This window comes from Rhinoderma darwinii, chromosome 1 (genome assembly GCF_050947455.1).
Source record: "Rhinoderma darwinii isolate aRhiDar2 chromosome 1, aRhiDar2.hap1, whole genome shotgun sequence".
In the NCBI taxonomy this organism is placed as follows: Eukaryota; Metazoa; Chordata; class Amphibia; order Anura; family Rhinodermatidae; genus Rhinoderma; species Rhinoderma darwinii.
This window is the reverse complement of record NC_134687.1, coordinates 213,941,013-214,001,960: the sequence shown is the minus strand read 5'-3', so window position 1 is coordinate 214,001,960 and position 60,948 is coordinate 213,941,013. Positions and strand designations below refer to the sequence as shown.

Sequence of the window (60,948 nt, the reverse complement as noted above, 5' to 3'; positions counted from 1 at the left end):
TCACACGAGGCGTAATTTACGCGCCACTGTCAAATGACGGCGCGTAAATAGACGCCCGCGTCAAAGAAGTGACCTGTCACTTCTTTTGCCGTAATTGGAGCCGTTATTCATTGACTCCAATGAATAGCAGCGCCAATTACGTCCGTAATGGACGCGGCGTTCAAGCGCCTGCACATGCCGTTACGGCTGAAATTACAGGGATGTTTTCAGGCTGAAACATCCCCGTAATTTCAGCCGTTACGGACGCCCTCGTGTGAACATACCCTAAGCAGTGTTGCTGTGAATCCAGCACGGGGACGAGACCGTAGACTACTTAATAGAAGCATCGTGTCTGTGCTCTCTCTCTTTCTCTGCAGTAGTTCCCGCCTCTCTAAAGTATTTTATAAACAGCAGTTGTACCTGCTCCCTCAGTAAGGGCTTATTCAGACGAACGTATAATACGTCCGTGCTATGCGGGTGATTTTCACACACGTCGCACGGACCTATGTTAGTCAATGGGGCCGTTCAGGCTTTTCACGCAGCCTAAGGCCGGATTCACACGAGCGTGTGCGTTTTGCGCGCGCAAAAGGCACTTGACAGCTCCGTGTGTCAGCCCCGTATGATGTGCGGCTGCGTGCTTTTCGCGCAGCCGCCATCATTATGACACTCCGTTTGATTGTTTGTAAACAAAAGCACGTGGTGCTTTTCTGTTTTCATTCATCCTTTTCACAGCAGTTGCGCGAATCACGCGCTTCTCACAGAAGTGCTTCCGTGAGGCATGCGTGATTTTCACACACCCATTGACTTCAATGGGTGCGTGATGCGCGAAGTACGCTCAAAGAACGGACCTGTTGTGAGTTTTTCACAGTGGACTGACGCTGCGTAAAAATCACGCAACGGTCTGCATGGCCCCATAGACTAATATAGGTCCGTGCGACGCGCGTGAAAATCATGCGCGTTGCACGGACGTATATCCCGTTCGTCTGAATAAGCCCTAAGGCTAAGGTTTTATGGTGACACAAACTTTCCCATGATTAGCGGTAAAATTGCAGCATTACTGCAAGTTGCGCAAGCCTTCAATGTTTACCTGTTTGGAAGGTTGATGGTCGCAAGATTCCTTGTCACTAGACAAAAAACTGTTTGAGATTTCCACATATTATTCTAATTTAAAAAAGGCAATCCGCACTACACCTCTTTTTGAAAATATCCAGGACAAATGGGCAGTTATCCAGCCAGGTACTGCTCACACTCAAGTTCAATGGCGCTCAGTGCAAATGCCAAAAAGGAGATCGTCAAATCACAAATTGCAAGTCTAAAAAGAGTCAAATAGCACGGCACTCACCAATTATTTTAACATCTTTATTTTCGCTTTAACACATATCCAAAACAGCACATTGTGCGCAGTGGTTAGTCCCATCACACATGACACTTCATCCAGGGACCTGGGTGAAGATCTAGACGTAAAAGTAGTTTTCCCACTAAGAACATATTTCACCTATCCACAGGATAAGCGATAAATTGGGACCCCCACCGATCACTATAACAGGGGTACTGAGCCCCCGTTCCTGCTCACTGCACGATCGCAGTGAGGTGGATTTTGAATGTAGCGAACTAATGACCCTGTTCATGACATACATTAAATGGACACCATTATAGTCTATAGGAGACAGATGCCACCGTTATCCATTGAACGCATACGTCGCCCACAGACTTTAATGGCATCTCTTTAACTTAAACGTCATGAACGGCTATTGAGAAGCCCATGACTTCTACACTAAACTACACCTGTGCGTATTCCACAGTGGCATGCGTCAACCATAGGTTTCCAGGTTTTAAAAAAATATATAACATATACCGTACGGCATCATGTTTTGCAGGATGCCTCGGGATGGAAAAGCATAGTCTACTACGCTATTGCATCCTCCAAAAAAAAAAAAATATATATATACTGACGAATACCAGCCCAACAGAGGTCAAAGGGACACTCTTTTGGCCTCCATCGAGATAATGGCACCCTCTGGACACATTTAGAGTGCACGTCGGGATCTTTCCCAATGTACACGTTAAACAGAGGGCCAAAATGTGATGTCCCCATTGATAAACCTACCTCCTGTGCTCCACAATTTAGAAAGCTGCTAATCTTGGTGTGTTCACATCAGCGTTCGAGTTGTAGTCGACGGTGCCATTGATTTCGCAAAAAAAAAAAAACGGAAACCTTACGGAACGGAGACAAACGGAAACCATTTGCAACGGAAGCATTACCATTAACATCAATGGTAATGCAAACAGAAAGCTATGGTTTCTGTTCATGGGTTCTCCTGATGGAAAGGTCTGATGAAACCCTGACACTGATGTGAACACACACAAAGTCATAGAATGACCGTGTCCTGGAATATGTTGCCCAGCACGGTGTCTGATGAGATATGTAGATAGGAGGCTTCATTTTATTTTTGTAAATATCAATACATTTTTCTTACATTAGAACACAGACAGCGCACCTCATGGTTTTGCTACAGCAAACATCAATAGTTTCCATAACTGCACCATAAATACATTTTATTGCACAGTAATAAACCACACAGCTTTATAAATACATTTAAATTACATTTTATAAAATATTAAAGACTTGGAAATTTCGTACATTCTCAAAATGCAGCGCTTCTTACAATGAGATCAATAAATTGAAACAAATATGATCTAGGTTTAGTAAGGGAAAAAAAAATATGCATGTATATGCATTACATACATAGCGCCTACAAACATTCAGTCTTGAGTTTTTCATGTTTTATTCAATCACTGTATTAATGACATTTAGTTACACTGATTAAGAGGAAAAAAAGTGATTACAAATTATTAAATGCATATCTATTCACTACTGTAAGGCCCTGTTCAGTTTTTTGTTGGCAGAAAAAAATAAATAAATCTGCCTCCGAGTTCCTTCTGGAATTTTGAGGCACATTTTGAACCTCCTGCGCTTTTTTTGTGTTTTTCACCCATGTGCTTTTTCTGCCTTCCATTGATGTAAACGCGAGGTCAGTGGTGGAAACCGCAGCAAAAAAGGACATGCCGCGCTTTTTTTTTTTTCCCCACGAGCGGCCAAAACCCACTCGGGAAAGATAACACCTCTGCCTCCCATATAAAATCAATAGGGGGCGATTCCGGCCATTCTTTGTGTGCGCCGATTCTGACGCAGTTCTACGCGTCAAAATCATCGCCTAGAAAACAGTGTGTGAACTGACCCTTACTATATGCCATGTCACTGAAGGGCTTGTTCACACAAGTATTTTCAGTCTGAGATCCGTGCTTATATTTGTTGCCAAAGATGGGAACGGATCCCAGCAGAGAGGGGGGGGGGGGGGGAATTTTCATTCTTTTTCGGTCTGTGGCAAGAAATATATACAGGCTGAAAATACAGCCATGCCAAAATAAAAAAAATCAATCACTGGAGCTGTGAATTGGTATTAAAATGTCAAAGCTAAATAAATAGAAATTGCCAGTGTGAAAGGTTAGCAAAAATAACCCATTAGGGAAAGGATAAGAACTTTTCCACGTCAATAAGAGGCAAATGACAAGTCACATCTCGGAAAGAGTCGAGCTTGCATAACGGAGATGAAAACTGCATAGAACTACAACTGTGGCCACGGCCACGATGCTCAGCCTGGCACCAGTCACAGCCTAGCACCAGCAGTTAGGACACCAGGCCCAGAGCTGTACACTCCCCTGAAGTGGAAATCTGTGGTGCTATTGATCTATGAATACCCAGGACTGTAACTATAAAAAGGAGGCATCCTCTACGTCCAGAGGAAAGAAGGTTTCTAAACAAACATAGGGGATTCTTTACTAATGCAGTGAGACTATGGAAGAGACTGCCAGAGGAAGGTGATACGGTGAATTTGCGGAGAGTTCAAAAGGTGCCTGGATGTCTCAGACTAATAATAGTACAAGTTATAGGTACTAGATTTCTGGAAAAGGGTTGTTGATCCAGGGATTTATTCAAATTGCATTATTAAAACAAAACAAATGTTTTTTTCTCGAAGAAGATGAAGAAAATGGGCTTTTGCCTCATGGGGGTTTTAGCCTTCCGCTGGATCAACATTGCAGGATAAAAAGCTGAACTGGATGGACTAATGCCTTTTTGCAGCCTTAGAAACTATGTTACCATTTGCTTCTTCCGCATTCTGTGTAAAAAGGATTCTCTCTCAAGAAGGACTGCTCAAGCCACGAAAAGCACCACTGAATTCTAGCTCAAAATGTACAGCTCGTCACCTGGTATCTTTACTGCCGATAAAGAATCTCAGATACATGTATTTAAAGTGCCACAGTCTTTATAGTGGTATAAATAAAAGTACTGTCAATGTTATTACATAAAATATGAAAATAGTCCAAGGTAATGTACAATGTTATGTCCATATGTAATCAAAAGTTAAAAAATTATATCAATGTTTTAACTCCTCATGCATTATTTACATTGTACACTACCGGTCACGTTTTAGAACACCTCAATTTTTCCAGTTATTTTTTACATTAAACACCGTACAGAAAATAACGTGAAATGGTTCAAAAGTTAAATAAAATGAAAAATAATTTTTAACTTCAAACGCAACAATATGGTGAAAATCAGATTTTCAGAAAAGGGCTTTTTTCAGGGAAGACATCAAGGACAGCTGCTCTGCAGCACAGAAAGAATAGTTTGCATCCAATTTCAAACCATAATTTGCCATTAGGTGTCTGAACTTTTGGAGATTACTTTCAAACCCTCCGATTCTATAGAACTAGTGTTGGAACAGACTGCATTACAACACCCTGTAGGGCAGGATTTGGACAGTTTTGCTCTATAGGACAGAGCACATTGCTATCATAACGGCAAGAAAAAGACAATTAACAAAAGAAGTCAGACAATTATAACCCTTAGAAGTGTAGGTCTGTCCTACAGAGAAATTGCCAAGAAAGCCAAGGTGGCAGTCGGTAGTTTCCTATTCCATCAAAACGCACTTGGAAACTGACCGGAAGAGATCTGGCAGACAAGGCCACTACAAAATCAGATGACAAGTTTTTAGGAGAGTCAACAGTTTGCTTGATCGGCGCCTCACAGTACAAAATCTTCAAGCCCAGTTTAATGCAGCAAAAAATAAACAAGCTCAATTTCAAATGTGAAGAGACTTCTACCTGCAGGTTTGACAGGTCGAGTATCATAAGAAAGCCACTGCTAAGGTTGAAAAAAGGGGACTTGCCTGGGCCAAGCAGCAACTATAGTGGACTACTGAAGAGTGGAAGGTGGTCTTATGGACTGATGAATCAAAATTTGGTATCTTTGGTACATCACACAGGGTTTTTGTAGTGTGCGACACCAACTGTCAAACATGGGAGGAGGAACCGTGATCGTCTGGGGCTCTTTTGCTGGATCCAGAGTTGGCAACTTGCACATGGTTACTGGCACACTGGACAAAAAGGGCTACCACAACATGCGGTGCTGTATCTGGGGGGACGTGGTCCAGAGCCAAGGTGGCTTATACTGGCAGCATGGGTGCTGCTTGTTTTACTGGGTTGCTCCCTCGGCAGGTGATGTGTTGCAGCGGCATTAGTTGCCATGGGATACTTCACTTGGTAGAGTAGGAACCCACTTGAAAGAGGTCACCGTGAAGTGGCAAGTGGGCTTATAGTTTGAGCAAAATGTTTACTAAGAACCTCATGTTCGTGCATTTTATTTTGCGGAGCTGCAATAGATGAAGTGTAGCAAGTAAATGTGCGGTCCAGCTTTTCTTTTCTCCCTTGTGGATGTTAAACCCCATTGAGCTTGTTTGGGATGAACTAGACAGAAGAATAAAAGCAAAGCAGCCTACAAGTGCAGCATATTGGTGGGAACTTCTGCAACAATGTTGGGAAGAGATTTCTGAACAATATCTGAATACAATTGTAGAAAGAATGCCTCGATTGTGCAAAGTGTTATATCAGCTAGACGTGGCTACTTTGAAGAGTCAAAAATCTAAATTTACTTTGTTGATACAAAGTGAAGCCATTATTTGTATTAGTCGTAACTTATTTCTTCTAATATTTCATTGCAAAGTACATTTCAGACATTAAATTGTGTAAATATCAATAAAAACTGGAAAAATTGAGGGGGTTCTAAAACTTCTGACCGGTAATGTATATGGTAGCATTTAGTTATTACGGAACTCTAAAAATGTTAGTTCTCAGCCTAAATTTCCTTTTAGAATAAACTAATAACGCACATAAGGTATGGGCCGATTTATCTGCTGCCAAGCCAATTTTACCTTCTTTGATTTTATTCCAGCTTTAGGATTACGCTGCATTATAGTTACCTCTACATGAGGTTGTGCCTTGCAATCAGTCTGTCTCAGAGAGAGCCACGAATATCTGAGTGGCCCCATATAATACTACATTACAGCGGTCGCTACAAGGAAAAAAAAAAAAAATCAACGGACACATCTTCCCACAACAAAATGAGATGCTGGCAGTAGTCTTGGGAGCCAAATCAGTTTTCTGTATTAAAAAGGGGTTTTCTGTAATAAGACAACCCCTTTTAAAACTTTTTTTTTTTCCTATTGCCATATTAATTACATTTTCAGGAAAATAAATTTTAGGTGGACAATCTGTGTAATTCTTAGAATATACCAGTATAGAATGGAGCACACAAAAATCTATCTCCTGACCTAAAGGTAGGATCAGCACGTTCAGGTACGGAGACCCCGGATTGCTAGAATAAATGGGTTGTGACACTCTTTAGAGCACTGGTCTCTCTCAGGAGAGATGCGATCAGGTCATAGACTTTAGTAACCAAGTCTTTTCCAAGTGAAAGAGTAAATAAGGGGAAACGGTGCTCTGATAAGAGCCACAGTCCCTTTGTTCTAGCAACTAGTTCTGTAAAAAGGAGTACAATGGAAATACATTTTATATTACAAAGTTAAATAGTCTTTATTTTATGTACATTTATAAAAATAAAAAAAAGGGTTTAATATGGTCTCCGAAGACAATAATGATGGGGCACCTCCAAGTTTTTCTTAAGATATATTTGCAAAAAAACAAAAAAAAAAAAAAAAAAAAAAAGGCATCTGCTCTAGCTGTCCATACACTTAAATGTGGATGGGTTGCAACACCAGACAGACAGAGTGCAAATGCAAAAGTAGTGCTGTTTGAGGGCATAAAAAAAAAAAAAAGTAGACCCTTTATAAAATCTTGGATAACCCCATGAAACGGCCACTGTACTATTTAACAACATAACACTTTAGGCGACTACAGGAGACAAAGGTTTAGTGTTCCTTCAGGAAAACCTTAAACATGTAAAAGTAAAAGACAATCACATAAGTGTACCCCAGTGTGAAGGTGGTCTTACCATGAGACAGTGCCTGCTAAACCACCGGAATTCAGGGGTAATAAACGCAACCTCCACAGTGCTTCTCAAAAGGTCTGTTCAATGCGCACCCATGGGTACCACGGTCATGACACTTGCTTTCAATCAAAGCTAAACATCTAAAACGAGTCATACTTTTAGGACAGCAGAAGTTACAGAATTTCTTTTTAATTCACCACGACAATAGACATTTATAGTGCAGGTATTAAAAGATGTTGTCCCAACTGGACATCCCCAATGAAAATATTTTATTCGGCCATATGGAACGCTTCTCACCTGTATTAGCCAGATTGGAGATTCGCTATGATGAGCATCTCCATGTAATACTACATTTATGGCCACCCACCTATTTCCCTGGCGATATCAGTTGATCGACAGGGGTTTCGATAGCTTGGCTGTATCAGCTAATAGCCAAGTAGGCTGCATTTTGGAAGGTGGTTGTGCAGTTGGGACAAATCCTAGAACTGAAAACCCAAGTCAATAGTCACCTTTTTATAACTTACGTAAAAGGTACTTCTAGTGAACTTCTTGGGCAACTGAACATGTCTAATCTTGGCAAAACGGTCCTGTGGAGTTATGTTCCCATGATTTCATATCCCACAAGGGATTTTAACTCGCAAATCAATAAACGAGGTGTAGCTACTATTTTACACATGGTCACCGCTAGAATGTCAAGTATATCCAGTCATATAGAATCATTGGTTTTTGAAGGTTTACATAACTTAAAATAGCAAGAAATGCTGAGTTTGCAAACATTTGTAACACATTTTTCTTTATAAAAAAAATAAATAAAACCCTGGAGTTTAAAATAAAAAGAGTCTGAATTACATTATTTCATATGTAGTCACTTTTGAATATGTGAACAATATATGGTAAGGTTTTTAGAATCATTTTCCTTTATCACAATGTATATTTATCTTCAGCTTCTTATATAGCACCAACAAAAACTGTGGCACTGTACATAATCTCAATAATCCAGTTTAAAAAAAAAAAAATTTAAAAATGAACTCGAAAACTGTACATTTCAGGGAGCACAAATGGTAAGTGTTTCAAATAATCCACTTGAATTTTTCTTGCTAGAAGGAAAACCATTAGATAAACATCCATCATGTTAATAAGTGAGGCCACTAGTCTATAGTACATACTGGACATATTTTCTGCTTCAACAGAGAAAAAAAATCTATTAAAACCCTAGTATATTTTTTTTAAAATAATACATTTGATTTTGTTTAAATTAATAAATAAGAAGACACATCCAATATTATAAGACAAACCCTTAACATATGTTAGATATTTCTCCCTTGTATAAAATAATGATTTTCAGCTTATATGAAGTGATGGGATTCTGAAGAACATCTAATATTTTTGTACTGCTGTATCTTGTAGGACATGGCATGAAAAAGAGAAACCTTTACATCGGATTTGGCACCCAGTATGTTTTTGTGTATGCACGTTTGACAACATTAGAATAATGATAAACTCTCCTGTGGGCACAGATATGGAATGGATCACATTACCACCTTTCCAAAGCCATAAGGTTATTGTGGCGTCCTTTCTAAACGTCAAGTTAAGACCGGATTCAACACTGCAGTTCCATGCCCAGTGTCTTCTCACCAGCCTTTAGAAGCAAGGGTTAATACTACACTATCCAGCTTTGTATCACTCTCCTTAGGCCACGGTCACCTTAGAACGCCTTCTGACTTTCCCGCAGCAAACCTCTAGTGATTTGAAAGGATGCGTCACTGGTTTGTCAGAGAAAAAAGAAAAAAAAAAAACGAAGAACCCCAGCATCCATATTCTGATTCTGGAAACAAAGCAGATATGGTAGAAAGCTATTAGTGGAGTAAAACAAGCCATCTCCATATTGTTTTCAGACCGAGCTTAACTTCGTTGTAAAAGATCAGTTCAATAGGGATACATTATTTCTGGGTAATCGGTAAAATGACAAGCAGATATGGATTTTCCCGCTCAACACTATTTTACGTGTCGTTCAGAATCACATAGCACAGAAGGGATAACAGCCAAGTTGTTACCAAGGATCACTAATACCTGTGGGCCTTTGTGGAGACCTTTTTGAGTCCGTAATGAACATCGACCTAAAGTACCAGTAATACTTCTCTAGCCAATACCGGGCATAATTCAATGTTTCTTCACAAGGCGCAAAGATCCATATTTCAGGTTGGTAATAGTGGATCAAATCCACCAGGGAAATTGCGGAGCCCTTAAAAGGTGTATTCCAGTCAATAACATTTATCACCTTTGCTATTCAGCATTTCTGTAACGGAGTTGTATGGAGTGCCATCACGCATGTTAACCACCACTCCATACATACCCCTCACTGCAATTGTGCTGGTATGGGGGGGGGGGGGGGGGGGTGACGGTGGTCTATAATTTTAAATGCCATTATTTAAAAGAAGCAGAATGCTGTTGGCATAATTGTGGTGTCTTCTCCTACCTCACAGATGATCCACATGAGCAGGGCATGGTTGACTGTGTCTGTACTGCATAATGTAGACCGTAGACTGGTGCCACCAATACAACATTACCACGGCAAGAACGTGCCACAGCTGATGACTGGAACCAAGGTAATTTAGCTGTCCTGTTATAGAAATAAAAAACACACCAAACAAAAACATTAAAAGCCAAGGATGATAAAAAAAAAATATATAATTCTCTACCACATTGTCTGTTTTAATCAGCCTAAGGCCACGTTCAGACATTACAGTACGATAGATGTTAAAAATAAAACAAAAATAATCACCGTTGACTTCAGTGCATGCTGGGGATTTTCACATCTGCAGCATGTCTATTATCCTGCAGAATTGTAGCATATTTCACACTTTGCAATGCAAAGGGTGAAATCTGCAGGAAAATTTGCATGGAATACATAATTCACATTTTGGTTTATTTTCACGTTAAAAGAACCCTTATTTTAGGTAACTTATAAGGGCACCCTGGACCATCAATTGGGTATATTCAATTGTTTGACTGAAACGTTTTAAGTCGTTTATCCATGGCAGGAAAAATAAATCCTGGCCAATAAAGAAATAAAACTGAGCTCTTAGGCCATGTTCAAACCTCCAACGGAACCCATTGACTTTAATAGGTTTCGTCGGTTTTCCGTCGGGGTTTTCTCGATTTTACCGGAAACCATAGTGCAGCATGCTGCGCTATTGTTCCCAGTCATCTCTGCGACGCAGATGTGAACATAGTCTTAAAAAGCTGTATCTTTTATTATAATGATATGATGGGCTAGTTTTGCAGGTGTAAGAGACAGCATATCTGTAGCACTCTGACCCTATAGCTATGGATTGGATTAGATACAGTGGCTCAGCAGACAGTATCACACATGAAAGGATTAGATACAGGAACCAGCTCGCTGACGTTGCGGCTCCAGCGCTGGACCCAGGAAATGTAAGAGTAACAATGTTTTCTTTTTTTTTTTTTTAAGTGTTACTACATTTTTTTTTTGTGGGTTTGTGTTTTTAACAGGCTCAGTTGTTGGACTACATCAGATTAGAGGACTACTTCTATGACTTTTTTTAGTCTCAATAAAATAGTAAATGAGGGTTGTGTGGGTTTTTTATTTTTTTTAAATTTCAATAAAATATTTTTTTTACGCCCTTGTATATTTTTAAACTTTATTACTACCGCCTTATTATGGGCCACTGGCTGATTGACAGCGTCCATTACTAAAGCGGGGCTTAGTGTTTGCCGATGCAGAGGCTAACACTAACCCCCATTATTACCCCGGTACCCACCGCCACCAGGGGTGCTAGGAAGAGCTGGATACGATCCAGTACCCGACAATCTGTAGCAATGGACGGGTACTGCGGCTGATGTGTTATATCTGGCTGGTTATGGAAAATATGGGGGGGGGGGGCCTCCCCAATAATAACCAGCCAGATACAACACAGCAGCAGCTTAGCGTTACCAGGGTGGAAAGGTCCACGGTTTCTGACCTTTGCCATCCTAATCATACCAGCCTGCAGCCGCTACAGATGGTCGGGTACTGGATCATACCTGGCTCTTCCCAGTACCCCTGGTGGTGGTGGATACTGGGGTAATAATGGGGGTTAGTGTTAGCCTTGGCATCGGCTAAAATTAAGCCCCGCCTTAGTAATGGACGCTGTCAGCCAGCGGCCACTATTAAAGCGGTAGTAATAAAGTTTAAAATAAAATAAAAGACATAGAAAAAATATTTTAGTGAAACACAATAAAAAAAAAAAAACACATGTGGTAGGCTTAGATACAGGGCCCCAGACTGTAATCTTATACTGTATAAGATTACAGCCTACTGTATCTACTGTATTACTGTTAATCCTACTATGTGGTAAGCTTAGATACAGGGCCCATCAGACATGGGCCATGTATCTAAGAATACCATGTAGTAGGCTTAGATACAGGGTCCATGTGTGACACGGTCTGTTAGACCCTGTATCTAAGCTTACCACAAGGCAGGTTTAGACACAGGACCACAGCAGACCATAACGTTACACTTACCTTCTCTTCAGCTTCGGGTGCAGCGGATGTCCCAACACCATCTTGTGACATCATGATGCGAGAAGACGTCAGGACTTCCGCTGCGCTCGGGAAGGAAAATGGGTAAGTATGTGTCGTTACTATAGTAACAGGGGCCCGTGTATTTGATTACATAGGTCCCAGTTACTATAGTAACTTCTACAGATGCAGTGCAGGCGGCCGCGGCCTGGTCGCAATTGCGGGCAGTCGCCGGGGATCCGGGGCACCGGGCCAAAGAACGGAAATGGGGCCCCGAAGGCCCGGTGCTACTGACGCCCCTGCAATAACCTAACCCCCTTAAGGACACGGACAATTTTGGCTTTGGGGACAAAACAGTTTTCCTATTTTTTACTTATTGTAGTTGTAGAGGATTCTATAATTAGGAAGACAGACAGAATAATTTGTCGTCAAGACCGCCTCAACCAAATGGTTTGCAGTCTCCCGGTTCAGTATGTGGTGGAACGGGTGGATAAATTACTGGGAGGGGCTGGTGATAATCCAGCTGTCGTGGTCCATGTGGGAACCAACGACAGAACACATGGTAGGTGGAGGAGCCTTAAGAATAATTTTAAAGAACTAGGCAACAAGCTGAAGGGAAGGACCTCCAAGGTTGTATTGTCAGGAATACTGCCTGTGCCATGCGCATCACAGGAAAGACACTGGGAGCTCAGAGAGTTAAACGCATGGCTGAAGTCTTGGTGTAGAGGAGAAGGCTTTGAGTTCCTAGAGCACAGGGCTGACTTTTCATTCGGGAACAAACTGTATTCTGCAGATTTGCACCTAAATGGAAGGGGGTCCACTGTGCAGGGGGAGAGAATTCTAGATGGGGTGGCGGAGTATTTAAACTGGGACTGAGGTCAATGTAGAAAATAAAGGGGTAGTCAGGTTAGAGAGGGCTCAGACTATATTGGTGGGGGGGGGGGGAGAAATAGACTGTGGGGAGAGGACTAGACAACAGGATAAGGAGATCCTTTTGTTACAAAACAGCAATGAAAATAAAGATGCCCAAATAAATCACATTTCTGATACCGAACGTGACAATTTGAAATACAAGTTAAAGTGTATGTTCACAAATGGCAGAAGTCTAGCAAGAAAAATGGGGGAGCTGGAGGCCTTGGTACTGGAATAACATTGATATAGTTGGTGTTGTGAAACATGGCTAGACTCTTCTCATGACTGGGCTGTAAATCTACAGGGTTTTACAGTTTCAGACAGACAGGACAAATAGGAACGGTGGTGGTGTATGTCTGTATGTGAAGTGATATGAAGGAGAGTGTGAAAGAGTAGTGGGTGAAGATTGTGAGGAGGTTAAAATATTGTGGGAAACGTTGTTGGTGTTATTACAAAGTGAGGTAAAACACTGAAAAAATAACTTTTGGTGTAATCTATAGACCCCCCAATATAACGGAGGAGATAGGTCAGCTATATAAAACAGATGGATCAGACAGCACAGGGGGGTACTGTAGAGATAATGGGAGATTTTAATTACCGGGATATTAACTGTTGTCATGGTTCGGCTTCAACTGCAAAGGGGAAAAATTTCCTCAACCTGTTGCAGGAAAATTTTATGGGCCAGTTTGTGCAAGACCCGACTAGAGGTGAAGCTCTGTTGGATCTGGTCATTTCTAATAATGCAGAGCTTGTTGGGAATGTCAATGTTCGCGAAAACCTCGGTAACAGTGATCACAATATAGTTACATTTTACATATACTGTAAAAAATAAACACCGGCTGGGAGGGCAAAAACATTTAATTTTAAGAAGGCCAATTACTCCAGGATGAGGGCTGCAATTCAGGATATAGACTGGGAAGAACTAATGTCAAATAATGGTACAAATGATAAATGGGAGATCTTAAAATCCACTTTGTATAATTATGGTGCAAAATGTATTCCTGTAGGTATGAAGTATAAACGACTGAAATTAAACCCCACATTCTGTAAAAAGGGCAATACATGACAAAAAAGGGTATTTGAAAAATACAAATCTGAGGGTACAGCTGTAGCCTTTGTGAATTATAAAGAACTTAATAAAATCTGCAAAAAAGTAATAAAATCAGCAAAAATACAAAATGAAAGGCAGGTGGCCAAGGATAGTAAAACAAATCCCCAAAAATTCTTCAGGTATATAAATGCAAAGAAGCCAAGGTCTGAACATGTAGGACCCCTAAATATTGGTAATGGGGAGATGGTCTTAGGGGATTAAGAGAAGGCAGAGTTACTAAATAGGTTCTTTAGCTCTGTATATACAACAGAAGAAAGAGCAGCTGATGTAGCCGGTGCCAGTGCTGTTAATATATCAATTAATATAATGAATTGGCTGAATCTAGATATGGTCCAAGCTAAATTAAATAAAATAAATGTGCATGAGGCCCCGGGACCAGATGGGTTACACCCTACAGTTCTTAAATAGCTTAGTTCAGTTATTTCTGTCCCCCTCTTCATAATATTTAGAGATTCTCTAGTGACTGGTATAGTGCCAAGAGACTGGCAAAGGGCAAATATGGTGCCTATTTTCAAAAAAAAGGGCTCTAGGTCTTCCCCGGGTAATTATAGACCAGTTAGCTTATCAATTTTGGGGAAAATATTTTAGGGGCTATATACAGGATTATGTGACAAAAAATAGTATTATAAGTGACAGCCAGCACGGTTTTACTAAGGACAGAAGTTGTCAAACTAATCCGATTTGTTTTTATGAAGAGGTCAGCAGAAGCCTAGACAGAGGGGCCGCTGTGGATATAGTGCTTTTGGACTTTGCAAAGGCATTTGACACTGTCCCTCATAGACGTCTAATGGGTAAATTAAGGACTATAGGTTTAGAAAGTATAGTTTGTAATTGGATTGAGAATTGGCTCAAGGACCGTATCCAGAGAGTTGTGGTCAATGATTCCTACTCTGAATGGTCACCGGTTAGAAGTGGTGTACCCCAGGGTTCAGTGCTGGGACCACTATTATTCAATTTAGTTATGAATGATAGAAAATGGATTAATAGCACTATTTCTATTTTTTCAGATGACACCAAGCTATGTAATATTGTTCAGTCTATAGAAGAGGTTAGTAAATTGCAAGCGGATTTGGCAGCACAATGTTTGGGCATCCACTTGGAAAATGAGATTTAATGTAGAGAATTGTATAGTTATGCATCTGGGTACCAACAACCTGCATGCATCATATGTCCTAGGGGGAGCTACACTGGGGGAGTCACTTGTTGAAAAGGGTTTGGGTGTACTTGTAAATCATAAACTAAATAACAGAATGCAATGTCAATCAGCTGCTTCAAAGGCCAGCAAGATATTGTCGTGTATTAAAAGAGGCATGGACTCGCAGGACAGGGATGTAATATTACCACTTAAGGGTATGTTCACACGCTGAGAGGCAGTTACGTGTGAAAAGACAGACTGTTAACAGCTGCCTCGTTTCACACGTAAAAGCTCCTCCTCGTAATTTACGAGGCGTCTGAGACGCTCGTAAACCTTGAGCCGTGCTTCATTGATTTCAATGAAGAACGGCTCAAATTACGTGGCAAAGAAGTGCCCTGCACTTCTTTGCCGAGGCAGTAAATTTACGCGTCGTCGTTTGACAGCTGTCAAACGACGACGCGTAAATTACAGGTCGTCGGCACAGTACGTCGGCAAACCCATTCAAATGAATGGGCAGATGTTTGCCGACGTATTGCAGCCCTATTTTCAGACGTAAAACGAGGCATAATACGCCTCGTATACGTCTGAAATTTGGCCGTGTGAACATACCCTTACAAAGCATTAGTGAGGCCTCATCTAGAATATGCAGTTCAGTTCTGGGCTCCAGTTCATAGAAAGGATGCCCATGAGTTGGAAAATATACAAAGAAGAGAAACGAAGCTAATAAGGGACATGGAGAATCTAAGTTATGAGGAAAGATTAAACCGATTTAGCCTTGAGAAAAGACGACTAAGGGGGGACATGATTAACTTATATAAATATATTACTGGCACATACAAAAAAATATGGTGAAATACTGTTCCATGTAAAACCCCCTCAAAAAACAAGGGGGCACTCCCTCCGTCTGGAGAAAAAAAGGTTCAATCTGCAGAGGCGACAAGCCTTCTTTACTGTGAATCTATGGAATAGTCACCGCAGGAGCTGGTCACAGCAGGGACAGTAGATGGCTTTAAAAAAGGCTTAGATCATAGTAAATGATCAGCGTATGAATGAAAAACTATCAGCGGAGTAGAAATTTTTCCCTTCCCTTGGTTGAACTTGATGGACTTGTGTCTTTTTTCAACCATACGAACTATGTAACTATGTATCCCAGCGCTTAGTTTTTTTGTTCAATGTAGCTGTGTATGTTTTTTTTCCAGGACGAAGTGTAGCTAAACGTTCGACAAACTTCTGACATGTCATAGTGACATGTCAGAAGTTTGGATTGGTGAAGACGGAGCACGGAGACCCCCACGAATCGCTAGAACGAAGCAGATGAAGCACTCGTGTGAGCGCTCAGCTGCTTTGTTTCTGTTCAGCTTTTTCCGGAAAGCCGATGTATCGGTGTACAGGCTCATAGACTTTTTATGGAGTCCGTACACAGATACATTTGTTTCCGGAAAAAGCCGAACAGACACAAAGCGGCTGAGCGCTCACACGAGTGCTTCAGCTGCTTCGTTCTAGCGATTGGTGGGGGGTCTCCGTGCTCGCACCCCCACCAATCCAAACTTCTGACATGTCAATATGACGTCAGAAGTTTGTCAAACGTTTAGCTACACTTTAATGTAAATGGTACATTACATAATAGTTCAATTTATAGAAACTTTTATTTTGGCAAAAATGCTGATAAAAAGCAGTTACAGATCATCAATGATGCTATAAATTTGTTGTACAGGTTGTTACGGTAGTGAGGATACCAAATATGTTATATTATGATATGGGACGATTTAATAAAGTTTATTTATTGTAAAAAAATAAATAAATATATATGCATTTGTGTGTATTTTTTTTACAGATTTAACATTACTTTTTTTAATCCCATAGGGGGATTTAAAATGTTTCAGAAAAAAAAGTAGATTTTCATCTTCACATACGAATTCAAATAAATGCAGCAAAAAAAAACGCTAACTATACCCCTAGATAAATTCCCTGAGGGGTGTAGTTTCCAAAATGAGGTCACTTTTGGGGGGTCTTTATTGTTTTGGCCCCACAAGACCTCTTCAAACCTGACATGGTACCTAAAATGGTACCTAAAATATATGCCCAAAAAAAAAAAAAAAAAAAAAAAAAGAGGCCCCAAAATCCACTAGGTGCTCCTTTGCTTCTGAGGCCTGTATTTCAGTAAATTAGCGCACTAGGGCCACATGTGGGATATTTCTAAAAACTGCAGAATCTGGGCAATTAATAATAAGTTACATTTCTCGGGTAAAACCGTCTGTGGTATAGAAAAAAAATGTATTACAAATGAATTTTGTAAAAAAAAATAAAAATGAAATTTGTAACTTTCACCTCTACTTTGCTTTAATTCCGGTGAAACGCCTAAAGGGTTAAAACACTTTCTGAATGCTGTTTTGAATACTTTGAGGGGTGCAGTTTTCAAAATGGGGTGATTTATGGGGACTTTGTAATATATAAGGCCCTCAAAGCCACTTTAGAACTGAACTGGTCCTTGTAAAAACTAAAGTAGACATATGGGAAATGTTAACTAGTTACTATTTTGTGTGGTATTACTATCTGTTTTACAAACAGATACATTTAAATTTAGAAAAATGCTAATTTTTGCAAATCTTCAAATCTTGGTGTTTTTTACAAATAAATATTGAATTTATCGACCAAATTTTTTCCCTAACATAAAGTACAATATGTCACGAGAAAACAATCTCAGAATCACTTGGATAGGTAAAAGCATTCCGGAGTTATTACCACATAAAGGGACACATGTCAGATCGGCTTCGTCCTGAAGGCCAAAACAGGCTCAGTCCTGAAGGGGTTAATGCTATGTACCAAAATACTTCACTTCTGGGGGCATTTTGGTGAAACGAAGACATTAGAAACCATAAACAGTAATACATGATTTTCAAGCACAAAGACTAAAGAGTTTGCAATATTTTATATGTTTTTTGTTACCTGGAAAATATCTCTCTGGAACTTTAGAAATATAAAACAGAAAAGCAGATGCTGCAATTAGATACATGACAATGACACGAGGAGCAAACTCCTGAAAAAGAGGAAACGCAGTCAGTAGTTATAATCGGTTCATAATGCTGCTGATCTACAAGATCTACTTATTAACAAGTACCCACCTGGACTATAGAAGCCCCAATACCGCCATTGAGCCAAATCCAGTGGATAGTAGGAATAATTCCATAACCAGACACAGAACAAAATATAACAGAGCGCAGCCTGTGCCATTGTTGTGTGAGGTAGCTAGGATGAATCTGAGCAAAGAACACCGCCAAGATCATTGCCAGAACTGTAATTAAATATACCTGACGCCAGTACTGCAAACAAAAGCAAAGAAAACCCATGACAGTACATCATAATACAAATACATCAAAAACGCATCCGATCAAACTTGTCTCCTACATAGAAGTATTTAACTAACCGCAGCAACTCCAGTGCAACCCCCAATGGACAAAATGATGAGAGAACTTTATTATATCTGATTTAATGCAATTCTGGCTTTTCATATGCATGGACTCTGAACGTTGGTGTGGCTTTCCTCTGGGTACTCCAGTTTCCGCAGATGTACACAACGTAGACCAAAGCTTTGCCTTACGTAGGCTAGAATAACACATGCAGGTTTTTATGCTGTTTTTTTTTTCGCAAAAGCCAAATATGGATCCAATAGAAAAAAAAAAAAATGTATAGTACCGTAAAAGGGTTTTCCCATCTCAGTTTCTGCCGATACTCCCCACCATCCACAGAATACAGGGGCCACTGTGCTGGTTTAGTGCTTTTGGGAGCACTGCTGTGCAGGGGATACTCTGTTCAAGTGAACTAATTCAGTGGTCGGGAGTGCCTCTTTAAAGAATGAACCATGTTTTTTTTTTATTATTTCATTATGGGTTTTTTTTTTTTTCAGTTCTAAGCAAACATGTGTTGACATCGCTGTGTCACCATAGGTTTACTGCAGTATCTCTCAGCAAAGTACAGCAATACACGAAGATTTAGGCAGCGTAAACTTAGACGAGGCAGTCAAAAAAATGCACCAAATTTATTAAAGTGGCGCATGCTGTATGATCAATTTTGCGCATCTTGCTAGACGTGTTAGAAACTTTTCTCTTCCTTATAATCACTTATTAGTTGGCTTAGTTTATGGCAGTTTTTTTTTTTTCCCAATTTTTTTCCTGCACGGCGTCACATTTTAAGCCACATTCCTTTCTGCTAACTCACGCTCCCTTATCAAGGAGTGTCGAAAAAAAGTGCTTAAGAATAAATGTGGCGCACAGCACGTACACCAGAATTCTGGCGCTTTTTGAATAGTAAACCTGCTCCATTGTGTGCCTGTTAGAGGCATTCTGAAGCAGTATTCTGCCTAGTCCCTCTCTTGCATGGGTCATGCCCCACACATTCATGCTTTAAGCAGCAGCAGCCCTTTCACTCAGCATGGGATTTGGTGGTTGACACCGCTACAGTGCTATTGGGGCTCTGTACGGAAAAAAAGGCGTTAATAATGTTAGGGCAGGACATGCTTTTTTTATTTACAAATGTTTGAGGGTAAATCTCTATTTGTATACATGTATAACAGATGGGACTCTCCCTTCTCTCTCACATGCCACTGGCTGCAGCTCAACGCATGACATCACTGTGGATTAAAGGCGTTGTACAGTTTCAGCAAATTAATATTTTTGTATAATTAAAAAAAAAAGTTAGACAATTTTCCAATATACTTTCTGTATTAATTCCTCACACCTTTCAAGATCTCTGCTTGTCGTCATTCAGTAGACACAGTAATTGTTTACTTCCAGTGGATACAATTCTGTCACTGGACACGCAGATGCTGTGATCATTAGAAGAGACCGCTCTGATACACATACTATAACGAGCCGTGCACCTGTGTGTCCATCACATGACCATGGACAGAATTGGATCCACAATGAATGTTCCTACTGAATAAATAGCAGATATCTTAAAAACCTTGAAGAAATTATACAGAAAGCATATATTGGATTTTTTTTTTTATAGTATTAAAAGTTTAAACGTTTGTGGAAATGGAAAACCGCTTTAAATAAGGTCAGACTCCAAACAAAGCATTACAATCAATTAAGCCGAGTACCCAAAAATCTCTGCAGATACCGCGACATTGACAACACAAGCATACGTTCTGTGATACAAATTACACAGTTAAAAGCTACAGAAGAAAAAAAAAAAAAAAACTACCGTATACTAAGCTGAAGAGACTGCATGCACTATTATGGGGAGGAAGAGGGGGGGGGGAAGGGGGTGTTAACTGCTGAGTATTTTAGTTTGTTTTTTTTTATATCAATTTTTTTTGGGGGGGGGGAATGATATTGACAGGATAAAATTAAAAAAGGACTCTAATTAGAGAACGTAAAGTACATTACTCATATGGCATGTCAAGATACAACAGAACAAAATGCTTCACCGAGATGGAGGATGCCATGGAAAAGCCACACACATTTTTAACCTGTACTGCTTGGTACATGAAAAATTCATAGCATGCTTTAGCTCAAAATACGCCAAACATCTTGTTTCCCAAGTTTTACAGGATACAAGTGTGAGGATTATGTAGTAAATCATGCCACGTCCCATATATAATCTGCTCACAATCCAGTGACAGCCCACTGACCCACTCAGTTCCCCAATTACAGAATATAGTTAATGAACCCCAAATGAGTCAGTTGGCAATTGCCTCCCTGCCATAAAGGGCTCTTTCTGAAGTACCGCTGTGTAAGCCCTCACGCTGCAGATGCAGTTGGCAAAGCGTGTTCAAACAGGACACACAGAAGGCATGAGTTCAAATGTCCCTTCACTCATTATTTTTAATATGGAAATTCACTCATGAAAATTATGTGGACTTCAGCTCCCAACAGTGCTCATTAGCAAGATAAATAAGACTCAAGGTCTGGAGAATACAAACTAAAACCTTGCCTGAGGCACTGGAAACCAATGTGATGGCTTCATTGATTTAAGCCAGGATCAAGTATGAAAACGGAGAATGAATGATTACTTACATTGTTACAGTAGAAAGCATAAAACACCCCAGAGACATAGCAACCCAAGATGCCAATGGAAATGCCCGCGTAATCCAGCGCCATCCATCGCCGGCTGGTTTTCTCTGAGCGGTGACAACAAAAGAGGTGATATCCCACCGAGCATAACATGCACACCTACAAAATAAAGATGTACATTGAATTCATGCTGCCAAAAACACAAACCATGGAATCGGCTTAAACCTGGGTTTAGAATATTGCTTTTATACAAAACATCTTCATGTCATTGCTGTACAGTTATGAAGAAATCTAAGGTAATATTCTGTAATGCCAGATTATTACTACAAGCAGCATACCATCAGAGCTTTGAACAGACTGCTAAAAGTACACTATATGGACAAAAGTATTGGGACACCTACACATTACACATTCAGGAGATTTTATGACATCCCATTCTAAATCCATAGGCATTCATATGAAGTTGTCCCCACTTTGCAGCTAAAAATCTTTTCACTCTTCTGGGAAGACTTTCTACAAGATTTTGGTGTGTCAGTGGGAATTTTTGCCCTATCAGCCGTTATAGTATTTGGGAGCTCAGACACGGATGTTGGTGGAGAGGGCCTGGCTCGCAATCTCCGTATTTCCATTCTAGTTCACACTATATGTGTTTGATGGGATTGAGGTCAGGACTCTGCGGGCAGGTCAAGTTCTTCCTCACCAAACCATGACTTTATGGACCTTGCTTTGTTCACTGGGGCACAGTGATGCTGGAACAGAAAAGGACCTTCCCCAAACTGTTCCCACAAAGTTAGAAGCATACAATTGTCCAAAATGTCTTGGTATGCTGAAGCATTAAGATTTCCCTCCACTGGAACTAAGGGGCCTAGGCCAACCCCTAAAAACAACCCCATAGAATTACCCCTCCTCCACCAAACTTTAGAGTTGGCACAATGCAGTCAGGCAGGTAACGTTCTCCAGGCATTCGCTAAACCCAGACTCATTCATCAGACTGCCAGATAGAGAACTCCACAGAACAAGTTTCCGCTGCTCCAGAGTCCAGTGGCAGCGTGCTTTACACCTCTACACCAGACGCTTGGCATTGTGATGTAAGATTTGCATGCATCTGCTCAGCCATGAAGCCCCCAGCACACATTTGTGTGGAAATTAAAACTTTAAAAAAGTTTGAAACTCTGCAGTAATTGATTCAGCAGCGCGTTGGCGACTTTTATGCACTATGAGCCTCGGCACTCGGCGACCTCATTCTGTAACTTTACGTGATATGCCACTTTGTTGCGGAGCTGCTCTGAATCCTTAACGCTTCCACTTTACAGTAATACCACTCTCGGATTGTGAAATTTCTTCCCTATATGTTCCACCAACGGACTTGTTGCAATGGTGGCATCCTATTACAGTAACACGCTGGAATTCAGCGAGATCTTTAAGAACATTTGTGATAGAATGGGTTGTGCTACACACGGACTGCATAGCTAGGTTAAACACCTGAATTTAATGATTAAGAGGTGTCCCCTAATTCAATTATCTCTATAACGTATGGGACTAATTTTTTACAATACGGTTACATTTACCCCTTTCCAACACTTGACGCACAGTTACATTATACTCTGGAAGGGCTCATGGGCTAAGCCCACTCCATACTAAGCAGTATGTTACCGCAGACATCTCACTGTAATGGCAGTTTAACCACTTAGATGCTGTAGTCAATACTGTAGTCAACACTGACCGCGGCTTCTAAGCAGTTCGAGGGAGAGGACTCCCACGACAGCCCATCGGCAACTCTATGACGTGATCATGGGGTGCTGATGGTTGTCAAAGCAGCCAGGGGCCTAATAAAGGCCAAAAGGCAGGGGTGAATTGGAGCCGGTAAATAGCACAATACACTGCAGAGTATGTTCTGCAAGCGATTGAACGATTGTGAGTTCAAGTCCCCTATGGGGACGAATAAAAAAAAAAATAATTAGTACTTACCGGTAATTTGGTTTCTATTAAACACCCCTATTAAACACCCCCATGACAGCACATCGGAGGTTGAATCTCCACCCCTAACAGGGACAGGAACACACAAAAGGTTAAATAGCCCCTCCCCACCTCAGTGAATTTCAAACACCTGAATGGCATAGTATCCAACATATCTATTACTCCATAGACATATTGGTGAAGTGAATATACACATTGGGAGGGTAATAAGGGTAAGAACAGTGAGGTCATGGAGGGTTTAATAGAAACCGAATTACCGATAAGTACTAATTCTATTTTCTCAAATACACCCTCCATGACAGCACATCGAAGAGTACCAAATAAATACTACTAGGGAGGGATTACAGTTCTCAGGACTTTCCTACCGAAGGAAAGATCACTGCTGTGAGAAAGATCTTATCTATAATGTTTCACGAACATACGGATAGAGGACCAAGTGGCCGCTTTACCAATCTGTTCCATTGAGGAGTTAGCCCTTATTCACACGACAGGGTTTCCCGGCCGGGTGACGGCTGTTCATAAATCGTCCGTCACCCGGCTGCAGTAGGAACAATAGACCCCTAATGGGGCTATTCACACGACCGATTTTTTGACGGCCTGGGAAACCTGGCCGTCAAAAAATGGGACATGCCCTATTTTCGGCCGTTTACCCGGCCGCCCGGCTCCCATAGAAGTCTATGGGGCCGGGTAATACACGGCCATCACCCGAATGTGTCCCGAGTGATGGCCGTGTATTCCGTCGCTCACGCTCTCTCTCCTCCTCCTCACAGTGCAGGTTTTTTTTTTGCTCCCTGTAGGAGTCGGAAACCCCAAACCCCGGCCGGGGATTGGGGATTCCGCTACAGGAGAAGTGAGTGACTACACTGTCCATATATGGACATTGAAGTCAGTGACTTCTCCTGGAAGGGGGGCATCACCTGCAGGGGGCTGTGGGGGGCATCACCTGCAGGGGGCTGTGGGGGGCATCACCTGCAGGGGGCTGTGGGGGGCATCACCTGCAGGGGGCTGTGGGGGGCATCACCTGCAGGGGGCTGTGGGGGGCATCACCTGCAGGGGGCTGTGGGGGGCATCACCTGCAGGGGGCTGTGGGTGGCATCACCTGCAGGGGGCTGTGGGTGGCATCACCTGCAGGGGGCTGTGGGTGGCATCACCTGCAGGGGGCTGTGGGTGGCATCACCTGCAGGGGGCTGTGGGTGGCATCACCTGCAGGGGGCTGTGGGTGGCATCACCTGCAGGGGGCTGTGGGTGGCATCACCTGCAGGGGGCTGTGGGTGGCATCACCTGCAGGGGGCTGTGGGTGGCATCACCTGCAGGGGGCTGTGTGTGGCATCACCTGCAGGGGGCTGTGTGTGGCATCACCTGCAGGGGGCTGTGTGTGGCATCACCTGCAGGGGGCTGTGTGTGGCATCACCTGCAGGGGGCTGTGTGTGGCATCACCTGCAGGGGGCTGTGTGTGGCATCACCTACAGGGGGCTGTGTGTGGCAACAAATTTAAATTAAATTCATCCGATTTTAAAACGGACAGGGATGCAAAACGGGTCAAAATCGGCCGTTAAAAACAGCAACACTCCCGGAACGGATGCAAAACGGATGCAAACCGGCCGGGAAAAACGGCCGATTTTATCGGCCGACACTCGGACCCTGTCGTGTGAACGAGGCCTTACATTTTTCAGCCCAAGATGTTGACTGCGCTATTGATTCCGTCGTTAAACCGGAAACCTGCCGGAATGGTGACGAACGGAAACCATTAGCGATGTTTCCATCACCATTGATATCAATAGTGACTAAAACGGAAGCTGTGCTTTCACTTTTCATTGCTGGGTTCACCCGACGGAAACCTCAGACGGAACCCCGGAACGGAAAGTGAACGGTGAGGTGAACAGGCCCTATTTCAGTTTATAATGTGGGGGCATATGTAATCTGTGCGGAGTACATTAGGGCATAATAAGGGGGTATAATAATGGGGTAAATAAATAATAATCCACAGATATTTGGCCAGTGTCGCACTGATGAATGGCACCCAATCCTATCCGCTTTTGGAACACTCTGCACATTTTGCATCACCATATTCTGAGAGCCAGAACTTCTTTATTTTTTCACGACCGGAGCTGTGTGAGGGCTTATTTGTTGTGGGACAATCAGTAGTCTTCACTGGTAGCATTTTGGGGTACATGCGATTTTTTATCACTTTTTATTCCATTTTTTGGCAAGCAAGGTGACCAAGAACCAGCAATTCTGACAATGTTTTTTATTCTTTTTTTACGGCGTTCACCCTGGGCTATAAACGACCATTTTACTTTATTCTGCGGGTCGGTACAATTACGGCAATGCCATATGTAAATAGTTTTTTTTTATGTTTTGCAGCGTTTGTGCAATAAAATCACTTATTTATAAAATAAAAATTTTCAAAAAAGCTGTATAAGGGTTTATTCAGACGAACGTATAATACGTCCGTGATACACGCGTGGAATTCACGCGCGTCGCACGGACCTATGGTACTGAATGGGGCCGTTCAGACTGTCAGTGAATTTCATGCAGCATATGAGCGCTGCGTAAAACTCACGACATGCCCTATATTTGGCAGTGTTTCTGGGTTGTTGCAAATCGCGGTCGGCACACAGAAGCACTTCCGGGTGCCACGCAGGATTCGCGCTACAGTAGTTAAATGAATTAATGAAAACAGAAAAGCACCACGTGCTTTTCGGTTTACAAACAATGATGCCGGCTGCTCGAAAATCACGCAGCCGCGCACCATATGCTGACGACACATGGATCTTTTGCGCGCACAAAACGCAGCGTTTTTTTGCGCGTGGAAAATGCACACGCTCGTGTGAATCCGGCCTATGGGCTTGTTTTTTGCGGGACGTGTTGTCGTTTTTATTGTTACTATTTTGGCGTACATACGACTTTTCGATCACTTTTTATTGTATATTTTAAGAGGGGTGGTGACCAAAAACAAATTGTGATTCTAGCATTGTTTTTTTACGGTGTTCATTGTCCGGGAAAAATATTATAGATTTATAGTTTGGGTCGTTACGAACGCGGTGATACCAAATATGTGTATTTTTTTTTAATTTAAATTTAACGTGTTAAGGCCCCATGCACACGACCATAAAAACTCCCGTAATTGCGGGCCGATAGACTTCTATTGGCCACGGGTACCTCCCCGTATGCTTACGGGAAGGTGCCCGTGCCGTTGAAAAAAATAGAACATGTCTTATTTCAGGCCGTAATTACGGCACGGGCAGCCCATAGAAGTCTATGGGGCTCCCGTAATTACGGGTGACTACGTGTGTGCACCCGTAATTACGGTAGCGTTGCTAGGTGACCTCAATAAATAGTCACGGTCCAGGGTGCTGAAAGAGTTAAACGATCGGCAGTAACTGTTTCAGCACCCTGGACAGTGGCTACCGATCAGAATATAGATAAAGCTGTAAAAAAACAAAAACAAAAAAAAACACGTTCATACTTACCCAGAACTCCCTGCTTCTTCCTCCAGTCCTGCCTCCTGGGATGACGTTACAGCCCATGTGACCGCTGCAGCCAATCACAGGTCAAGCACAGGCTGTCGTCATCCAGGGAGGTCGAACTGGATGGCAGGTGAGGGACGCGTCACCAAGACAACGGCCGGGTAAGTATGAATTTCTTTTACTTTTATTAAAGGGCTGTCCCTTCTCTCTATCCTGCACTGACAGAGAGAAGGGCAGCAAAAAACGTGCCCGTAAATAGTGGTGCAATATGTGTGACCAAGGACCCGTATTTACGCCAGTATTTACGGGTGGACAAAAATACGGTCGTGTGCATGAGGCCTGACAAGAATTATAGGCAAAAAAAAAAAATGTTTGTTTGTGTAACAACTTATTTTGACACTAGGCTGTGTTTACACTGAGTTTTTTTGCAGGAGGAAAATTCTTCCTCAAAATTCCGTTTGGGATTTTGAAGCAGATTTTTTCATTCCTGCACGTCGTTCACCGCGATTTTTGCAGCGTTTTTCGCTCGCGCCCATTGAGTGCTATGGGCAAAAAACTACGCTCTCTGCCTCTCATTGATGTCAATGGGATGTCAGAGGCGTAAACGCGCGAATATAGGACATGTCCCTTCTTTTCTCCCGCGAGGCGGTGTTACTGCTCGCGGGAGAAAATCGCCCCCACCTCCCATTGAAATGGGAGGCATTTTCGGCCGGTTTTTGCGGAGTGGTTTCCGCGCCAAAAAGCTTGTCAAAATACTCTGTGTGAACAGGGCCTTAAACCTTTTTATTATCTTTTTTTTACTTGTCCCACTAGGGGACATTTAGACTTGCAGCTCTGATTGCTGCTAGAACACATTACACTACCTACGTAGTGTAATGTGTTCTGTCATTGTGACGTGACATTCAGTCACGCCATCTTGAGGATCAGGTACGGTGGGGGGGGTCTAATAGGGGGTGCTGGCCCTTATATTGACCATTTCGCTCTTCTCTCACAGAATATATTCTGTGAGAGAAGAGAACTAACCACTGCTGTTTTTCGGTGAATAACGGCGGTCACGTGACCAGACAAAACGGTCCTCGGTCTGTGCTCCGAGGCCTCAGCTACCTCCGTAGCGGAGTACACAGAGTTCAAGCGCCTCCCGGGTGCGCTTACGCCAGAGCACCGCCGTACTTGCATAAGTATCGTTAATGGCCGCCATGAATAGGCGTTAATATATGCGTGATGGCAGTCCCATCACCTTTGGCTGTTTATCTACACACAATTATTAAAGGGGTTTTACCATCAGAGACATTTATGACATTTTAGATATTCTGTGGATATGTCAGATAGATGCGGGTCCCACACCTCTCTCTAGAACACGGGCTGATAGCGTCCTTAGTTACAATGGATAGGTGCAATACACTGATCAGACGAATCGCATGAGCTTTTCCGCAGGTTTAGGATAAATATGTGACCGGTATGACCTCTCTCTTTGTTGCTCTTTCTTCTTCCCTGTGATTTACATACGCCTGTTGGATGTTTTGGTTGATACATGCGCAATATGTCCCTATTGACGGATATAGACTGCAGCGGTATGGTGAGCTGGAATCCCTCCCCTAGACGTGTATAGTATCTTACCATCACTTTGGATCTGTTTATTTTTATGTTTTGTAAATTCTTATGCACTATGTTTAGGTGTTTTTATATCACTTCGGAATGAATTTTGTATACGCACACACCTGTTGAATAATGAACCTATACGAGTTCTACGGTGATTGGATTAATTATAGAATGGGATTTTATGCACCTGTGTATTTAAGGGGATGTTTTTAGACACTTTGTTAGGCTTGAGAAAGACCCTTCGCGTGCTATGGGTCGAAACGTTGCTTGTCTGATGCTTTGACGATAAATTAACCATTTAAATTTACTCCTCGAGATGTCTGATGCGGTCTATACCTTTATTTCTTGATGATTGCAACATATCAGATTTGATTTATCTGATTTTGATAGCGTGTCACCATCTTGGACTCCGGACCTGTGATGCTTCACAACCTTTTTTTTTGGACTATCCTGTGTGGATGTCATAAATGTCTCGGATGGGAAAACCCCTTTAAGCCAGATGAATTACCCAGATACTTCGGCTGTTCATCTAATGCCACCAGCAGACCCTCTATACCAGGGGTCGACAACCTATGGCACGTGTACCACAGCTGGCACGTTTGTGCTCTCCAGCCTTAACCTAGCCCAACGCCACCCCCTTGGATTGACTGATGGCTCTAGCACAAGCCGATGTCACGGGTTTCTTCAGGGCCAGGGAATGTACAGCGCTTGTGCGAGATTTCACTAAAGAAATCAGTTACAACAGTGCACGCTCAAGCCATCAATCAAGCTAAGAGGGCGGCAATTAGCCTAGATTTAGATGCCAGTCTCATGTACCCAGTGCAATTCTATGAACGCTGACTATAGCGCCTAATACAACATGTCCCTTTACCAGTCATAAGCCATGCATGGAACAACAAGTGAGCTGGTCTCTGAGCGGCTGTAATTTTCTTTATACATATCTGTGTGAGCAGATCTTCCCACACGTGAATTCCATCGTCAGCCCATCACGAAGCAGGCTTACTGCAGACCCCCTGCGAGGCCTGTGTTCAGCTCAGTCACATCGTATGCACCACAGAGGGGTCATCTACGCAAAGAAAGTCAAGGACAAGGCTCACACGGAAATGTACGCTTAATTAACGGATTTATATGTTAAGGTCACATGTATAGCAACAGTTTGTGTTATATGACTTTGTTATGTGGCATGGCACACTGAGTACTTTATATTTGATTTCGATATTTTTTTTTTTTTAAATTGGTACATCGTACAAAAAAACATTTGCCGACCCCTGCCCTGTACACGGATAAACTTTGCTTCACCAAACAGTAAGAATATCATATAATTTAAGTCCCAAATGGTTCACTGATATGTACTGTGCTATATTATATGGTGTTTTTGTGTATTGTTTTCGATTTAAAAGACATTTATAAAACCAATGAATATGAAATTGAAAAAGCAAGAAACTTCAAAGACGATATGTGCTTACCTGGAAACAGAACAGGCAAATGGAACAGATTACAAAGTCTTCCCTGGAAGCATTCACTGATGGCAAAATGGACATCATGTCATAGATACCAAGACTGAAGAAAAGCACGAAACCCAGTAAATGGCTCCAAATGTTGACAGTCTCATTGGATAAAATGAACAGGCTGCAGGAGAATCAAAATGTTACAATCTCTTAGATACATCTGCAAAACACAAAACTATCCATTGTAAACTATCCATTGTATCAGTATTCTCACCATTTTGGCTAATCCTGTATTGTACTGCAAAAGTCACATATTACGTTGCAATTAACAGGCTTTGGAAAAAAAAAAAGAGGGAAATTTATCAAAATCATTGTCCATAGCAGCGCTGTGCTTGTGCATGGATGGCACGGGCACAGTAGCTGCAATCAGAAGGAACACTGATCAATGCCATTAAACCCCTTAGATGCCACGGTCAAGGACAACCACGGCATTGAAGTGGCTATAGAGAGAGAGAACCCCCTCCGTCACCCCATCGGTGACCCACAACGCAATTGGAGGGGTTGCCATGACAACCGGGGCCTGACAAACGCCCCAGATCTGCCTTGGCTATATGCCAAAGGCACGGCCTAATAGATTGGCTGTCAGTTTTACACGGACATGCAAATAATGCTTTGATATACAGAGCACACTATAGCATTATAGAAGAGATCAGAAGATGGCATTTTCCCTAGTGGGACTAAGAAGATAGTTAAAGAGGCTCTGTCACCAGATTTTGCAACCACTATCTCCTATTGCAGCAGATCGGCGCTGCAATGTAGATAACAGTAACGTTTTTTTTTTTTTTTTTTTTTAAACGAACATTTTTGCCCAAGTTATGAGCAATTTTATATTTATGCAAATGAGCCTTTCTAATGGACAACTGGGCGTGTATTGTGTTTGTAACATCTGGGCGTGTTTACTTGTTTTAGTAGCTGGGCGTTGTGAATAGAAGTGTTTGTCAGCATCATATGTCAGCATCATACACTTCTATTCACAACGCCCAGCTAGTAAAACAAGTAAACACGCCCAGATGTTACAAACACAAGACACGCCCAGTTGGAAATAAGAGAAAACACGCCCAGTTGTCCATTAGAAAGGCTCATTTGCATAAATATAAAATTGCTCATAAAAATGATTGTTTTTTAAAAAAATAAAAAAACTTTACTGTTATCTACATTACAGCGCCGATCACATGCAATAGGAGATAGGGATTTGATAATCTGGTGACAGAGCCCCTTTAACCCCTTAATGACGAAGCCATTTTTTACGTTTTTCCATCGTCGCATTCCAAGAGCTATAACCTTTTTATTTTTGCGTCGACATAGCTGTATAAGGTCTTGTTTTTTGCGGGACAAGTTGTACTTTTTAATAGCACCATTTTGGGGGACATATTTATTGATTAACTTTAACTTTTTTTGGGGGGGGGGGGGGGGGGAAATAGAAAAAAACCTGAAATTTCGCCACTCTTTCGCGTCTTAAATCTACGCCGTTTACCGTGTGATATAAATAACACAATAACTTAATTCAGCGGGTTGTTACGATTGCAACGATACCAAATTTGTATCGTTTTTGCATGTTTTACTACTTTTACTTTTTACACAGTAAAAACGCTTTTTTTTCAAAATTATTTGTTTTTGTGTCTCCATGTTTGAAGAGCCGTAACGTTTTTATTTTTTCGCCGATGCAGTTGTGTGAGGGCTTTTTTTTTTTGCAGGAAGACTTGTAGTTTTTATTGGTACCATTTTTGAGTAGATGCGACTTTTTGATCACTTTTTATCACTTTTTTTTAAGTCAGGATTCACAGAAAACAGCAATTTTTCCATAGTTTTTTATAAAAAAATTTTACCACGTTCATCGTGCGGGTTAAATAATGTAATAAATTTATAGTTGGGGTCGTTACGGACGCGGCAATACCAAATATGTGTAACTTTTTTACTTTATTTTGTTTTTTTAATAGTAAAGCATTTTGTAAGGGGAAAAGCTGGGTTTTTCAATTTTTTTTCAAATTTTTTTTTTTAATTAACTTTATTAAACTTTTTTTTTACTAGTCCCACTAGGGGACTTTAATATGCGATTCTCCGATCGCTATTGTAATACACTGCAAAACTTTTGTATTGCAGTGTATTATGCCTGTCCGTTTAAAACGGACAGACATCTGCTAGGTCATGCCTCCGGTATGATCTAGCAGGCATTTGCTCCAGGCAGACCTGGGGGCCTTTGTTAGGCCCCCGGCTGCCATTGGAGACACAGACACTCGGCGATCGTATCGCATCTGAGGGGTTGAACAGGTGAGATCGATACTAATATCGATCCCACCCGGCAGAGCAGGGACGCTCCCAGCCCTCAGCTGCCTCTAGCAGCTGAGAGCAGGGAGATTTGACAGCTCCCTGCTCGGTTTACTTTATCCTGATGCCGCGACGTAAAAAAGGCGTATGCATCAGAATAAAGCCCGTTAGTGGCCGCCATTAAAAGGCATATTGGCGGTCACTAACGGGTTAAAGTTTAACAAATAAAATAAAAAAGTATGAAACTGCAGTTTTCCACAGCAGACACTGCGGCCGAAAAATTGCGCCGCAATTTGGTGCGGTTTTTCCGCTGTAATTCCCTGTGGCACCTAGGGCGGAAAAGCTGCGTGCTTTTACGCAGCGTATCTGCCCTGTGTGAACATAGCCTACAAGTGAATTTTTTGCTGAATATTTAGATTTTTTCGTGACTGTCGTGTTTTGGCAACCTGCGGGTCGCAACGTTGTCACATTCAATTTATATTGCTCGACACAGCGATCTTCGGTCGTTCGACCTGTGTTGCAGCCAAAGTCACCGTGTATCGCCAGCCTAAAGGCTATGTTCACCTGGGCAACTAGATTTAGTTTATTGTCCCAAAGCATATAAAATGAAGCGACTTTGCAAACAGTAGTCATTAAAACCTTCCTATCACTTTCTGCCTACAACTCCAAAGCAGACCAATGCATGGTAAGAGACCAACTCTGTGTAGTCTGATCCTGCAGTTATACTCCCATCTTTTCCGTTTTTATTAACCTACATTCAGTAGGTTAGCAATAAGTAGGGGACAGATGGACAGTTTACCTACATGGTTACCATGGAGATGCACGGGATTGCATAGGACACACAATATAGAACTTTTTTTTTCAAGATTATTTGCCAAGTTGCTTAATTTTTCATTGTAGATGCATAGCCGTATTCTTTACAGCAGTATCAACGAGGTCTGGAACTAATGATGTTAAGTGGCATCACTAGCCATCCTCAGATAAACCTGTTCTCTTACACTTTATTTACAGATTCTGTGAACGGCGTGGTTTTTGAAGCAAATTTGCCACAAAAATGACTAAAATTTTACTGCACTTTAAAAAAAAAAAAATCAAAAATCATAGTAATAACTATAGCCATGGCAAACGACACAACAAACATGTGAATACAGGCTAAGGGCTTTTCCACACGTAACGGAATTGCTGAATATTTACCATCCTGCATTGAATACAGTAGCAGCAAAGTGGACAAATATCATCCGCACGATGCCTAACAAGATCCATGCAGAAATTCACCTGCGGTGCGTAATTTTTATTCCGCCGCATGTCAATTATTACTGCGATAGATTTCCTGTTTTTCCCTATGGAAATGAGGAACAACAATTCCACAGCAAAGTACTGCGCAATTTCTTACAGGGGGTGGAAATGACATTACAGGAAGAAGTAATATCATCACACAGCCCTTGGAGGAAAAAAAAAAAAACACATGAAATGGTGCGGATTTTCCACAGCAGATTGTCCGCTAAGGGTATGTTCACACGCTGAGAGGCAGTTACGTGTGAAAAGACAGACTGTTAACAGCTGCCTCGTTTCACACGTAAATGCTCCTCCTCGTAATTTGCGAGCCGTCTGAGACGCTCGTAAACCTTGAGCCATGCTTCATTGATTTCAATGAAGAACGGCTCAAATTACGTGGCAAAGAAGTGTCCTGCACTTCTTTGCCGAGGCAGTAAATTTACGAGTCGTCGTTTGACAGCTGTCAAACGACGACGCGTAAATTACAGGTCGTCTGCACAGTACGTCGGCAAACCCATTCAAATGAATGGGCAGATGTTTGCCGACGTATTGCAGCCCTATTTTCAGACGTAAAACGAGGCATAATACGCCTCGTATACGTCTGAAATTTGGCCGTGTGAACATACCCTAATTGATGCATAAATGCTGCGGAAATCCATTACGTGTGGACAAGCCCTAACTCTGCTGTGTCAGCTGACTACACGCGTCTCACTTGCACGGTTAGTGTAAGAGCTGCTTATCTTGGCTCCAGCAGTACAACAGACATGACTGTCATTAACCCTCCAACTAGTGCAGTAATAGAATGGAGTTTCAACATGGGCAGGGTTCACAATGACTTCCAGGGGCTAATGGGAAAACGGCAATATTCCAGGATTACATGGACAGACATTACAAAAATGAAAAACAAAAAACACATCATCAATAGTGGGTAACCACTTTATGCCAAAGTAAAGGCTCCGCCATAACAAGTAACACATACATCTCACCTCTTCAGACACAAGCGGGATGGAAGATAAGCTCGGTAGCCATCAGTAATATAAGGATTGTCTTTAAGGAAGACAGGGATCTGCTCATAGGTATAAAGTCGGATTCCCCTGGGGAGCAGCACAGGCCAGTACTGGTAGCTGCCCAGCTCTATGTAATGGGCACTCTTAAGTAATTTCTGATGCATGATGGGAGAGTTTCAACACCAATCCTAAAGAATAGAAGAAGAATCACATACATCAGCAGCAAGTCAACTTTTCCATCAGTTCTGGTAGTTTGTTACAGTGTGTCAGTGTAGTTAAAATGTATTATACAGTGATTTCACTTCATTAGCATAAAGCTGGGAGGCCCCTTTAAGATTTATTTACCAAAATGAAGGAACCTTCCTAGTGGCTTCCTACATAGAGAGTTTCACCGTGTGCGCCACATTCAGTACATGGCACAGACAACACACAGTCCTGAGAGGTGTCCCTCTAATGCGGGCTTATTCCTAGTGCATTGTATATATAGTCACCTGCTATACAAACAACATGAAACATGCCTCAGTCCAGAGCAAAGTTCATTGCGGGCGTTATGTGAGGACATGACAGAAACAGAGCGGTAGATGCGTGTCACAGTAACAGCAGCAGCCATTCTCCGGGGTGACAGGGCGCGCACGGCTCGTTATACGTACAGTTAAGTGGGCGGCGAAAGGGTGTGCACGGTGCCACCCGCATTCAGTACCGGGCTCTCCACTCACCCACACGTCTCTCCCTCTCCTCTGCTCCCTGCTTATTCCACATAGAACGCTAGACCAGCTCCGTGCAGCGTACGTGAACAGTCAGCTGCATCCGTGACGTCATCACGCCCTGCCCGCTCTGAGTGGCGGTGCGCTGTTAAAGTGATAGTACACAGCCGCTAGATATGCTGGGAGATTGATAACTTCATAGAAGTAACGTGGCGGGCGGTCATATTGTGTGTATGTGTTAATAGCGCAAATGGATTTCTGTCACCATTCATCACTGTTCCAGTGCAGACCCCAAGACTGATGTTATAAAAATGAACAGGGCAGGTACATAACCAGAGGCGTAGCAAAAGGCTCATGGGCACTGGTGCAAGAATTCAGCTTGGGCCCACTCCCCAACACCACCAGACCCCTGCGCACGCCTATGCCCAGCCGCCTTGCCGACAGACCCCATAAATGCCTCCACAGTATAATGCACCGCACAGCTGCCCCCAACAGTGTAATGCCCCCATAGCTGCCCCCAACAGTGTAATGCCCCCATAGCTGCCCCATACACTATAATGCCCCATACACTATAATGCCCCCCATAGCTGTCCCATACAGTATAATGTCCCCTCAGCAGCTGCCATATGATCCACCTCCCTCCCATACCCAGTATAATACCCCCATATGTAGGTACCTAATAGAAAAATAATAACAATTACTTACCTGTTCCCACGACGGGTGGTGAATCCTTCTCCGGTCTGTTCTGTGAGTGACTCGGAGCAGACAGGCGCGATGACGTCACTACATCGCGCCTGCCTGCGCCAAGCCGCTCGCGGCACAGTGAATGCTGGAGCAAGGCTCCAGCATTGAACTGAACTGTATTTGCGTCCTGAGTACGCAAATACAGTTGGAAGCGCGACCAGCGCTGCGTGGCAACGGGGGCCCCCCAGGCTCAGGGGCCCAGTTGAAACTGCGACCGTTGCGAGCCCTATAGCTACGCCACTGTACGTAACCCTCTATAGGCTAGGGCTACATAGATACTTTGGCTCCACTAGGGACCAATGTCGCAGAGCCGGCTGAGATTACCGGAGACAATAGCGCAGCATGCTGCCCTATTGTCTCCAGTAAAATCAGGGACAGCCCGACGGAACCCATTAAAGCCAATGGGTTCCCCCGGCCGCGTTCGATGTGCAACTGAGCCATTGCTTCCATTATTCCCTTGTTCTGCTCCTCTGAAGGAGTGAATTTACAGTCAGTGGTCGGGAAGCGGTTAAGAGCATTAGGCTACATTCACACAACAGTGAAAAATGGCCGTATGGTGGCTGTTTTTTTAACGTCCGTCACACGGCTGTTTTCAGAACAATGAAGTTCTATCGTTGTATTCACACAGCCATTTTTTTTTCTATATTTGGCTATTTTCATGGCCCGACGGCCCCCATAGAAGTCAATGGATCATTTTTCAACAACCGTTTTTCAGAAATAAATCCTTGTGACAGCCGTTAAAACTGATCCTACACTACTTTAAGCCCCTGACAAAACCGGCATCTCAAAGCCCCTAACGTCATCACAAACTCTATGGTCGGGAACTCCTGTCTTGGGAAAGTCCTTGATGTCACTGTCCATTTATGGACAGTGACGTCAGGGGCTCCTCCAGGAGCGGAATCCCTGGCCAGAGCATCGGTAACGCTCTGGCCGGGGATTCCACTCCTAGAGGGAGCCCCTGACGTCACTGTTCATATATGGACAATGACATCAGGGGCTTCCACCAGAAGCAGAATGCCCAGCCAGAGCATTTCCGACACTCTGGCTGGGGTTTCTGGGATCTCAAAGACCCCAACTGAAACTGTCCATATATGCAAAGTGACGTCAGGGGCTCCCTCTAGGAATAACCGTCCAGAGGGCTGGCAATGCTCTGGTCGGGGATTCTGTTCCTGGAAGAGCCCCTAACGTAACTGTCCATATATGGACAGTGACGTCAGGGGCTCCCTCTGTTGCCGGGGCTCTGCCCGGGGATTCCGCTCCTGGAGGGAGCTTCTGATGTCACTGTCTAAATATGGCCATGTGAGCCCCAATATCGCTATCTACAGGGAGGGCTATCTACAGGGTGGGGTGTGTGTGGCGATATCTACAGGGGGTGTGCCGCTATCTACAGGGTGGATGTGTGGCACAATTATCAGGGGGAGGTGTGGCACTATCTACATGGGCATTGTGTGGCACTATGTGGGCACTTGCACTTTATATGTGGGAACTATCTACAGTGGGCACCGTGGCACTATCTACCGGGGCAATGCAGCACTATCTACATGGGCACTGGTGTTTTTAGGGGGTTGGGGCAATAAACCCTGACAAACTAAATCCATCCATTTTTTTAACGGCCATAAAAAATGGATGACAAATGGCTATTAAAACGGTCAGACGGACTTGAAATGGATGAAAATTTGTAGATACAATGATCCAAAATGGCAATGAAAAACTGTATGAATATAGCCTTAGGCCGGATTCACACGAGCGTGTGCGTTTTGCGCACACAAAAAAAACGTTTTGCGTGCGCAAAAGGCACTTAACAGCTCCGTGTGTCAGCCCCGTATGATGTGCGGCTGCGTGATTTTCGCGCAGTCGCCATCATTATGACACTCCGTTTGGATGTTTGTAAACAGAAAAGCACGTGGTGCTTTTCTGTTTTCATTCACAGTTTTACAGCTGTTGCGCGAATCACGCGCGTCCCACGGAACTGCTTCCGTGGGGAATGCGTGATTTTCACACACCCATTGACTTCAATGGGTGCGTGATGCGCGAAATACGCACAAAGAACGGACATGTCGTGAGTTTTTCACATCGGACTCACGCTGCGTAAAAATCACGCAACTGTCTGCACGGCCCCATAGACTAATATAGGTTCGTGCGACGCGCGTGAAAATCACACGCGTTGCACGGACGTATATCCCGTTCGTCTGAATAAGCCCTTAGGCCATTTTTTTAACGGCCGTCACACGACCATTTTCAGAATGATATGGTTCTATGAGTGTATTCACATGGCCGTTTTTTTAGCGGCCCGTAAATACTGGCCGGCAAAAAATAGGAAATGTCCTATTTTTGGCCTTTTTTTTTTACTGCCAGATGGCTCCCATAGAAGTCAATGGATCAGTTTTTACCGGCCGTTTTTTAGGAAACAATCCTTGTAACGGACGTTAAAAACTGATCTTGGCCGAGGACTTCCCGCACACGGCGCTACTTTGAGCGCTGAGCCCGGGGAAGCCCTTGACATTACTGTCCATATAACGACAGTGAAGTCAGAGCTTTCATCAATGGAATCCCTGCATCGCAAGATCTCTGGCCGGAGACTTTAGTCTTGTAAATAGCATCCCCCTGCCTGAAGATAGTAAAACCACCCCCATCCCTCGTAGATAGCGCCACTGTAGCTCCCTGTAGGAGCGGAATCCCCGGTGGCCAGACCCCACTCTGGCAGGGGATTCCGCTCCTGGAGAAACCCCCGGCGTCACTATCCATATATGAATTATTGGAAGCCAGACAATTGAATGGAAGTAAAGAAATTACCTTTCCTTCCATTTGTTATTAGTAAAATTGTGGTGATCCGGTGCTATGGTTCCGTCAAAACGACGGAACCCTTGCGCAACTGAGACAAACGGAAATCATTAGCACCGGATCCATCACCATTAAAATCAATGGTGATGGAAACGGAAACCTTTGGTTTCCGTTTGTGTCAGTCAGGGTCCCGTTCCGACGGAAAGCTCCAACGGAATGTCGGAACGGGACCCTGGCGCAGATGTGAACGAAGCCAAAGGTAGGAAGACATAGGCCAATTTTCGGACAATCAGTGGAAAGGTGTCATTAGTTCAATAACGGAGGTATCTCTCATCACATAGAATCTCATTTTGGTATGTGATACATAGGTTGCATTTGACAATTATTAGGTTGGAGAGGAATCCAACAGGAGACGGAATAAACAAATGGGGATCCAAAATACACAAGATCATCGAGCTAAAAAAATGGGACAGTTTCCTTTTTTAGGAATACCGACAGACAAAATGGATACAGAAACAAACCAACGAGACGGGGCGGAAGGAGACACAACAGATGGCGTAAAATCCAAGAACCACCGTACCAAGCAAAATGCGTCAAGGACACCGAGTCTGAGGAGCAAGGACAGAACATAGTGGTAAATATCTCCATTAACCCCTTCCCGCTCAACTCAGTACTATTACGTCGTGCTGAGCGCATCGTTCGCGCTCAGCTCAGTAATAGTACTAACCTGTGTTAACACAGCGCCATCTTTCCCCGGCGCGTGTTTGAGCTGTGATACCTGCTGTTTCCGACAGCAGGTTATCACAGCTCAGTGTGCAGGGACCGATTGCGGAGGCATGCCACCGACGGAAGCCTAGTGGTTCCTGACAAAGTCAGGACCCACTATGCTTGCTGTCAGTGAGTAGCTGACAGCTCTAATACACTGCACTACGCATGTAGTGCAGTGTATTAGAATAGCGATCAGGGCCTCCTTCCCTCAAGTCCCCTAGTGGAACAAAGTAATAAACAAAAAAATAAAAAAAAAGTTGTGTAAAAATAACAAAATAACAGTTTTAAAAGTGATAAAAGTAAAAATCCCGCTTTTTCCCTAATCAGTCCTTTATTATTAATAAAAATAAATAAATAAACAAATAAACTATACAAAATTGGTATCGCCGCGTCCGTAACGGCCTGAACTACAAAATGATTTCATTATTTATCCCACGCGGTGAATGCCATAAAAGAAAATAATAATAAACCGTACCAGAATCAGAATTGTTTGGTCACTTCACCTCCCAAAAAATGGAATAAAAAGAGATCAAAAAGTCGCATGTACCTAAAAATGGTTCTGATCGAAACTACAATTCGTTAGTCCTCGCACGGCTTTCTTGATGGAAAAATAAAAAAGTTATGGCTCTTAGAATAAGGTAACACAAAAAGTTAATGTTTTTTTACAAAAAGTAAACATATGGTATCGCCGTAATCGTATCGCCCCGCAGAATAAAGTGAACATGTCATTTATAGTGCACAGGGTGAACGCTGTAAAAAAAATGTAATAAAAAACAATAGTAGAATTGCTGTTTTTTAGTCACCACGCATCTTAAAAATAGAATAAAAACTGATCAAAAAGTCGCATGCACCCCAAGAAAACTACAATGAATTCCTCAAGGGATCTAGTTTCCAAAATAGGGTCACTTTTGGGGGGTTTCCACTGTTTTAGCACCACAAGACCTCTTCAAACTTGACATGGTGCCTAATAAATTAAATTAATTAAATTTCACCTCTACTTTTCTATAAATTCCTGTGAAACACCTAAAGGGTTAATAAACTTTCTAAATGCTGTTGTGAATACTTTGAGGGGTCTAGTTTCTAAAATGGGGTGTTTGATAGGGGTTTCTAATATATAGGCCCCTCAAAGCAACTTCAGAACTGAGCTGGAACCTAAAAAATAAATAAAAATGAGGCAATACATCGCTTCTTACATTATACTGATAATGAGAGTGCCCACCCCAAGATGACCCCAGTTTTGACCGTTTGTATAAACGGAGACCCCTATTAGAACATTTCAGTGCCCGGTTTTCCAAAGCATACACCCCCGAGAATTGTATTGTGAGAGCATGGCACATTCTAGCAGCAACATATTGTGTGTCAAGAACAAGGACAAGAGAGATGTCCTTGTGTTGACAACAATACATGGCCACACCAGTACCCATGTACCTGTACGAGGTACCAGTACAGAGACCCCCAAACCAGACTGCATCCTGGACTACAATAGGTACATGGGAGGTATGGACTTGTCAGATCAAGCCCTGAAGCCCCACAGCGCCATGCGGTGTGGTATAAGAAGCTGGCAGTGCACCTCATACAGATGGCATTGTAAAATGTGTACGTTCTACGTCGATGTACAGGCCAGATGGGAACTTTCCTGAAATTTCAAGAGGTGATTATCAAGAACCTAATCTTTAGGGACCAAGAAGGGGGACACCCAGTACTTCTGGAAGCCAGGCCACACGCATAGTACCAGGGCAACACTTTCCAGGAGAAGTTCCCCAAACTGGCAAGAAGGGAAAAGGTCAAAAGAGGTGCAAAGTCTGCTATAAGAGAGGGATAAGGAATATATCAATGTGACACGTGTCCCGATAAACCAGGGCTCTGTATGAGAGTGTTTTAAATTTTATCATACATCCCTTGATTTTTAATCTACCCCAGTTTTACATACCCTGATGCACTCCGCACAGCTTATCCCCCTCATCTTTCCCTTCTGAGCCCTGCTGTGTGCCCAGGCAGCTGATAACAGCCACATGTAGGGTATTGCCATACCCAGGAGAACCCACATTACAGTTTATGGGGTGTATATGTAGTGTCCCAGTACACTCCCTACTTCCATAATAGGAGTAGTTGTCGTATGGTAGTAGGTTTGTCACAATGTAATAGTACTGTGTGTCAGTATGCCTCTGTATATCATGTATTTTCTGTGTGCATACACTGTGTATTTTGCCATGTGCTTAATTACTTTGCTGCCATCTATGGTTAACCCACTGTAAGTGCATGTGAGTGTAGCATTTCAATCACTCCTGAGACATAACAAGTTTCCATCCAGAAGCTTCTAGCATTCTGTGGGTGGAGACTTTAGCCCAGCCTACCTCTTAGCAGAGGGCAGGAAAAGGAGGGCAGACGAGTTCTGGGGAGTCTAGCGTGAGGTGCCAGCAACCCATGTCGTGCAAGAGATGGCAGGGAATCTACAGCTATCTACCTGCCACGCCTAGGAGCTGCATGGTGAATCTCACGGCCCATACAAAGCACAGATATTCCTAGGACCCTTCACCAGTCCATACAGAGGGGATAACATATATATTTCTACCGCCTCCGAGAAGGAGAGAATCTATCTGTCAGAAAGGAGCAGTTACAGAGGAGCCTTTCTGCAATCCTGGACCTTAAAGTAGGCCTCCGGTCAAGTCAAGTGCTCCGTGGTTTCCAAGCCACGTGTCTTAGGTCCGCGTCCGGCTGTCGTATACCGCGGCCCAGTAACCGTGAGTAACTACATTTCCCTCAAGTTAGTCACCCACCGGGAGCCAACCGGTGCAGATCCCTTCTGTAGCCATAATAAGGTCTGTGTCTCCCCCAAAACCATAAACTGCATAATCTGAGGAAAGTACTGTCAGCATCACCCCTCACAAGCATATCCCTGCAAGTCAGCTAACAAGGGGTCCTGCTCATATGCACACTCCACTATACCGGGGGTCTTCCTCACATGCACACTCCACTATACTTGTAATGAGAGACTGCATTGCTGTGAATTATTGCTGCACTTTATGGAAGTTCTCCTCAGTAAAGAGACTTTTGGTTAGCAGAGGACTGTGTCTGATTTTGCTTTCCATTTTTGACAATTGCCTTGGTGCGTGTCCTAAGAGAGGTGCCCGAGGGTTGGATCACCATTACAGCTACCCTGACATCACTAATAAACCAGCCATTAGGGGAACTACTACCCCCATCAGGTCCTCTCATAACATCTGCATCCTCTGGGATATCACATATGCCTCCGGTCAAAATGCTCACTACACCTCTAGGTTAATGCCTTAAGGGTGTAGTTTTTAAAACGGGGTTACTTCTTGGGGGTTTCAACTGTACTGGTACCTCTGGGGCTTCTGCATACATGACTTCGCACCAGAAAATCCCTAGTAGGCCAAATGGTGGTCCTTTCCTTCTGAGCCCACTCATGGGCCCAAACGGCAGTTTATCACCACATATGGGGTATTGCCGCACTCAGGACAAAATGGGGTATTTTATTTCTTGTTAAAATAAGAAATTTTGAGTTAAAACTACATCTTATTGGAAAAAATGTAAAAAAAAATTGAATTCACAGCCCAATTCAAATAAATTCTGTGAAAAAACTGTGCGGTTAAAATGATAACAACACCCATAAATGAATTCCTTGAGGGGTGTAGTTTCCAAAATGGGGTCACTTCTGGTGGGTTTCCATTGCTTTGATACCTCTGGGGCTCTGCAAATGCGACATGGCACTCAAAAACTAATCCAGCAAAATCTGGACTCCAAAGAACACATAGCGCTCCTTTCCTTCTGAGACCTCCCATGGGCCCAAACGGCAGTTTATCACCAGAAATTGGATATTTCCGCACTCAGGACAAATTGAGCAACAAAATGGGGTATTTTATTCCTTGTGAAAATAAGAAATTTTGAGCCAACACTACATCTTATTGGAAAAAATAAGTTTCCAAAATGGGGTCACTTCTGGTTAGTTTCCATTGCTTTGATACCTCTGGGCAGGGGCGTAACTGGGAAAGACTGGGCCCCATAGCAAACTTTTGACAGGGCCCCCCCTCCCCTGGGTATCACACAACCCCCCCATGTAGATAGTGCCTCCCTGTAGATTCCGCCACACAGCGCCCCCTATGGATAGCACCATACAGCCCCCCCTGTAGATAGTGCCATACACAGCCCCCTGTAGATAACGCCATACAGCCCCTGTAGATAACGCCATACAGCCCCCCTGTAGATAACGCCATACAGCCCTTCCCCTGTAGATAATGCCATACAGCCTCCCCCTGTAGATAATGCCATACAGCCTCCCCCTGTAGATAACGCCATACAGCCCCCTGTAGATAATGCCATACAGCCCTCACCCTGTAGATAACGCCATACAGCCCCCTGTAGATAACGCCATACAGCCCCCTGTAGATAATGCCATACAGCCCCCCCTGCAGATAACGCCATACAGCCCCCTGTAGATAACGCCATACAGCCCCAAACCCCCCTGTAGATAACAACATACAGCCCCCCCTGTAGATAAAGCCATACAGTCCCCAACCCCCCCCCCCCCCCAAAAAATAGTTTGTCCTACAATAGAGATGTATCCCCTATCCACAGGGGCAGCGATAAGGAGAATCGGGGACCGAACGTCCCCCGAAGTTCTCCATGACGAACCTTGGACTTCCGGGGTCTGCGCAGTTCAATAAAAATGAAAGGAGCGCTGGTCACGCATGCGTACAAGTGCGGCTGGTGCACAATTCTTTTCTATGGAGCTGCCGACAGACCCCGGAACTCCGAGGTTTGTCATGGAGAAACTCGGGGGACTTTCGGTCCGTTCTCCTTATCGCTGGGCGTCCCAGCGATCCCACATGTATCCCCTATCCTGTAGATAGGGGATACATGTCTTTTGTAGGAACAACCCCTTCAGTGGCAACGCACTGTAGCAGCCATAGCGGCTGCTAGCGGAGCCCCTGGCCTCAAGCTGCGGGCCCTATAGCAGCCGCTACGGGTGCTACAGCGGTAGTTACGCTACTGCCTCTGGGGCTCTGCAAATGCAACATGGCACCCGAAAACCAATCCAGCAAAATCTGGACTCCAAAGAACACATAGCGCTCCTTTCCTTCTGAGACCTCCCATGGGCCCAAACAGCATTTTATTACCACAAATGGGGTATTGCCGCACTCAGGACAAATTGGACAACAGCGGTAGTTACGCTACTGCCTCTGGGGCTCTGCAAATGCAACATGGCACCCGAAAACCAATCCAGCAAAATCTGGACTCCAAAGAACACATAGCGCTCCTTTCCTTCTGAGACCTCCCATGGGCCCAAACAGCATTTTATTACCACAAATGGGGTATTGCCGCACTCAGGACAAATTGGACAACAAAATGGGGCATTTTGTTCCCTGTGAAAATAAGAAATTGTGATAAAAAATTACGTCTTATTGGAAAAAATTATTTTTTTTTCATTTAACAGCCCAATTCAAATACACGCTGTGAAAAAAATGTGGGGTCAAAATAGTAACAACAACCATAAATGAATTCCTTGAGGGGTGCACTTTCCAAAATGGGGTCACTTTTGCGGGTTTCCTCCTTTTTTGGCACCTCAACACCTCTTCAAACCTGGCATGCTGCCTAAAATATATTCTAATAAAAAAGAGGCCCCAAAATGCACTAGGTGCTTCTTTGCTTCTGGGGCTGGTGTTTTAGTCCATGAGTACACTAGAGCCACATGTGGGACATTTCTAAAAACTGCAGAATCTGGACAATACATATTTAGTAGTGTTTCTCTGGTAAAACCTTCTGTGTTACAGAAAAAAAATAGAATAAAATTGAAATTCAGCAGGAAAAATGAAATTTCACCTCCACTTTGCTTTAATTCCTGTGAAATGCATAAACGGTTAAAAAAAACTTTCGAAATGCTGTTTTGAATACTTTCAGGGGTCTAGTTTATAAAATGGGGTATTTTATTGGGGTTTCTAATACATAGGCCCCTCAAAACAGCCCCATTTCCCATCTAAAGTAAACTTATGGGAAATGTGAACTAGTAACTATTTTGGGTGGTATAACCATCTGTTTTACAAGCAAATGCATTTAAATTCAGAAAAATACTATTTTTTCTACATTTTCTCTAAATTTTGCAATTTTTCACAAATAAACACTGAATATATCGACCAAATTTTACCACTAACATAAAGCCCAATGTCTCACGAGAAAACAATCTCAGAATCGCTTGGATAGGTTTAAGCATTTCCGACGTTATTACCATGTAAAGTCAAATATGTCCGATTTGAAAAATGGGCTCGGAGCCTTAAGGCCCAAACTAGGCTGCGTCCTTAACCCCTTCCCTCCGCAGCCATTTTTCGGATTTTCACTTTTGTTTTTTCCTCGCCACCTTCCAAAAGCCATAACTCTTATATTTTTCCATCAATATTGGCGTATGAGGGCTTGTTTTTTGCGGGACGAGTTGTAGATTTTCATAGCACCATTTTTTTGTACGATATAATGTAGTGGGAAACGTTAAAAAAAAATATATGTGGCGTGGAATAGGAAAAAAACTGTGATTCCTCAACATTTTGGGTGGTTTAGTTTTTACGGCGTTCACCATACGGTAAAAACGGCATGTTAACTTTATTCTGCGGGTCAATACGATTACAGCGATATCAAATTTATATAGTTTTCTTTATGTTTACTACTTTTACAAGGAAAAAACTGATTGTTAAAAATAAAATTTGAGTTTTGTCGCCACATTCTGAGAGCCATAACGTTTTGATTTTTCTGTCGATTTAGATGTGTGAGGGCTTATTTTTTGCGGGGCGAGCTGCAGGTTATACTGTTACCATTTTGGGGTATGTGAGACTTTTTGATCACTTTTTATTTCATTTTTTTATGGGAGAAGAAGGGACAAAAAAACAGCAATTCTGATGTTTATAATTTTTTATTTTTTGCGGCGTTCACCGTGCGGACTAAATAATGATATATTGTAATAGTTCAGACTTTTACGGACGCGTCGATACCAGTTATGTTAGCTTTTTATTTTTTTTACATTGCGCCTTTCAAAAGGACACTGCTTGTAACATGGGTAACGTATCAAATAAAGTTTCAGGATGTGGTTGATTGTGTTAAAAAAAATATTCCTTTAGAAGGGGATGTTAAGTATATGCACAAATTAGATGTGGTGAATGTAAAATGATGATGATGATAAGTGGCGTGGCAAATTTGGATTTAAAGGGAATTTGAGTGTAATTGAATATTATATTTTAGTGAAGGAAATTGAAAAGTGTGCTGAGAATCAGAAAAGAGAAGTGTGGTTTTGATTGTGTAAGACGACGGTTGGAAGAATTTCAGAAAAGGGAACAAGGTAGAAGGTTCTGACAGAATGTTAAAATGATCGGAAAAGTGTAACTATAGAAGAATGTGTCAATATATGTTGATACTGAATTCATTGAATTTCAAATTATTGTTATTATTTGTAAAATTAGTGTGTAAAAAGTTCTAGAACATTGAACTGAAGTATACGATTGTGTAAATAGACTGACTTTTTAAGTAATTAAAGTTAGCTGAGTAAAACCAGGTTTTTAGAGTTATAAATACAGCCGTTTCCTTTCAGCCTTTTGGCTTGCTGTGCTTTTTAGTTCTATAAGAAAAGGGAAGTGGTAAAAGACAAGGGGGGCAGTGTGTTAGAAAGTAATTTGCTGATCTCTCCCTCAAGAGAAATATTACAAGCACAGTCTATATAAAAGATAGTGCTAATTTATTAGAAAATAAATTGATAATTATGTATTTTTCTCTATCCCACTGTCTCTAGATTGTTACCAATATTTTGCCTTCACACATAGAGGCAAACAATATGCCTGGATAGTGCTTCCCCAGGGTGCAGGAAATTCCCCTGCTATTGTCATCTGTGCAATGAAAGAACTGTTGGATAAGTGGTCCCCCGAACACTTCACCACTTGTCTATTGCAATATGTTGATATATGTGCTTAGGAAACAGTCTCATTATTATTGTAATTTTCCTATATACACTACCGTTCAAAAAGTTTGGGGTCACCCAGACAATTTTGTGTTTTCCATGAAAACTCACACTTATATTTATCAAATGAGTTGCAAAATGACTAGAAAATATAGTCAAGACATTGACAAGCTTAGAAATAATGATTTTTATTTGAAATAATAATTTTCTCCTTCAAACTTTGCTTTTGTCAAAGAATGCTCCATTTGCAGCAATTACAGCATTGCAGACCTTTGGCATTCTAGCTGTTAATTTGCTGAGGTAATCAGGAGAAATTTCATCCCATGCTTCCAGAAGCCCCTCCCACAAGTTGGATTGGCTTGATGTACCATACGGTCAAGCTGCTCCCTCAACAGCTCTATGGGGTTGAGATGTGGTGACTGCGCTGGCCACTCCATTACAGATAGAATACCAGCTGCCTGCTTCTTTCCCTAAATAGTTCTTGCATAATTTGGAGGTGTGCTTTGAGTCACTGTCCTGATGTAGGATGAAATTGGCTCCAATCAAGCGCTGTCCACAGGGTATGGCATGGCGTTGCAAAATGGAGTAATAGCCTTCCTTATTCAAAATCCTTTTTACCTTGTACAAATCTCCCACTTTACCAGCACCAAAGCAACCCCAAACCATCACATTACCTCCACCATGCGTGACAGATGGCGTCAGGCACTCTTCCAGCATCTTTTCAGTTGTTCTGCGTCTCACAAATGTTCTTCTGTGTGATCCAAACTCCTCAAACTTCGATTCGTCTGTCCAACCTGTCTCAATTGTGCAGCGGGGCCTCCCACTTCTCTTTCTACTCTGGTTAGAGCCTGTTTGTGCTGTCCTCTGAAGGGAGTAGTACACACCGTTGTAGGAAATCTTCAGTTTCTTGGCAATTTCTCGCATGGAATAGCCTTCATTTCTGAGAACAAGAATAGACTGTCGAGTTTCACATGAAAGCTCTCTTTTTCTAGCCATTTTCAGAGTTTAATCGAACCCACAAATGTAATGCTCCAGATTCTCAACTAGCTCAAAGGAAGGTCAGTTTTATAGCTCCTCTAAACAGCAAAACTGTTTACAGCGGTGCTAACATAATTGCACAAGGGTTTTCAAGTGTTTTCTAATCATCCATTAGCCTTCTAACACAGTTAGCAAACACAATGTACCATTAGAACACTGGAGTGATGGTTGCTGGAAATGGGCCTATGTAGATATTGCATTAAAAACCAGACGTTTGCAGCTAGAATAGTAATTTAGCACATTAACAATGTATAGAGTGTATTTCTGATTAATTTAATGTTATCTTCATTGAAAAAAACTGTACTTTTCTTGCAAAAATAAGGAAATTTCTGAGTGACCCTAAACTTTTGAACGGTAGTGTAGGTGCACTGCTATCTAAGACCACCCAGTTCCACACAACCATCACTATGCCTAGGGTTGTAGAGAAAGGGGGGATGCCAGACCCTTAATGTACGAATTTGCAAATGACAATGACTTGTTTGATATGGAACATGAGTCTGATTGTCACAGTTCAATGCAATTTGAAGTCCAAGGGTTACCAGGTGTCACTGATGTACCTTTGACTAACGCCTCATGCACACGAACGTATTTTTTTCCTTCCGTAAATACTGCCTTAAATACGGATCCTTGGTCACACATATTCGACCCGTATTGCACCAGTATTTACGGACCCGTGGCCGTAAATATGGGTCCGGTGTCACCAGTATTCCACACGTATTAACGGGCACGTTTTCGATGCACTGCACTAATTGGCAGCCCTTCTCTCTATCAGTGCAGGATAGAGAGAAGGGACAGCCCTTTCCGTAGTAAAATTAAAAGACATTCATACTTACCCGGTCGTTGTCTTGGTGACGCGTCCCTCTTTCGACATCCAGCCCGACCTCCCTGGATGACGCGGCAGTCCATGTGACCGCTGCAGCCTGTGATTGGCTGCAGCGGTCACATGGGCTGTAACGTCATCCCAGGAGGCCGGACAGGAGGAAGAAGCAGGGAGTTCTGGGTAAGTATGAACGTCTTTTTTTACATGTTGATCTATATTGTGATCGGTAGCCACTGTCCAGGGTGCTGAAAGAGTTACTGCCGATCGTTTAACTCTTTCAGCACCCTGGACAGTGACTATCCACTGACGTCGCCTAGCAACGCTCCTGTAATTCCGGGTGCACACACGTAGTCACTCGTAATTACGGGAGCCCCATAGACTTCTATGGGCCTGCCCGTGCCGTAATTACGGCCTAAAATAGGACATGTTCTATATTTTTCAATGGCCCGGGCACCTTCCCGTAAGCATACGGGGAGGTAGCCGTGGCCAATAGAAGTCTATGGGGCCGTAATTACGGCCCGTGATTACGGGCGTTTTTACGTTCGTGTGCATGGGGCCTAACTATGATGTTCAGTATTTTGTAGGCGGATCCAGATACTGGAATGAGCAGACAGGACATTTCACCACCGGGTATGCAGTAGTCCAGGAAGGTAAGACAGTGCTGAAAAAGTCACTGCCCACCAGCAGCTCTGTCACAGAGGCAGAACTCATGGCACTCGCAGAAGCATGTAAGTTGGGCACAGGTAAAAGGGTGAATGTCTATACAGACTCAAGGTGCACCTTTGGAGTCGCACACGATTATGACACAATATGGCGAGCAAGAGGCTTTCTGACTTCAGCAGGCAAACCAATACAACACTGGTTCGCACCTGGATTTCAGAACGCAGCTGCTCGACATGTGGAGGGTTGCCTGACATGCGTCAGACACAACCCCGGTAAAATGACAACAACACCCAGTAAGCACATGCCTCGCCCTGATTACCCCTTCCAGCGACTGCAGGTGGACTACATACAGCTACCCAAGGTAGGTGTATATGAATATGTCCTCGTATGTACTGACGTGTTTTCAAATGGCCTGAAGCATGGCCAGTAACCAAAAACATAGCTAAAAACACTGCTATGTAAATACTTGGTGAAGTAGTATGCGGATATGGGGTCCTGAAGTAATTGAGAGTGACATTGGAACCCACTTCACAGGAGAAGTATTAGGGCATATACGTACTAGCCATGGTAACACACAGGCATTCCATACACCATATTACCCAAGAAGGTAAACATCTGAAAGTCAGCAATACTCCAAGCCCCGAAACCTCTGACAAAAAGACAAATGATGACCTTTTTTGGGTATGACCAATTTCTACAGAAGTTGGATCGCCAATTAGGCTGCTATTACGGGACCATTGATGTCTTTGATTTATGAAGAGGCATTTTTTTTTTTTTTTCAGATAAAACAGGTTCTTGTACGATCTTCAGTGCTTGGACTACCTGATTATTAAAAAATAAAAGAAAAAGAAAAAAACCTTTATTCAAACTGTAGATTGTAAAAATGGATACATGCTCTCAGTGCTAACACAGGAGTATGGAGGAAAGGCTAGACCTCTAGTTTGCTACTCATCAAAACTCGACCCAGAGGCTAGAGCCTTACCTCTCTGTGTTCAATCAGTTGTAGCCGCCGCAGAAGCTATAAGAGCTTCCGTCACATTAGTGTTGTTTATGATAGAAATACATTTTTCGACCTTGATGTCTACTGCGGAGGATGGTGAACCACATGATTGCCTATCCTCCATAGCAGAAAGAGTTTCACCAAGATCAGATCTTAAAGATATTCCACTACTAGATAGTGATCTTATACGGTTTGTAGATGGATCTTGTAAGAACAAATACATCCTACCCAGCAACTTATTCAGATATGCAGTCATATTGAGCCATGGGACAAGCCATGTCTCAACAGGGGAGATGGTAGAAATCATATCTAAAGTGTTCACGGCATATGGCTTTACTAACTACTCTAAAAAAATGTGTATAACTTGTTTAACATGCGTCAAACATATGTATAAGGGTGTTAATTTGAATCTCAGAGTAGGTAAGAAAAAAATTTGGTTTGAGACACTTGTCAGATAAAATATATGGTATCTGTGACTATTTTTGTGAGTAGAAGCTGTTACAGATAATCAGCTCAGATCAAGGTAGAATTCCTGCTGATAAGTGTAACACAAAGTGCAAATAAAATGTACCCAGTAACTACATATTTCTATGTGTCCTGTCCAGAGAGACAGAGAAGTTTTTCTTATATGAAGGTGTTTGTTTGATTGATTGATTGATTGATTGATTGTTTGATTGTTTTATTTGATGTACAGTACTTGTCAATGAACTGATGGGATCCAAACCTGAGGGGTGATAGAATGAGATTGGTGATAGTATTATTTTATTAGTTGAGACCCTATTGTACCCTTAGTGGTTGCTTACCCAGGCAACTACACCTGCTTTCTGAGGAATGGGCAAGGTAAGAAAGTAGGGAACCTCACTGAAGAGTTTTGTGACCGATAATGGTAATTGCTCCTCTAATTGGTTTACCAACCACACAAGGGCAAGGACTGATCTCTGATGGCTATGCAGAGACAAGAAGCTGAGACCTAGGCTACTGGCCAAGTGGCAGAGAAGCTGTACTCTGGTTCAGCTTCTGATGCCATTCCACTTGTTTTCAGTCCCTGAGTTTTAGAGAATGAGAAAAAGCCCTGGAGACTATCTGAATTGCTATAAGCGGTCTATCCCTGGAGGTTCCTTTGACCATAGAAAATAGGAGTACCCTGTGGGGTGCCAAATGAGTTTAAGGCCCAAAATCAGATTGCAACATGCTGGTGGTCTACAATAAATAAGAATGTCGACTGGATTAATTATATTTATCACAATCAACAGAGATTTGTTAATTATACCAGAGATGCAATAAAGGGCATTGCAGATCAGTTGGGACCTATATCTTTAATGACATGGTGAAATAGAATGGCCCTGGATATGTTACTAGCAGAAAAAGGGGGTGTTTGCAAAATGTTTGTATCTTCTGTTGCACTTTTATTCCCAATAATACAGCTCCTGATAGTAATATTACCAAGTCATTGGAAGGACTCAATTCCCTGTCCGAAGAGCTTGCGGAAAACTCCGGAATAAATGACATCTTCACCATATGGATTGAGGGGTAGTTTGGAAAATGGACTGGCCTGGTAAGCTCTGTACTCATGACCATTGCCGTTGTTGCCAGTATATTGACTGTTTGTGGATGTTGTGTAATACCCTGCATAAGAGGATTGATCTAAAGGTTAGATTCAAAAGAAGAGTACCTGTCCTGGATATCTTACAGAACATTTCTTGATAAATTTATAACAGGGGGATTGTTAGGAAAGTTTTATTATAAATTTATTCTTACTTTTAATAGATACTGAGCTATGCAGAACTTCTCAGGAAATGTTTTAGCTGATAAAGGGTTAAATATGTTTTGCTGACAAATTTGGGACAGTTGAAATTTCTCAATAAATTCAGATGGGGAAGTTCAACTTTATCCCAGTTTCAGTTGTAAGTGTAAAAATATGCTATATGAAGCAAAACTGCATTAGACTAGTATTTTGTGAAAGATATTCACTTTCATGTGCAAAATGTCACCTGGTTGTGGTTAAAGCCTATATAAGCCAGAGTTTCTGTAATGAAAGCAGACCACTTCTGATCTGTCACTTGTCTCCTTGCCGCAAGAATAAAGCTCTTATTGAGGTGGAAAATTCTTCTAACAAACCGCTCACCAATTCACAAACGACTCTATTGAACAGGGGACTTTCATTTTGTCCAAATACAAGTCCAAATTGGTTTGATATAGAAACAGATCTGCATAAGTTTTTTGTTCTATAAAATATATGGTTCTCAGGTCAGAATATACCTAGTAAATATATATGTACAGATTTGTCTCTTAAACATTTTGGATTATATAACCAAAGTAATTTTGTACCTCCAATTAATGTACCTGCGATTGAAAGGTTTATGTCAATAGTGAAGAATGAAATAGACGTATTTAAGACTAATTATGATTGTAGCAGCTTCAGGCATCCGAATATGAGGCAGGACGAGATTCGGGCACTTACGGAGCTTGTCCATGACCACGATCTGGTTATTAAACCCGCCGACAAGGGAAGTGCGATCGTGGTCATGGACAAAAATACGTATGTGTCTGAAATACTGTACGTCGTCAATTGAATAACCAGAATGTCTATAGACAAGTATCGTGTGACCCTAAATTTGACATAATGCGCAAAATCAAGTTTATTTTGGATGAAGCAAAAGCGACAGACTTGATAGACAATGACCTATACAAATCAAATATCTATTGGTCGAACAGCCTGTTACTCCCGTTATATATGTCCTCCCAAAAATACATAATTCCCTGATTAATCCCCCAGGGCAACCGATAGTTTCTGGATGTGACTCAGTTTTGAGTCACATTGCCATTTTTTTGGACAAACCATTGGGGAGACTTGCAACTCAGACAAAATCATATATGCGTGACACAAGTGATTAATGTGGACTTAAAAAACAGAGGTGAAGTCTATCTAGTCTCCTTCGATGTTGTGAGTTTATATACTTTGATTAACCATGATAGGGGCCTGTCAGCCATGCCTAGGAGATTACAGACATCAGATTACACATTAGGGAGTCGTGAATTTATATTGAATGTGCTACAAATTGTACTTACATGCAATTATTTTCTATTTGAAGATGACTATTTTCTACAATTGTGGGAAACCGCAATGGGTGCAAATGCTACGTACGCCAACATTTTCATGAGGATAATGGAGGAGGAGTACATCTATTTGTCCCATCACTTCAGACTAGTTCTGGAGTGGTGGAGGTTTATAGACGATATCTTCCTGATCTGGCAGGGAAGTCTTGAGGAATTAAATGCTTTCCATGAATTTTTGAATACTATGGATCTGACCTGAGTTTCACTGTTGTACATTCCCAAGATATAATACAATTCTTGGATGTGGAAATCAATTTGTTCGATAACATACTTTCCACTAACTTGTTTATCAAACCAACTGATAAAAATAATTTATTGAGGTTTGAGAGTAACCACCCACGCTCTATGGTTAGACCTCTTCTATTCAGCCAGTTCATTAGAGTTAAAAGAATAGTCAGTGAGGAGGGAAAATTGGATGAGAAATTGAATGTCCTTTCACATAAATTTAAGGAAAGGGGATACTCCTCCACGATTATACGGGAACATCGCCATAAGATTGAAAATATAACACGAGGAGATATTCTTCAGGTCCACCCGAAGACGAGCGGCTCTACTATAGATGATAACAAAAAGATCAATAGAATTTCATTTATATCTACCTATAGTGAAATTAATCAACCTATTTACAGGATAATATGCAAACATTGGTCGATATTACATGATTATTTTTGTAATGTACCTAAATTTAAGGTGCCTCCCCTTTTCTCATACCGTCAGCCCTGTAACCTGGGGGATAAGTTGGTTAGATCGGATCTGGGTACAAGAAAAAGGGACACTCAAATGTTCCTTGCCCCTAGGAAAAAGGGATGTTATCCGTGCCTGAATTGCATAAACTGTAAATTAATGCACAAGGGAGACACATTTTCACATCCTGTCACCAATAAGGTTTATAAAATCAATCATTACTTAACATGCCACAGTAACCACGTGATCTATTTATTACAGTGCCCGTCGTGTAATCTGTTGTACGTGGGAGAGGCAACATTGGATATAAATATTTAGAATTAATTAACATCGATATACCATCCGATGTAAACGTTTGGATTTACCAGTTCCCAAACATTACTTTGAGGCTAAACATACCGAAAAACAATTGAGATTTCGGATTTTCGATAGTGTGCCCCCACTAAGACGAGGGGGGGATAGGGCACGTTTACTAAAAAACAAAGAACTGGAGTGGATTTTTCGGCTGAATACCCTGAGACCCCATGGCTTAAATATTGACTACAAATTGGGTAGCGTGACTTGAGTAGATTGACTTGCCCTCCCCTTAACTGGTGGATCCGGTTCTATGACTTTCTCTATATAGGGAGTCGATAATGTTTACTCCTTAAAGGAGAAATATAGATTGAATATTGACTTTTAGTCTTTTATTATGTGATCCACTGATACTCTCATTTCTTTTCCCGTTTTCTCTATAGACGATTGATACGAGGATCAAATATTTGCCATGCTGGATCCCAGACACATCATAGCTCAACTGTCTCAAGAATAGAGGTTTCACACATATGCCAGCATTGCGTCTTTTTCTCCATGCACATTGATCCAATAATTCTCCCTGTGGATAATCTTGAACCATCATTTATGTACTGTGTTATTCTGTATTATACCTTTTTTTCTTTCTTTGAAAAAGTTGAAAAAATAGAAGGTCCTACTGTAATAGTCTTGGAAATGAGGGTGATGCCTGAATTTATGGGAGCGCGGCGAAATAACCGACACCCAGATGTGAATTCCCGTTCTTGTCTTCTTGTTGTTGATGAACGGGTGATGTACGTGTACGGTGTGCTATCCACACACCTAAACTCTGGGTTGCGGTTGACTGGAGAGGAGGCTAGGATCTCTTGTACAAGAGACCAGTTGACTGCTTAGAATGACTTGGGAGTTACACTTTTTTATGTATTTAAATAAACAAAAAATAGATACGATTAGGTATCTCTCAAAAATCTTTCTTCTTTATGTTATTGTAAGCGATTCTATGAATACACAGTGTTCTTTCTTATGGATTGAAGGGCATATTTGTCCTTATCCGTGATGGATATATCTCTGACGAAGTGTCCCTTGCACATGCGCGTGCGGAACTAACACTAGGATGACTTGTCTGCTTTTTCTATGGATTACGTCACAGGGTCCGAACACTGGATTAGAACAAGTGTGTAGACATGCGCAGCATGAATGGACAGACGCCGAGATTCGGCATTGAGACACAGGGAACTATGACCTTCATGGACTTCCAGGTAGTGAGTTATTAATTAGAATATATATTATGTCATATGTTTACATAAAATTTGATTGATCAATTAAAGATGGGACATTGAATTGACGGGTCAGTGTATGCACTAGTTCTTAAATGTTTATCACCATGGGGGGCGTGGCCAGGCACTGATGTGAGCGGACGCACGGAACTTCGGCTCTGACCAGAGACCCCTATTATTTATCCTGCGGAGGAATTACTGTTGCCACCATTTCTTATAACTTGCGGAGAAAGGGTAAGAGACCCCTGAGGAGCAAAATGGGTCCATCAAAAGCGGCAGGAGCTGCGGAGAAATTGAAAGAGTTTGCCCGAGGTGCGGTCCAAGATGGCGCCCGCGGCGAGGCCTCACAGCATGGAGCAGAGGGGCCGGCAAAAGTTCCTGGAGGGCAGTCGGAGTTACGCCCTGCGGCTGAGGTAACAGCACAGTCTGGCCTGACATTGCAGCAAGTATCGGAGACGCTGCTGGCGGCGATATTAGAGGCCAAGACCTCGGTCACGACAAAAATAGAGGAGGTTAAGGTGGATGTGGGTCTCCTGAGGCAGGATTTGCACAACTTGAGGGACCGAGTCGAGCATGCTGAAACCAGGTTGTCTGATCTGGAGGACCGTACAGCTAATATACCCCGCACTCTGCGAGACCTCTCTGGAAAGGTGGATTTATGGCGCCAGAAAGCGGATGATTTGGAGAACAGGCTGAGGAGGAATAACCTTCGCATTATAGGCCTACCAGAACGAGCAGAAGGATCCCGTCCGGACGAGTTTACAGAGAAATGGCTGAGAGATATGTTTCCAGATACCGTGTTTTCGCAGGCTTTTGCAGTGGAAAGAGCGCACAGGGTTCCGGCGAGGCCGCCACCCCCTGGAGCGAACCCTCGACCATTCCTGGCGAGATTGTTAAATTGTAAGGACCGGGATCTGGTCCTGCAGGCAGCCAGACGCAAGGGGGCCATTAAAGTGGACAACGTCACGGTGTCGATTTTCCCCGATTTCTCTCCGGAATTACAACGTCAACGTGCATCGTTTGTGTGGATTAAACGAAAGTTGCGAGACCGACAAATTCCGTATTCTATGGCTTATCCGGCCCGCTTGAGAGTCGTCGATGGAGATCGAGCAGTATTTTTTGCCAACCCGGAGGAGGCGGATGAATGGTTGCTGAGGAATATGAGGTCGCCTAGAAGATGAAGGAGTTCTTGGGGACTTAAAGGAACAGTGTCATGGCAAATAATTTTTTTTATATGTTAAAGATGTTAGTGCTTTAATAAAAACGTTTTTATTCATTTGTGTGTTTGTGTTTTACTTTTTCTTATTTTTACACTTTTTCTTCCCTATGGGGGCTGCCATTTTTTGTTCCATTTCTGTGTGTGTCGATTAACGACACACACAGACATGGAGTACGGCAGCCACAGTCCCATAGGGACTGTGAACGGCTCCCGTCCCATTCACGTCCGTGTACGGCGTCTGTGTGGGAACTGCGCATGCGCCGCTCCCACACAGTCCTATTCGAAATTGGCGCCGTCCGGCGCCATTTTCCTGTGGACCGGAAGTCGCGGCCGGACTGTAATATTACTACTTCCGGTCGCGGCTTCCGGACTTGTGCACATGGAACAGCGGCAGCAAAGGGAGCGGACGGGCCGGAGGGAGCCGCGGCGGCAGGAGCAGGTAAGACATTTCAATGTATGTTAGTGTTTGTGTGTGTTTACTACTGTATGTAAACCTACTACACTGTGGGTTACCTCAAAAAATGGCGACACACAGTGTAGGAGGTTAAACCTTTCAAACCCCTCGTTTATCCCGGCACTAGCCAGGATAAAGGAGGGGGGGATGCTGAGAGCTCACTAGAGCGAGGGCTTTTAACCCAATGTTGCAATGCTGCAATTTTGGGAACTAGCTCCATCTAGTGTCCAAAAATGGGTAGTATTATAAATTAGAATTAATTTATAATATTTCCTGACTATTTCCTGACTCGTGAAAAAAATAAAAAAAATTTGAACCATGTTTAATCACCCACACACTAAATGTTTCATTTTTAAAAAAAAAACATGTTTTTCTGGCAACACCATGCCTTTAAGCGCTGACATGGTGAATATGTATCCTGAACGGACTTTTGCTGTCCTGCATGTGGGGAGAGGTTATACTTGGGGGAGACATTGTTGAAAGTTTCCTATCATAATGCTTTATCTTCCTGTATTATGCCTATAAGGGGGTTCGGAGTTCAGAAGGGCTCCAGATCATATATTATTCCTGTTACGATACGTGATTGTAGTAGGTTACCGAAGTGTTAATAGGGGATTCTGACCAACGGGTGGTTGTTCCTCTTATTCTGTGGCACAGTAAAGCACATTACAGGGGGGAACTTGTTGGAGTACGCAGCCTGATTTGTGATTCCACTGTGTATATTCCTTATCGGTGGAAGCTACCCCCTGCATATATAGTATATAGCTATTGAGCTCCTGTTGAGCTTCTGATGGCTAACTGGGTTTTTATGTGGTTCATGTTTTTGATCTCTGTTTTACACTATGTCAGAAAACGAGTACCTTACATTTTGAGAGCATATCATGGACTGGCACTACCTAGAGGGAGGGGGAGGGGGGAGAGGGAAGGGCTGTTATCAGTACATAGAGAGTGTTCTAAGTATGGCGTCACTTAAGTTCTTGTCCTGGAATGTGAGGAGCATGGGGACTCCAAGGAAACGGAATATGATTTTTTCTGTGCTTAAGAATGTGAACCCACATATAATCTGTCTTCAGGAGACGCATCAGACAGCAGACACAGTACAGCTTTTATGTAAGCCCTGGATTCAGTGGAGTAGACACTCTGTTAGAACTTCTGCCTCTAGAGGGGTATCTCTATTAATACATAGAACTCTTAGGTGGGAAGTGATGCATACCAGAATTGATCCTGAGGGGAGATACGTATTTGTGCATGCCAACATTAACTCCACACCTTATGTCGTAATGGGGATATACAACCCACCGCCAGGGTCTCTGGCACTACTGAGGGAGGCGGTTTCCTTTGCTTCCGCATATCAAGAAGCCAGAGTGATCCTCCTAGGAGACCTGAACCTTATAATGGATCAGTCTATTGATCGGTTCCTGTTGAGGGGAGAGGGGGACGTAAGACAAGGGGTCTCCCCATTAGCCTCATTAATGGAGGAGATAGGCTGGGTAGATCTGTGGAGAGTTAGTCATATGGGACTTCGCGAATTCACATGTCACACACCACAATTTGATGCATTGTCTCGTATAGATTATATTTTTGGCACGCCCTCTGTATATAACTCTATGGAAAGCATTGAACATCTTCCCAGAGCAATTTCTGATCACAGTCCGATTCTTCTGCAAATGTCATTACCGGAGGTGGGTAGGAGGGGGGCCCTTAAAATTCATCCGTTTTGGCTCCAATTAATCAAACCGAACGATAGAATCCCAGATCAGTTAGAAGTCTTTCTCGAAGCACATAGGCAGGAGCAGAATGGGTTACTACGATGGGATACGCTGAAAGCGTATTTGAGAGGCTGCCTGAAATCATCAATATCATTTGTTAAGCGCTCCTTGGCCCAAAGGGAAAGGGATTTGGCGGGAAAATGTGGAGAATTGGAGGCCGCGTTTGTGGGTGATCCCTCCCCACAAAACAGGGAGGCTTGGCTCTCGGTGGGGAGGGATTATCTTCTAGTACTACAGGAGAAGGCGGAACGTAGAATCTTCTTCACTGGCCAATCCTTTTTTGAATTGGGTAACCAATCCGGCAAACTCTTGGCTCATGTGGTGAGACAGAATACCTTGTCTCCTCCGGTGTTGAACATTCGGAACGCTCAGAATGTTTTGGTCCATACCTCCCAGGAGATAGTGGCTCAATTTGCAGACTTCTATAGGGACTTATATACGTCTAGGGCTGGGCACTCAATGGAAGAGTTGGAGAAATATTTGGATGACATGCAGTTTCCACAGTTGACGGAGGAGGGTTGTGAGGTACTAGAGTGCCCCTTCACAGTAGAGGAGATTTCTGAGTGTATATTGGATATGACTAAAGGTAAGGCCTCGGGCCCGGATGGGATTCCTCTGGAAGTATATGTTCAATATATTCAGGTTATGTCAGCCCAACTTCTTTCTCTATTTGAGGCGTGCTTATTGGCGGGGGACGTGGCGGATTCTATGAAAGAAGCTACCATAGTAGTTATTCTGAAACCAGGCAAGAACCCAGAGGATTGTGGTTCTTACCGTCCCATATCACTGCTTAACATAGACTATAAGATACTGACTAAATTATTGACCAATAGACTAGCGCGGGTCATCAATGATGTCATACACTCTGATCAGACCGGTTTTATACCAGGGAAATCCACTTCGGATAGTATTCGCAGAGCTCAGGTGGTTACTCAGATGGGGTGGTGGGAGCAGCAGGATTGGGCGCTGGCATCCTTGGATGCTGCCAAGGCATTTGACTCTGTAGAGTGGACATACTTAGGTGAGGTCCTCAGGAAATTTGGGTTTGGAACTAACTTTATCAAATGGATTACGATCATATATAAAGAGCCTCGAGCCTCGGTAGTGGTTAATGGGATTTTGTCCCCCTCCGTCTTGCTTCATAGGGGTACGAGACAGGGGTGCCCATTGTCCCCATTATTGTTCGCACTTGCCATAGAGCCCCTGGCTATAGGGATTCGAAAAGATAGGGCCCTTCAGGGAATTCGTATCGGACCACGGGAAGACCGCATAGGATTGTACGCTGACGATTTGCTGCTGTTCCTGGCCAACCCGAATGCCTCACTACCCAGGGCTATGAGATTGATGGAGGTGTTTAGCAGTTTTTCGGGCCTGCATGTTAACTGGAGTAAGTCTTATCTCATGCCTCTCCATTCTAACAATTGTGGGTGGGGTTCACATTTTCAGGGTCTACAAGTGGTGCATAGTTTTAAATATCTGGGAGTTTGGATATCTAGGGATAGTTCACACTCATACGATATTAATGTGTACCCTCTACTCTCTTATTT

General features: G+C 42.7%; 1 protein-coding gene across 1 annotated transcript; it reads right to left on the bottom strand.

Annotated features, from left to right (window-relative positions):
• Positions 1-1,324: 1,324 nt before the first annotated feature.
• Positions 1,325-34,929, bottom strand: PAQR3 (progestin and adipoQ receptor family member 3). Its single transcript, XM_075861417.1, has 8 exons — positions 34,838-34,929; positions 34,101-34,309; positions 29,533-29,695; positions 21,024-21,179; positions 18,129-18,326; positions 17,953-18,043; positions 9,804-9,947; positions 1,325-9,152 (listed from the first exon to the last, which is right to left on the bottom strand). The coding sequence occupies exons 2-7, from the start codon at positions 34,283-34,285 to the stop codon at positions 9,805-9,807; spliced, it is 936 nt and encodes a 311-aa protein (XP_075717532.1). The 5' UTR covers positions 34,286-34,309; positions 34,838-34,929; the 3' UTR covers positions 1,325-9,152; position 9,804.
• Between the last annotated feature and the right edge of the window lie 26,019 nt (positions 34,930-60,948).

What these genes read in the sequence shown, in the direction of transcription:
- PAQR3 (XM_075861417.1), bottom strand. Translation starts at nt 34,285, where the DNA reads ATGCATCAGAAATTACTTAAGAGTGCCCATTACATAGAGCTGGGCAGC. An exon ending in TTTGCCTGTTCTGTTTCCAG is followed by an intron (nt 21,180 to 29,532) that starts GTAAGCACATAT and finishes TTTATTTTGTAG; the next exon opens with GTGTGCATGTTATGCTCGGT. An exon ending in TCCAGAGAGATATTTTCCAG is followed by an intron (nt 9,948 to 17,952) that starts GTAACAAAAAAC and finishes TTTCTATAACAG; the next exon opens with GACAGCTAAATTACCTTGGT.